This window comes from Rutidosis leptorrhynchoides, chromosome 3, assembly GCF_046630445.1.
Source record: "Rutidosis leptorrhynchoides isolate AG116_Rl617_1_P2 chromosome 3, CSIRO_AGI_Rlap_v1, whole genome shotgun sequence".
In the NCBI taxonomy this organism is placed as follows: Eukaryota; Viridiplantae; Streptophyta; class Magnoliopsida; order Asterales; family Asteraceae; genus Rutidosis; species Rutidosis leptorrhynchoides.
The window spans coordinates 409,183,628-409,255,716 of NC_092335.1; the positions used below are offsets into that span (position 1 = coordinate 409,183,628).

At 33.4% G+C, this 72,089-nt stretch overlaps 3 protein-coding genes across 3 annotated transcripts; 2 read left to right on the forward strand and 1 right to left on the reverse strand.

Moving 5' to 3' along the window:
- Window positions 1–3,789: 3,789 nt before the first annotated feature.
- LOC139901384 (uncharacterized) lies at window positions 3,790–4,236 on the reverse strand. The gene has a single exon (XM_071884105.1). The coding sequence runs from the start codon at window positions 4,234–4,236 to the stop codon at window positions 3,790–3,792; it is 447 nt and encodes a 148-aa protein (XP_071740206.1).
- Window positions 4,237–37,646: 33,410 nt separating this feature from the next.
- Window positions 37,647–38,072, forward strand: LOC139901385 (uncharacterized). The gene has a single exon (XM_071884106.1). The coding sequence runs from the start codon at window positions 37,647–37,649 to the stop codon at window positions 38,070–38,072; it is 426 nt and encodes a 141-aa protein (XP_071740207.1).
- Window positions 38,073–46,423: 8,351 nt separating this feature from the next.
- On the forward strand, window positions 46,424–47,791 carry LOC139901386 (scarecrow-like protein 18). The gene has a single exon (XM_071884107.1). The coding sequence runs from the start codon at window positions 46,424–46,426 to the stop codon at window positions 47,789–47,791; it is 1,368 nt and encodes a 455-aa protein (XP_071740208.1).
- Window positions 47,792–72,089: the final 24,298 nt, after the last annotated feature.

Consider the following 72,089-nt stretch of genomic DNA (forward strand, 5'->3'; position numbering starts at 1 on the left):
GTCTTCCCATTTTTGTGACAAAAGGTGACATCATACAAACCTTTTGCCAACCCCCCGTCAACCACATCTCAATCCAAAATGAGGGTCTTCAAGCATACCATGTTGCACCCAAATATGACCTCTGGCTACAGGTCATAAGCAAGAATGTGTACTGTAAAGGCAAAAGTCTATTTCCTCAAATACATGCCAGTGAAGCCGCTCTCCTATGGTGTCTCAAGCACCATATTCTAGTCATTATGGCTTTCTTCATGGAAAGTTGGATGAATGGGCTTGTGCATGATGATTCTCTTCCTCTTCCGTATAGGGCTCACCTCACCAAGCTTTTCTGGTAATTGAAAGTTCAAGCACTACACTTCGATGGTCTAACCACCTCTCCAATCAACTATGATTCGGTTAGACCATTCAATGAAGTTACGGAGGATGAAAACATGCCGACATGGAGCACAACCGGGTCTGAAGAAAGCATGGAAGAAGTTCAATTCATCTCCCTTCGTTCACCAATCCAATGGTCCGTGCTTCATCGTCAGAATCGTCAAACTCACAAGCTTCTAAGAAAGTTCTTAGCCAAATTCACTTGTGGGGGAAGCACTTCGCATCCTTATGATCGACCCTAAAACAACCTCAATATATTTACCATGCTTATCTCATGTGAGATCCTACGCATGTTATCTTCGTTTGTTATTTTGAATAAGAGCACTTCCTGTATGTGTGCTTCTTAATTGTTCCCACCATGTTTGGTGTTTGTGTGTGCTCTTTTCTTTAGGGATAAATAAAAATGTTGTGTGTTTTATGTGTTATGGTTGTTATTGTTTTCCACCATATACGATTCAAGGGGAGCATTTGTCTTAGGGAGAACTTAGTTCCAGGGGGAGCTATCCTTTTTGCTTCAACAAAAGGTGAAGAAAGTTGGATAAGTGATGTTAACACTTGCATGTAGTTATAGATAAATGTCCACCATCACTTATGTGTTTGTCATCATCAAAAAGGGGGAGAATGTTGGGGGAGAATGGGGGTTAGCATGGGATTATGCTTAATGACTATACAAACCTTAACCCATAACAATACGTGTTTTGATGATGATGACATATGCACATAGCTAAAGGTGATGGTAGACATCTTGACATAAATCATCAAGTTCACTAACCTACACTTGATCTAGCAAAAGACCAAAAACCAAAGAAAGCCTAAAATGAAAAACAGGGAACACGGCTGAACCACGGTAGACCGCAGGTCAGACCGTGGAGACCTGCACCCAGATTTACGAAATCAGGGATGCATGGTCGACTCCACGGCTGACCGTGGATCAACCGCAGAAACCTTCTGTCCGCATTTTGATCGAAAAATGTTTGACCACTTTCTGGCATCTATAATTTATGAAACATGTTCAAACATGCTTAGGATAGTTTCCTCTTCCATTCCCAAAGGATTTTTGGTCACTAGAACACTAATCTTGGTAAATCACGCCTAATGACACCTTAATGACGATTAAGCCTAGATTAAGGATAACACATAAGTGTTATAGGAAGACATGTACATCTAAAATGTATCTAGACATACTTAGGATGGTCACCAAGTCCCAAGCAAGAATTTCTCTTTCCTTGTACATGTGTTGGATATTAATGTATGCTTATACAATAATCTTGCAAATGCCACTTTGCAAGTAAAACTTACTTAGTCTTAGTTTAATGCTATGTTATCACTATATTCTTAATTCTATGATTACTTAATTATCTCTTGCTAGTCATACATGAATATAACTTGACTACTTGTTATTAATACATGTGTATTATTTGACTAAGTGCTAAGTGCTAAATGATAAGTAGTAAGTTAATATGTATATGTATCAAACTTGTCTTGCTATTTGTTACAAGATGAAACTAGTATTTGGACTACTTCAATATATGCATGTGTTACTTTGATAAATTGTAAAATGTCATAATCTAGTAAACTTAAAAAAACAATGAAATATTAACACACATAGGTTTGCTTAAGTCTAAAATTAAGTATATGAATAAGTTTAAACTTGATTAACTTGATGTCTTGCAACATGCTTAATTGTTACTACATGCTTAATTTGTCAAGACATCATTAACACACTTAATTAATTACAAAAAAGTTCAAATTTGAATACTAGCATGCTTTGTGATTAAAGTGGGTTTGTGTCATCAATGACATGTCTAGCAACCAATAGAGATTTAGCAAATGTGTTAATTACAAATAAAGGATTATGACAAAACTGAGATGGCCTCAAATGATTATCATGTCTTGTATCCAAGAATGTTAGACTTTTCACTTTGGACATGATAAGTCACTATTAAAGCAATACATCCAAGGTAAATGGACATTTAATGTATATAGTACTTGTATAGGGTGTTGGTTATCTTTTGCAGGTGTTAAATGAAGTAAAGTGTCCAAAGTGTGATGTCCAAAACTGATTCAAACGACTATACAACGGATATATGTTTTGGATTAGAGCACTTGCGGTCGACCCACGGTCGACCGTGAGTCAAACCGCAGACAGGGCTGACCTTTTTATCTTTCCATATAAATAGCAAGACTTGGAGAACTTTGAAGACTTGGACCTGTTGCATGCTACAACTCAAATTCATCAGAGAATCACAAGAACATAATACTTCTACATATGTTTATGATTAAGCAAGAGAAATTTTATAATCCCATAGATTATAAAAGGGTTGTTTATAAACTTACTTTCAAATTCTAATCTTTGTAAGTTTGCATAGTGATGTAATAATTCTTAGAATTGTCTTAGGATTATCATCACTAGAAAAGGGAGAGTCTTTGTACTTTGTAATTAGAGGCATATGCTAGCTGAGCTATCATCTTCCTTAAAGGGAACTAGGGAGTTGATTAATCTCATTGGAGATTAATACTTGTCCAAGTTGAAGACAAGTTGATCTAAGTTGGAGGTAATCCTTTAAAGGGATAGAGGGATTAGGTTTGCTAAGGAGAAGTATAAGGCTTGTAAATCGGATCTCCACCGGATTTGGAGAAAAGTGCTTAGTGAAGCAACAAATCCCAATTAGTGATTCTGGGGAGTGGATTAAGGTGGATTAGTTAACATCCACACGAACTACTATAAATCCTTGTGTTTATGTTCTTTACTTCACTTTTCGCATCATTACAAACATAAACACACCACACACTAGTTTGAGTTGACTAACGTGATCAAGTATCGTTCATATCGTATTGATCATCGAAAAAGATTTTAAAAATCGTATTAAGTAACTATTCACCCACCCTCTAGTTACTTACACAAAGTTAACAAGAATGCCGCATCAATATGATGCCATCTGGGTTATTGTTGATAGATTAACTAAGAGTGCTATTTTTCTCCCAATAAAAGAAGCATCATCCTCAGAAGTTTTAGCCAATATTAATATGAAAGAAGTAGTAGCTAGACAGGGTGCGCCAGTTTCTATTGTCTCCAACTGAAATACCATTTTACTTCACGATTCTGGAGAAAATTTCACGAAGATTTAGGTATCAAATTGCATATTAGTACTGCTTTTCACTTTCAGACAGATGGTTAGAGTGAGAGGACAATTCAGACCCTAGAAGATATGCTCCGAGCATGTGTTATCGATTTTGGAGGAAGTTGGGATATGCACCTACCGTTATGCGAGTTTTCGTATAATAACAGTTTTCATTCCTCGATCGGTATGCCTCCTTATGAAATGCTTACGGTAGAAAATGTAGAACCCTAATTTGTTGAGGAGAAGTAGGTTAAAGAGAATTGGGAAGAACGGACGTTGTTCTGGCTTCACTAGGTCAAAGATGATTAAACATCAGCGCCACCAGTTTACTTAACACATCCGCTTGTTTATTCTGGCATCGAGGTATCTGACTTATTTGAAAATCATCAAATTCGTTGATTAGGGAACGCGCCAAGTCAAGGTACGCCTGCATTCCTTCATCGTGAGCATCGAAAATACCATTAATCTGGTTGGCAACTAACTGGGAATCAATGTACACTTGGAGTTTCTTGACCCCAGTTTCCTTGTCTAGCCTTACTCCTGCCAGTAAGGCTTCATACTCTGCTTCATTGTTTGTTACCTTGAAGTTAAATCTTAGCGCATAAGTGTGCTCTTCCTTATATGGTCCAGTAAGTAATAAACTAGTTGCCGCTCCTTCCGGACCACTCGCACCATTGGTATATAACTCCCAGAGTTCCGATGTTGGCGCTATGTCACCCTCCAAGTCAGGCGCAATCGACATGTCGTAAGTAGTTTCTGCTAAGTAGTCTGCTAGTATTTGCCCTTTTACTGCGCTTTTAGCGCAGAAGTTAATCTCATGTTCTCCTAACTCGATCGCCCACTTCGTTAATCGTCCCGATGTTTTCGGCTTATACAAGATTTGTCGGATAGGCTGATCTGTCAGTACTACTATAGGGTGATCCTGGAAATATCGTTGCAACCTTCACGCGGTAATCACGAGCATGTACACGAACTTCTCAATTTAACGATAATTCAACTCACTCCCCGTCAGCGCTTTGCTAACAAAGTATATAGGTGTCTGCACTCCGTCCCTTTCAGCGATCAGAACGGAACTAACAGCTTCTCGCGTAATCGCTAAATACAAGATGAGGGTTTCCCCCAGCAATTGGCATGGTTAAGGTGGGGAGGTTTTTAAGTCGCGCTTTCATTTCTTGAAATGCCTTTTCAGCCTCCTCTATCCATTTGAAGTCAAACTTTTTCGTGCAATTCTTTAATGTGCTGAAGAAAGGGAGAGATCTTTTAGCGGCTCTTGATAAGAATCTAGTCAGGGCGGTGAGTTTTCTATTGAGACTTTAAACCTGTTTTTTGGTTTTGGGGGACGGCATGCATTCAATAGCTTTACTCTTCGGGTTAACTTTGATTCCCTTAGTGGTGATTAAGTGTCCCAAGAATGATCCTTCTTCTTCTTCTCCAAAACTGCACTTTGATGGCTTGAGTTTCATTTTGACGCTGCATAATGTGTCAAAAGTTTCGAGGATATCTGCTAGCAGCTGCTCCTCACTGTTACTTTTAATTACTAGGTCATCAAAATATGCTTCAAGTTTGTGGCCGATCCGTTTGGCAAAAGTTGTGTCGATCATGCGCTGTGTAATAACCCGAATTTTTTCGTTAACTTTCCATTAAAAACTTAACAACCGTTACTTAAAATATACAATTTTATATGTAATTTTTTTTTTTGTTTAAAAATATTACTATTAATATTGGCTACATTTTTTTTTAAACACTACGATTAGTGAAAACGAGAAAAATATATTTTAAGACAACAAAATGTATGATTATTAATTTAAATAAATTATGTTATATAACAATTGAGTTTTAAAAATAATTTTAATTAAGTAGGATGATAATACTTATATTTTTATTCAACAAGTATTTATAAGCATATTATACGATCGTTTCTAGATGTATATAGTTTTATAGACTAATAATTCAAACTAATAATTGAGTTAATAATTCAAATTAATAATTTGGCTTAATAATTCAAACTAATAATTTAGTTTATTATTATATTATTATTATTATATTAGATAATAGATACAAAATTCGTGACTCACTTGCCAACTACTCCCATAAATTACGTAACACATGATTTATAAACATTATAATTACTTTATTATATAATTTAAATATAAAAATGATATTTAAATATAATCTTAATAATTTAGCAATATATAGATGTATTTTTTTATAAATATAAAATTTATCAATTAGTGAAACATGTTAAGATAAAATACATCGAGTTTTAGCTAACGGGAAAAAAAAATTATTTATCACATGTGACTATATATTATATCTATATTTCTTAATATTAAACCCATGACTAACAAAAATTATAACCCGTGTTTATTTAATTATTACACCCGTGATATATCTATACCCGTGAATACACACTAATATCCGTGTTTACCTAACTTAAACCCGTGACTCTATCATATCTATATTATATCCTGATCCAATTCATTTCATTTCATTTTTCATCACACACACCGACACTTCAAACCACAAGAACACCCATATACTATTCATCATCATCATCGATCTTCAAACCTTAAGAAGACCTTCAATAATCACTTGATCATAAAATTGTTTACATATTCAGACTCCTCTCGAAGAGCTCTACACATCTATACCAACAATTTCTTGATTAGGGTAAGTTTCAAAAACTCTAATTTTTGGGTTTTCATGTTTTTGTTACATTTTAGGGTAGCTATAGTGTCTAGTGCTCAAGTCCTTTTATGTATGCATGATAGTATTCGTTAATTTGATCGTTTAATGACTTTTGATGAATCACGAATTTGTTTTGTGTGAGGTTAGAAACTTGAACTTTTTGAATGTATAATATTATGAGATAATCAAAATCCTCTTGAAAAACTAATAAGTTTGAGCTTTGGAATTTTAAATTTTCGTTAACGTATGCTCATGTTATGCTTAATTGAAGTTTTAACTCATTTTTATGAATGATCACGTTTTTCATTTACTGATTTGAACATGATATTTTCAATTTATGAAATGTTTATAAGTGAAATTCTTGTGAAAAATTAATAAGTTTGCTCTTTTGAATCGCATGTTTTCGTTATGTATAGCTCAAGTTATGATCAATTGAATTGTTATGCCTAATTGAAGTTTTAACTCGTTTTTATGAATGATCACGTTTTTCATTAATATGCTACTGATATGAATATTATATTTTAAGTTTATGAAATGTTTATAAATGAAATCCTTGTGAAAAATTAATAAGTTTGCTCTTTTGAATTGCATGTTTTCGTTATGTATAGCTCAAGTTATGATCAAATAAATTATCGTTGTGTTTTATGCATTAATATGAAAACTGGTATTGATTGGTGATGAATTGGTTTATGTATGTTACATGGTTGGAAATATAAGTGAAAAACACTCAAGATAGACTCGGATATCATGTTAATTGGATTTTTAAAACTCCCGTTATGCTTAATTGATTATTAGACCCGATGAAAAAGGCCATTTAAATTGATTTCTGGATTATGAGCTGAGGATTTTTGAAAAGTATATGATTAGTACTTCACTTTTCTTGTAGATTATGCATTCTAATTGTTCCTAGATGTCCGATTATATGCGTTCGAATATGACCTCCTGAAACGAATTGAATCTGTCCAAAAATTTGCACCGAATGACATAACTTGATTTGTAGATAGACTTAGGACTTGTGCTTCTGGTATGTTGTTATTTACTTGTTGGTGCACATATGTCATTTGTATGTTAGCTTCTGAAACCATTGTTTGTTATGCGTTATATGTGTTACAAAGCAACATGTCTAGATTCTGTCTAAATCAGGAAGTTCGTAATATTTTGTAAAACTGTACGAATTGGCTATATGAATTGCTTAGCTTTATTTACCAGTGATTATTTGAGATGTTTGTGGCCATCTCTGTAACATCCCGTCTTTTTCCGTTTACTTTCCGTTATACTATTTTAAAGTCCTGTTATATAATTATAACATCTCCCGTTAATACGCATTTTAAAATATTTCGTTTAGGTAATTCACGCACCCGAATCAAACTTGAAGGACTAAACTTACCAAGAGGGCAAAGATATGACTAGGTCAACTAGTCAACTCCATCCTCATCCATTCATTCATCTTTTACTTTCTCTCTTACTTTCAACTTCTCTCTCAAACAACCAACTCAAAGATTCATCATCTATTTTCGATCTAGCAAGCATCAACTAAAACAAATTACATATTCGGAATCCTTGCATCTTCCTCTTCGAATCCATACCAACTTTATTGCATTTGGGTAACTTTCTAAAAACACTAGATTTTGTGTTCTTGATGTTTTTAACTTATAGAAGTGTTAATTAGTGTCTATGGCACAAGTCTAACATGATTATGTGATTTATATGCTCGATCTCGTTATTTTAGTGTAACTAGCATGAACTTGAAAAGTGTGTGTTTGATCTTGAGTTTTGGATGATTAAATGTTGTTGATATGCTAAAGTGCAAGTATTAATTGTGTTACTAGCATCACTAGCTTCATTTTGATGTGTAGGTTGATTAAGAAAACTTCAATAACATGATTTATGAGTTTATAATTTTTGGTTAGGGTTTGGTGGTCTTCAATGTGAATTTTGATGCCTTAAATGCTTGAGAATGTTGCTTGTAAGTGTTTAGTTGCAATGTATGTTTAATTACCTTCGAAACGGCATATCATTTATGTAAAATGGATCACCGAATCATGAAATGAGAGTTATGAACTTGGATGCAATTAATGATGAGCATTAAATGCGATTTTGGTTGTTGTAAGTGGTAGATTGATTGATGAAATGTGTTTAGTTGTTTTTCTCGTCAAAATACCTTTCCGATGATATAAGATACATGTTTTGATTGTTTGCGGATCATAAAGTAGGATTGTTTGAAGTTTGGTTCGTGCACTTGTGTGTTTTCTGCAACAGGTTCTGTGCAGTAATCTGGACGCCATCCAGATTCTTGGACATCGTCCAGGTCTTCACATCTGGACGCTGTCCAGCCAATCTGGACGCCGTCCAGATGAACTGCCAGGTTCTGATTTGGTTGGTCGTTTACCGTTAAATTCTAACTATGCTACGCACCTCCGATTCACATGTAACTTGTTCTAACATGCTTATATATGATTAAAAACCTCAGGAAAATAGTTCGGGACCCGACCCGAACGTGTTGACTTTTTCGTTGACTTTGACTCAGCCAAAGTTGACTTTTGATCAAACTTAACCGAATACTTATGCAATCGTTCTAACGTGCTTTCATACTTTTATCTTCCATGAAACTTGACAACGTGACTCACATGCTATATTATCAAGTCGTAACGAGCCATAGGACTAATTGAACACTTTGACCGACCGTGTTTACCGATATTAATACGAACCTATTTGTTTAGGTCAAGACTAGCATTCGTTCTTGCACGCGTTACTTTGTGAAGTACATTATACTATTCGTGCAACCAAGGTGAGATCATAGTCCCACCTTTTCAACAACTTTTACTCTTTAAACTGTGGGATGAGAAACATATGCGTATAATACTTTTATGCTTTGAACACAAGTACAGAAACAAACATTCCACATGGAGTTAGAACAAAAAGGCCTCAATTCAATTATCATTAGTTACACTTGCAGGGTGTAAACGTGAACTTATGTTGTGTGATCACATGGGCTTGACAAGCCCTCATTCGGAAGGTTCGCTACCGTTAGCGGATGAAATATATTTTCGAGTATATAGTGTAGGTTCTAACACTATGATAACGGGGTTCGTGAATAGTTAAGTCTTGATAATTGGTGCTCCACAAACGAATAACAACTTCGGAATGAAAATGATTTTGATAATCAACGTTATGGTAATACAAAATCTTGTGGTTCAAAAACAACGTTTACTACTACACCTATGATTTCACCAACGTTTTTTGTTGACAGTTTTCTATATGTTTTCTCAGGTCCTTGAACGCTAAATGATACATGCTTCCGCACTCTACTTTTTGATACTTGCTTGGATGTCGAGTTTACATGCATACGGAGCGTCTTTTGACTTTACTTAAATTTGTGTCGCATAGGTTTCATTCGTACTTAAAATGTTGTAACGTAAATAGCCTTTGAACTACTTTGTAACACTTGAAACATCTTTAGTTATGAAATGAATGTGACATACTTTTGGTCAAACGTTGTTTAAAGACTTATGACCACGTAACGGGACCTAAGTAGACAGCGCCGTCAATGACGATTTTGTCGGGTCACTACAGATGGTATTAGAGCATTGGTTGTAGGGATTTAGAGTTCATTGGTGTCAACCCCGAGTCATAGGGTACATTGGTGAGTCTAGACTACAACCGGCATATAGACTTGAAGTAGGAATTACTTGACTACTTGTGCATTTATAATTGGACTCTTCTATTCGTATCTAACTCTAATTGCATCTTAATCTCATGTTGTTTAATTTGATTGACACGCCATCTTTGTAGTGACCCGAACTTTTCCATGTTTATATATATTAATTGAGATTGATATTTACATGATTAAATGTTTCCAACATGTTAAGCAATCAAACTTGTTATGACTTGATTAATTGAAATATGTTTCATATAGACAATTGACCACCCAAGTTGACCGGTGATTCACGAACGTTAAAACTTGTAAAAACTATATGATGACATATATATGGATATATATAGTTAACATGATACTATGATAAGTAAACATATCATTAAGTATATTAACAATGAACTACATATGTAAAAACAAGACTACTAACTTAATGATTTTTAAACGAGACATATATGTAACGATTATCGTTGTAAAGACATTTAATGTATATATATCATATTAAGAGATATTCATACATGATAATATCATGATAATATAATAATTTAAAATCTCATTTGATATTATAAACATTGGCTTAACAACATTTAACAAGATCGTTAACCTAAAGGTTTCAAAACAACACTTACATGTAACGACTAACGATGACTTAACGACTCAGTTAAAATGTATATACATGTAGTGTTTTAATATGTATTTATACACTTTTGAAAGACTTCAATACACTTATCAAAATACTTCTACTTAACAAAAATGCTTACAATTACATCCTCGTTCAGTTTCATCAACAATTCTACTCGTATGCACCCGTATTCGTACTCGTACAATACACAGCTTTTAGATGTATGTACTATTGGTATATACACTCCAATGATCAGCTCTTAGCAGCCCATGTGAGTCACCTAACACATGTGGGAACCATAATTTGGAAACTAGCATGAAATATCTCATAAAATTACAAAAATATGAGTAATCATTCATGACTTATTTACATGAAAACAAAATTACATATCCTTTATATCTAATCCATACACCAATGACCAAAAACACCTACAAACACTTTCATTCTTCAATTTTCTTCATCTAATTGATCTCTCTCAAGTTCTATCTTCAAGTTCTATCTTCAAGTTCTAAGTGTTCTTCATAAATTCTACAAGTTCTAGTTACATAAAATCAAGAATACTTTCAAGTTTGCTAGCTCACTTCCAATCTTGTAAGGTGATCATCCAACCTCAAGAAATATTTGTTTCTTACAGTAGGTTATCATTCTAATACAAGGTAAATCATCATATTCAAACTTTGGTTCAATTTCTATAACTATAACAATCTTATTTCAAGTGATGATCTTACTTGAACTTGTTTTCGTGTCATGATTCTGCTTCAAGAACTTCGAGCCATCCAAGGATCCGTTGAAGCTAGATCCATTTTTCTATTTTTCAGTAGGTTTATCCAAGGAACTTAAGGTAGTAATGATGTTCATAACATCATTCGATTCATACATATAAAGCTATCTTATTCGAAGGTTTAAACTTGTAATCACTAGAACATAGTTTAGTTAATTCAAAATTTGTTCGCAAACAAAAGTTAATCCTTCTAAATTGACTTTTAAAATCAACTAAACACATGTTCTATATCTATATGATATGCTAACTTAATGATTTAAAACCTGGAAACGCGAAAAACACCGTAAAACCGGATTTACGCCGTCGTAGTAACACCGCGGGCTGTTTTGGGTTAGTTAATTAAAAACTATGATAAACTTTGATTTAAAATTTGTTATTCTAAGAAAATGATTTTTATTATGAACATAAAACTATATCCAAAAATTATGGTTAAACTCAAATTGGAAGTATGTTTTCTAAAATGGTCATCTAGACGTCGTTCTTTCGACTGAAATGAATACCTTTACAAAAACGACTTGTAACTTATTTTTCCGACTATAAACCTATACTTTTTCTGTTTATATTCATAAAATAGAGTTCAATATGAAACCATATCAATTTGATTCACTCAAAACGGATTTAAAATGAAGAAGTTATGGGTAAAACAAGATTGGATAATTTTTCTCATTTTAGCTACGTGAAAATTGGTAACAAATCTATTCCAACCATAACTTAATCAACTTGTATTGTATATTATGTAATCTTGAGATACCATAGACACGTATACAATGTTTCGACCTATCATGTCGACACATCTATATATATTTCGGAACAACCATAGACACTCTATATGTGAATGTTGGAGTTAGCTATACAGGGTTGAGGTTGATTCCAAAATATATATAGTTTGAGTTATGATCAATACTGAGATACGTATACACTGGGTCGTGGATTGATTCAAGATAATATTTATCGATTTATTTCTGTATATCTAACTGTGGACAACTAGTTGTAGGTTACTAACGAGGACAGCTGACTTAATAAACTTAAAACATCAAAATATATTAAAAGTGTTGTAAATATATTTTGAACATACTTTGATATATATGTATATATTGTTATAGGTTCGTGAATCAATCAGTAGCCACGTCTTACTTCCCGACGAAGTAAAAATCTGTGAAAGTGAGTTATAGTCCCACTTTTAAAATCTAATATTTTTGGGATGAGAATACATGCAGGTTTTATAAATGATTTACAAAATAGACACAAGTACGTGAAACTACATTCTATGGTTGAATTATCGAAATCGAATATGCCCCTTTTTATTAAGTCTGGTAATCTAAGAATTAGGGAACAGACACCCTAATTGACGCGAATCCTAAAGATAGATCTATTGGGCCTAACAAACCCCATCCAAAGTACCGGATGCTTTAGTACTTCGAAATTTATATCATATTCGAAGGGTGTCCCGGAATGATGGGGATATTCTTATATATGCATCTTGTTAATGTCGGTTACCAGGTGTTCACCATATGAATGATTTTTATCTCTATGTATGGGATGTGTATTGAAATATGAAATCTTGTGGTCTATTGTTACGATTTGATATATATAGGTTAAACCTATAACTCACCAACATTTTTGTTGACGTTTAAAGCATGTTTATTCTCAGGTGAATACTAAGAGCTTCCGCTGTTGCATACTAAAATAAGGACAAGATTTGGAGTTCATGTTTGTATGATATTGTGTAAAAACTGCATTCAAGAAACTGATTTCGATGTAACATATTTGTATTGTAAACCATTATGTAATGGTCGTGTGTAAACATGATATTTTAGATTATCATTATTTGATAATCTACGTAAAGCTTTTTAAACCTTTATTTATGAAATAAAGGTTATGGTTTGTTTTAAAAATGAATGCAGTCTTTGAAAAACGTCTCATATACAGGTCAAAACCTCGCAACGAAATCAATTAATATGGAACGTTTTTAATCAATAAGAACGGGACATTTCAGTTGGTATCCGAGCGTTGGTCTTAGAGAACCAGAATTTTGCATTAGTGTGTCTTATCGAGTTTGTTAGGATGCATTAGTGAGTCTGGACTTCGACCGTGTTTACTTGAAAAATGATTGCTTAACAAATTTTGTTGGAAACTATATATTTTTAACATGTGAATATTATGTGATATATTAATCTCTTAACGCGTTTGATATTATGTGATAGATGTCTACCTCTAGAACAAGTCCCATTGACTCACCTAATAATAATGAAGAGTCAAATGTAAATTGGAATGATTCGTGGACTGATTCACAAGTTCCCTAAGAGGAACCGGAAGAAGAGTCGGAACCGGAAGGAGAATCGGAACCGAAAGAAGAATCGGAACCGGAAGAAGAATCGGAACCGGTGGGGGAAATAATAAAACGGTTAAGTAAAAGAAAATCCTCAACCAACCGACCAAGGTTAATCATGGTCAATGGTGTTTCCGCCAAGGAAGCAAAATATTGGGAGGATTACCAATTCTCCGATGAATCGGATTCCGATGAGAATTCCGATGATGTTATAGAAATTACCCCAACTGAATTTAAAAAGGCAAAAGAAAATAATAAGGGAAAGGCCATAAAAATAGAGAAATCTAATTCCAACCCCGATGAACTTTATATGTATCGTCAACCCCCGAAGTCCTTAAGTTGTAACAATGACCCGGGAACCTCTAAACCACCAGGTTTTTCTAAACCAATGTGGAAAACGACGGCTCGTATTAGGGGAACATCATATATCCCTAGAAACTTAGCCAAACGAACCAAAACCGAAGAAGAAGAAACAAGCGAGTCGGAATAAGATAGTTGTATTCGTGTGGTGTAATATATGTAATATAGTGTGCTTATGCTTTATGATATATCTAAAAATTGCTTGTATTAATAAGTATTTTTTTTTATGAATCTAACTCTTGTCTATTTTACAGTATAAAAACACAAAATGGATAGACAACCCAATATTTTAAGAGACCTACCCGGACACATGATTGATGACATCTTGTCTAGAGTCGGTCAGAATTCTTCGGCACAACTATTTAAGGCGAGATCAGTTTGTAAGACATTCGAAGAACGTTCCAAGAATGCCTTGGTTTATAAAAGGCTTTCGTTCGAAAGATGGGGGATATCACATTGGGAAATCCATAAGTTACGATGTGTTTACTTTGACGCATATATTGCGGGGAACCCAAATGCTATTTTACGCAATGGGTTAAGAAATTATTTTGACTCAATATATCCGAATATTGGACTTCGTGATTTAGAAAAAGCGGCTAACATGCAACATAAAGAAGCATGTTATGCTTACGGATTAGTAATGTTCGCTTCTCACTAAAGTGAGAACAAGAACATCGGGCTACAACTATTAAACAAAACGTTCCCACAAGTGACGGAGTCGGTAATTGGGGTAAGAAATGAGGTTTTTAGATTGTTACGGGACTGTTGGACATTACGTAACCCTCGTCCCTTTGACGACGTTACAACACGCTGTCTTATCAACGGCCATAATGGTTATGTTCCACAAGACCAAGGATGGGAAGTAATCCTAGTAAAACCAGAATGCATGACTTGTTTCTGGACGTATGAATTACGTGTCTTTATTGCCTTTGCTGAACGACTTGTGTACTAGCTAGAATTATCTTCACAACCATCTTGTATCAAATTTATTGTGTGCTATATTTCATGCTATATGTAAAATAAGCGGTATTGTAAGTTTGTAAAATATTGTGTAAAAGTTTGAACGCGAAATATTATTATAATCAGTTTTTCATATAGAATTGTAGTAGTTGAATTGTATATTAGCTACTAAGTATGAACTTAACGGGTAGGTACTACCCGAATTTAAACTTATAAAATGCTAATATGAAGAAAAAGCTTTAATAAATGAGTTCATAGTATGCTACGAAATACTATTAACTACTCTTAATATTCTGTATGATTAACTTGTTCCATTTGACTATTTTGAAGGAAATGGCACCGACTACTCGACACACCGTGAATATGAATGAAGAGGAATTCCGTACTTTTCTAGCTTCAAACATAGCCGCAGTACATGCTACTACATACCAACAATAACCTTGGATCTAGCAGTACAGGAAATCATGTAGGATGCACCTACAAAGAATTCACTGGCTGCAAACCTTTGGAATTTGATGGAATCGAAGGACCGATCGGATTGAAACGGTGAACCGAGAAGGTCGAATCGGTGTTTGCCATAAGTAAGTGTACTGAAGAGGACAAAGTGAAGTACGCTACACATACCTTCACAGGTTCTGCGTTAACATGGTGGAATACCTATCTAGAGCAAGTGGGACAAGACGATGCGTACGCACTACCGTGGTCAGCATTCATGCACTTGATGAACGAGAAGTACCGTCCCATAACCGAGGTCAATAAGCTCAAGACAGAACTTAGAGGGTTACGAACCCAAGGATTTGATATTACCACGTACGAAAGACGATTCACAGAATTGTGCCTATTGTGTCCGGGAGCATTCGAAGATGAGGAAGAGAAGATCGACGCGTTTGTGAAAGGATTACCGGAAAGAATCCAAGAAGATATAAGTTCACACGAGCCCGCCTCCATACAACAGGCATGTAGAATGGCTCACAAACTCGTGAACCAGATTGAAGAAAGAATTAAAGAACAGACTGCTGAAGAGGCCAATGTGAAGCAAGTCAAAAGAAAGTGGGAGGAAAACGGTGATAAGAATCACTAATACAACAACAACAGCAATTACAACAATAATCGCAAAAATTATCCCAACAATCGCAACATCAATCGCAACTACAACAAACGGCCCAACAACAACAACAACAACATCAACTACAACAATCATCCCAACAACAATAATAACCACAACAACAACAACAATCAGAAGCAGCTATGCCAAAGGTGTGAAAAGAATCACTCGGGGTTCTGCACTAAATTTTGCAACAAGTGTAAAAGAAATGGTCATAGCGCGGTGAAGTGTGAGGTCTACGGACCAGGGGTTAATAGAACGAAAGGAACAAATGGTGTCGGAACGAGTAATGGCGGAGCAAGTAGTGTCGGAGCAAGTTATGCCAATGTAGTTTGTTATAAATGTGGAAAACCGGGCCACATTATTAGAAATTGCCCAAACCAGGAGAACACGAATGGACAAGGCCGCGGAAGAGTTTTCAATATTAATGCGGCAGAGGCACAGGAAGACCCGGAGCTTGTTACGGGTACGTTTCTTATTGACAATAAATCTGCTTACGTTTTATTTGATTCGGGTGCGGATAGAAGCTATATGAGTAGAGATTTTTGTGCTAAATTAAGTTGTCCATTGACGCCTTTGGATAGTAAATTTTTACTCGAATTAACAAATGGTAAATTAATTTCAGCAGATAATATATGTCGGAATCGAGAAATTAAACTGGTTAGCGAAACATTTAAGGTTGATTTGATACCAGTAGAGTTAGGGAGTTTTGATGTGATAATCGGTATGGACTGGTTGAAAGAAGTGAAAGCAGAGATCGTTTGTTAAAAAAATGCAATTCGCATTATACGAGAAAAAGGAAAACCCTTAATGGTGTACGGAGAAAAGGGCAACACGAAGCTACATCTTATTAGTAATTTGAAGGCACAAAAACTAATAAGAAAGGTTGTTATGCTGTTCTAGCTCACGTCGAGAAAGTACAAACTGAAGAAAAGAGCATCAATGATGTTCCCATTGCAAAAGAATTTCCCGATGTATTTCCGAAAGAATTACCGGGATTACCCCCACATCGATCCGTTGAATTTCAAATAGATTTTGTACCAGGAGCTGCACCAATAGCTCGTGCTCCTTACAGACTCGCACCCAGCGAGATGAAAGAACTGCAAAGCCAATTACAAGAACTTTTAGAGCGTGGTTTCATTCGACCAAGCACATCACCATGGGGAGCTCCTGTTTTGTTTGTCAAGAAGAAAGATGGTACATTCAGGTTGTGTATTGACTACCGAGAGTTGAACAAACTTACCATCAAGAACCGCTACCCACTACCGAGAATCGATGACTTATTTGATCAACTACAAGGCTCGTCTGTTTATTCAAAGATTGACTTACGTTCCGGGTATCATCAAATGCGGGTAAAAGAAGATGATATTCCAAAGACTGCTTTCAGAACACGTTACGGTCATTACGAGTTTATGGTCATGCCATTTGGTTTAACTAATGCACCAGCTGTGTTCATGGACCTTATGAACCGAGTGTGTGGACCATACCTTGACAAGTTTGTCATTGTTTTCATTGATGACATACTTATTTACTCAAAGAATGACCAAGAACACGGTGAACATTTGAGAAAGGTGTTAGAAGTATTGAGGAAGGAAGAATTGTACGCTAAGTTTTCAAAGTGTGCATTTTGGTTGGAAGAAGTTCAATTCCTCGGTCACATAGTGAACAAAGAAGGTATTAAGGTGGATCCAGCAAAGATAGAAACTGTTGAAAAGTGGGAAATCCCGAAAACTCCGAAACACATACGCCAGTTTTTAGGACTAGCTGGTTACTACAGAAGGTTCATCCAAGACTTTTCCATAATAGCAAAACCCTTGACTGCATTAACGCATAAAGGGAAGAAATTTGAATGGAATGATGAACAAGAGAAAGCGTTTCAGTTATTGAAGAAAAAGCTAACTACGGCACCAATATTGTCATTGCCTGAAGGGAATGATGATTTTGTGATTTATTGTGACTCATCAAAGCAAGGTCTCGGTTGTGTATTAATGCAACGAACGAAGGTGATTGCTTATGCGTCTAGACAATTGAAGATTCACGAACAAAATTATACGACGCATGATTTGGAATTAGGCGCGGTTGTTTTTGCATTAAAGACTTGGAGGCACTACTTATATGGGGTCAAAAGTATTATATATACCGACCACAAAAGTCTTCAACACATATTTAATCAGAAACAACTGAATATGAGGCAGCGTAGGTGGATTGAATTGTTGAATGATTACGACTTTGAGATTCGTTACCACCCGGGGAAGGCAAATGTGGTAGCCGATGCCTTGAGCAGGAAGGACAGAGAACCCATTCGAGTAAAATCTATGAATATAATGATTCATAATAACCTTACTACTCAAATAAAGGAGGCGCAACAAGGAGTTTTAAAAGAGGGAAATTTAAAGGATGAAATACCCAAAGGATCGGAGAAGCATCTTAATATTCGGGAAGACGGAACCCGGTATAGGGCTGAAAGGATTTGGGTACCAAAATTTGGAGATATGAGAGAAATGGTACTTAGAGAAGCTCATAAAACCAGATACTCAATACATCCTAGAACCGGGAAGATGTACAAGGATCTCAAGAAACATTTTTGGTGGCCGGGTATGAAAGCCGATGTTGCTAAATACGTAGGAGAATGTTTGACGTGTTCTAAGGTCAAAGCTGAGCATCAGAAACCATCAGGTCTACTTCAACAATCCGAAATCCCGAAATGGAAATGGGAAAACATTACCATGGATTTCATCACTAAATTGCCAAGGACTGCAAGTGGTTTTGATATTATTTGGGTAATAGTTGATCGTCTCACCAAATCAGCACACTTCCTGCCAATAAGAGAATATGACAATATGGAGAAGTTAGCACGACTATATTTGAAGGAAGTCATCTCCAGACATGGAATACCAATCTCTATTATCTCTGATAGGGATGGCAGATTTATTTCAAGATTCTGGCAGACATTACAGCAAGCATTAGGAACTCGTATAGACATGAGTACTGCCTATCATCCACAAACTGATGGGCAGAGCAAAAGGATGATACAAACGCTTGAAGACATGCTACGAGCATGTGTTATTGATTTCGGAAACAGTTGGGATCGACATCTACCGTTAGCAGAATTTTCCTACAACAACAGCTACCATTCAAGCATTGAGATGGCGCCGTTTAAAGCACTTTATGGTAGAAAGTGCAGGTCTCCGATTTGTTAGAGTGAAGTAGGGGATAGACAGATTACGGGTCCGGAGATAATACAAGAAACTACCGAGAAGATCATCCAAATTCAACAACGGTTGAAAACCGCCCAAAGTCGACAAAAGAGCTACGCCGACATTAAAAGAAAATACATAGAATTTGAAATTGGAGAGATGGTCATGCTTAAGGTTGCACCTTGGAAAGGTGTTGTTCGATTTGGTAAACGGGGGAAATTAAATCCAAGGTTTATTGGACCATTCAAGATTATTGATCGTGTCGGACCAGTAGCTTACCGACTTGAGTTACCTCAACAACTTGCGAATGTACATAACACTTTCCACGTCTCGAATTTGAAGAAATGTTTTGCTAAAGAAGATCTCACTATTCCGTTGGACGAAATCCAAATCAATGAAAAACTTCAATTCATCGAAGAACCCGTCAAAATAATGGATCGTGAGGTTAAGAGACTTAAACAAAACAAGATACCGATTGTTAAAGTTCGATGGAATGCTCGTAGAGGACCCGAGTTCACCTGGGAGCATGAAGATCAGATGAAGAAGAAATACCCGCATCTATTTCCAGAAGATTCTTCAACACCTTCAACAGCTTAAAATTTCGGGACGAAATTTATTTAACGGGTAGGTACTGCAGTGACCCGAAGTTTTCCATGTTTATATACATTAATTGAGTTTCATATTTACATGATTAAATGTTTCCAACATGTTAAGCAATCAAACTTGTTAAGACTTGATTAATTGAAATATGTTTCATATAGACAATTGACCACCCAAGTTGATCGGTGATTCACGAACGTTAAAACTTGTAAAAACTATATGATGACATATATATGGATATATATATAGTTAACATGATACTATGATAAGTAAACATATCATTAAGTATATTAACAATGAACTACATATGTAAAAACAAGACTACTAACTTAATGATTTTTAAACGAGACATATATGTAACGATTATCGTTGTAAAGACATTTAATGTATATATATCATATTAAGAGATATTCATACATGATAATATCATGATATTATAATAATTTAAAATCTCATTTGATATTATAAACATTGGCTTAACAACATTTAACAAGATCGTTAACCTAAAGGTTTCAAAACAACACTTACATGTAACGACTAACGATGACTTAACGACTCAGTTAAAATGTATATACATGTAGTGTTTTAATATGTATTTATACACTTTTGAAAGACTTCAATACACTTATCAAAATACTTCTACTTAACAAAAATGCTTACAATTACATCCTCGTTCAGTTTCATCAACAATTCTACTCGTATGCACCCGTATTCGTACTCGTACAATACACAGCTTTTAGATGTATGTACTATTGGTATATACACTCCAATGATCAGCTCTTAGCAGCCCATGTGAGTCACCTAACACATGTGGGAACCATCATTTGGCAACTAGCATGAAATATCTCATAAAATTACAAAAATATGAGTAATCATTCATGACTTATTTACATGAAAACAAAATTACATATCCTTTATATCTAATCCATACACCAACGACCAAAAACACCTACAAACACTTTCATTCTTCAATTTTCTTCATCTAATTGATCTCTCTCAAGTTCTATCTTCAAGTTCTAAGTGTTCTTCATAAATTCTACAAGTTCTAGTTACATAAAATCAAGAATACTTTCAAGTTTGCTAGCTCACTTCCAATCTTGTAAGGTGATCATCCAACCTCAAGAAATATTTGTTTCTTACAGTAGGTTATCATTCTAATACAAGGTAATAATCATATTCAAACTTTGGTTCAATTTCTATAACTATAACAATCTTATTTCAAGTGATGATCTTACTTGAACTTGTTTTCATGTCATGATTCTGCTTCAAGAACTTCGAGCCATCCAAGGATCCGTTGAAGCTAGATCCATTTTTCTATTTTTCAGTAGGTTTATCCAAGGAACTTAAGGTAGTAATGAGGTTCATAACATCATTCGATTCATACATATAAAGCTATCTTATTCGAAGGTTTAAACTTGTAATCACTAGAATATAGTTTAGTTAATTCTAAACTTGTTCGCAAACAAAAGTTAATAGTTCTAACTTGACTTTTAAAATCAACTAAACACATGTTCTATATCTATATTATATGCTAACTTAATGATTTAAAACCTGGAAACACGAAAAACACCGTAAAACCGGATTTACGCCGTCGTAGTAACACCGCGGGCTGTTTTGGGTTAGTTAATTAAAAACTATTATAAACTTTGATTTAAAAGTTGTTATTCTAAGAAAATGATTTTTATTATGAACATAAAACTATATCCAAAAATTATGGTTAAACTCAAAGTGGAAGTATGTTTTCTAAAATGGTCATCTAGACGTCGTTTTTTCGACTGAAATGACTACCTTTACAAAAATAACTTGTAACTTATTTTTCCGACTATAAACCTATAATTTTTCTGTTTAGATTCATAAAATAGAGTTCAATATGAAACCATAGCAATTTGTTTCACTCAAAACGGATTTAAAATGAAGAAGTTATGGGTAAAACAAGATTGGATAATTTTTCTCATTTTAGCTACGTGAAAATTGGTAACAAATCTATTCCAACCATAACTTAATCAACTTGTATTGTATATTATGTAATCTTGAGATACCATAGACACGCATACAATGTTTCGTCCTATCATGTCGACACATCTATATATATTTCGGAACAACCATAGACACTCTATATGTGAATGTTGGAGTTAGCTATACAGGGTTGAGGTTGATTCCAAAATATATATAGTTTGAGTTGTGATCAATACTGAGATACGTATACACTGGGTCGTTGATTGATTCAAGATAATATTTATCAATTTATTTATGTACATCTAACTGTGGACAACTAGTTGTAGGTTACTAACGAGGACAGCTGACTTAATAAACTTAAAACATCAAAATATATTAAAAGTGTTGTAAATATATTTTGAACATACTTTGATATATATGTATATATTGTTATAGGTTCGTGAATCAACTAGTGGCATATTCTTACTTCCCGACGAAGTAAAAATCTGTGAAAGTGAGTTATAGTCCCACTTTTAAAATCTAATATTTTTGGGATGAGAATACATGCAGGTTTTATAAATGATTTACAAAATAGACACAAGTACGTGAAACTACATTCTATGGTTGAATTATCGAAATCGAATATGCCCCTTTTTATTAAGTCTGGTAATCTAAGAATTAGGGAACAGACACCCTAATTGACGCGAATCCTAAAGATAGATCTATTGGGCCTAACAAACCCCATCCAAAGTACCGGATGCTTTAGTACTTCGAAATTTATATCATATTCGAAGGGTGTCCCGGAATGATGGAGATATTCTTATATATGCATCTTGTTAATGTCGGTTATCAGGTGTTCACCATATGAATGATTTTTATCTCTATGTATGGGATGTGTATTGAAATATGAAATCTTGTGGTCTATTGTTACGATTTGATATATATAGGTTAAACTTATAACTCACCAACATTTTTGTTGACGTTTAAAGCATGTTTATTCTCAGGTGAATACTAAGAGCTTCCGCTGTTGCATACTAAAATAAGGACAAGATTTGGATTCCATGTTTGTATGATATTGTGTAAAAACTGCATTCAAGAAACTGATTTCGATGTAACATATTTGTATTGTAAACCATTATGTAATGGTCGTGTGTAAACAGGATATTTTAGATTATCATTATTTGATAATCTACGTAAAGCTTTTTAAACCTTTATTTATGAAATAAAGGTTATGGTTTGTTTTAAAAATGAATGCAGTCTTTGAAAAACGTCTCATATAGAGGTCAAAACCTCGCAACGAAATCAATTAATATGGAACGTTTTTAATCAATAAGAACGGGACATTTCAATCTTGACCTTATGTGATAATGTCGAATGCAGATATGAATTAGGGTAATATAATTGCCGGGATTATATTACTGTAACTCATATGGATGTCCCGACGTTATGACATAAAGAATTTAGGGCGAGTCAAGGAAAATTTTCTCTCTATCTTTATTCCATATCACGATTAGTATTATTGAGAATACTAATCAACGATATTCTTGTGTCTTGAAGAACAATGCCTCCTCGCCGAGCCCTACGCAATGAGACTCCCGAACAAGCTCTTGAACGAATGATCACCACCGCCGTAGATGCGGCCATGGCCGGTCACTCATCCAACAACAACAACCCCAACAACAACAACAACAACAACAACAATAATGGAGTCAGAAATTCAAATGAGGGATGCTCCTACAAAGCTTTTATGGGGTGCAAACCTCATACTTTCGATGGAACCGGGGGAACGGTTACTCTCACCCGATGGTTCGAATAAACGGAAGCCGTTTTTAGCATAAGCGGTTGCCGAGACCAAGACAAGGTCAAATATTCTACCCACATTTTTGCCGGTATCGCTCTCACGTGGTGGAACACGTATGTGCAATCGGTTGGTACCGATGAAGCCCACGCTCTCTCTTGGTCCGACTTAAAGGAGAAGATGATCACCGAATACTTCCCTCGTGAAGAGACTCACAAACTCGAGCAAGAGCTAAGAACTCTAAAAGCGGTCGGAAACGACCTCAAAGCTTATAATCAACGGTTTGCCAAACTAGCCTTAATGTGTCCGGCTCTTGTGACTCCCGAATCCCTCCGAGTCGAACTTTACATGGATGGCCTGCCTAAGAGCATCAAACACGGGGTAATGTCATCCAAACCCACTAATCACCAAGAAGCTTTGAATATGGCCCGTAAATTAATAAAAACGGTGGACGAAATTGTAGTACCGGCACCTAAGGCCGAGGATAAATCTGGTGGCAACAAGAGAAAATGGGAAGCCACCCCATCAAACAACTACAACAACAACACCTTCATCAAAAAGCCTTTCACTTCCGACGGCAAGAAAAGTTATGCCGGAACTTAACCTTTTTGCAACAAATGCCACAAGCATTATTATGGAGAATGTGGCAAGCCGTTTTGCCACCGGTGTCAAAGGAGTAGCCATGTGGCCAATGATTGTAGAAGTGCCGCCCCCGTCGCTCAAAAGGGGCCCAATGTACCAAAGACGGGTGTTTGTTTTGAATGTGGTCTACCGGGTCATTTTAGGAATGCATGCCCAAAGAAGAAAGCCAGCCAAAACACACGCGGCCGAGCTTTCAACATTAACGCCGCGGAGGCCCAAGATGACAATGAACTAGTCACGGGTACGTTTCTTCTCAACAACACTTATGTTACTTGTTTATTCGATTCGAGTGCCGATAAGAGTTTTGTATCCAAGACTTTGACTCACGCTTTTCGTGCTCCAACACTCCCCCTAGATACTAATTATACTATTGAAGTGGCCAATGTGAAACTATTGAGTGCCGACAAATATTATCGGGGGTGTACGTTAAATTTATTGGGTAAAGAATTTGAAATTGACTTGATACCTATGGAACTAGGGAGCTTCGATGTAATAATTGGTATGAATTGGTTACCAAAAACAAAATCTCACATCCTTTGTGATCTTAACGCAATCCGAATTCCTATCGAGAATGGTGAACCTTTGATTATTTATGGCGATAAGAGTTGCACCGGACTCAACCTCATCTCGTGCCTTAAAGTTAGAAAACTACTCCGTAAGGGTTGTTTTGCGATCCTTGCCCACGTTAAGAAATTCGAGTCCGATGTGAAGCATATCAATGATGTGCCAATTATTCGTGACTTTTCCGATGTATTTCCCGACGAATTGCTGGGTCTTCCACCTCATCGACCGGTAGAATTCCAAATCGATCTTATTCCGTGAGTTGCACCAGTAGCACGTGCACCGTATAGACTTGCTCCCTCTGAAATGCAAGAATTGCAAACTCAAATCCAAGAACTACTTGACCTTGGTTTTGTCCAACCTAGCCATTCACCATGGGGCGCTCCGATTTTGTTTGTTAAAAAGAAATATAGATCCCTACGAATGTGCATCGATTATCGTGAACTAAATAAATTGACAGTTAAAAACCAATATCCTCTTCCACGCATCGACGACATCTTTGATCAATTACAAAGATCTTGTGTATATTCGAAAATTGATCTCCGCTCGGGCTATCATCAACTAAGGGTTAAGGGGGAAGATGTCTCCAAAACCGCTTTCCGTACTCGCCATGGTAGTTATGAATTCCTTGTCATACCATTTGGTCTCACTAACGCACCGGCGGTGTTCATGGATCTTATGAACCGCGTGTGCAAACCGTATCTCGACAAGTTCGTTATTGTATTCATCGATGATATCTTGGTCTATTCTGAAAGCGAAGAAGAGCATGAACAACATCTCCGACTTGTGCTTGAACTCTTGAGACAAGAACGACTCTATGCCAAATTCTCCAAGTGTGAATTTTGGTTGAAGGAAGTTCAATTTCTTGGTCATGTTGTAAGTGATCAATGTATTAAGGTCGATCCATAAAAAATCGAAGCTATTAGCAAATGGGAAACTCCTACTACTCCTACTCACATTCTTCAATTCTTGGGTCTCGCTGGGTACTATCATAGATTCATCGAAAACTTCTCCTTGGTTGCTCGTCCTCTAACCGCGTTAACTCACAAGGGAAAAAAATTCATTTGGGCGACTGAGCAAGAATCCGCATTTCAAATCTTGAAGACAAAGCTAACCACCGCTCCTATCTTGTCACTTCCCGAAGGCAATGATGATTTTGTTGTATATTGTAATGCCTCAAAACATGGTTTTGGGTGTGTATTGATGCAACGAAAGAAAGTCATTGCTTATGCCTCTCAACAATTGAAAATTCATGAACGGAACTATACGACACATGATCTCAAACTCGGAGCCGTTGTCTTTGCACTTAAAATGTGGAGACACTATCTTTATGGAACCAAAATTACTATCTTCACCGATCACAAAAGCCTTTAACACATCTTCGATCAAAAACAACTAAACATGAGACAACGACGGTGGATTGAAACATTGAACGATTATGATTGCGAGCTTCGTTACCATCCTGGGAAGGCAAACGTAGTAGCCGATGCCTTAAGTCGAAAAGAAAGAGCGGGGCCTCTTCGTGTCCGAGCTTTAAACATCACTATTCACACCAATCTCAATAACCAAATTTGTGTAGGCCAAGATGAGGCTCTCAAGGATGAGAACATCTCCCTCGAATGCTTAAACATCCTCACCTCTCGATTAGAAGTTAAGGAGACCGGACTCCGATATTTCACCGGAAGAATTTGGATACCTAGTTATGGGGACTTACGAAGCCTTATTTTAGGTGAAGCCCATAAGTCAAGATATTCGATTCAACCCGGTGCCAATAAGATGTACCACGACCTCAAGGAACAATATTGGTGGCCGAACATTAAGAGGGACGTTGCTACTTATGTTGAAAAGTGCCTAACTTACTCCAAAGTCAAAGCCGAACATCAAAGACCGTTCGGACTACTTCAATAACCCGAGATCCCGCAATGAAAGTGGGAAAGGATAACGATGGATTTTATCACCAAACTACCAAAGACGGTGGGCGGTTATGATATTATTTGGGTTATTGTTGACCGTCTTACCAAATCCGCACATTTCATCGCCATGAAGAAGACCGACAACATGGAAAAACTTGCACAACTTTACATTAAAGAGATCGTGGCCCGTCACGGTGTACCTTTATCGATAATTTTCGACCGAGATGGCCGTTTTGTTTCTAGATTTTGGCGTACTTTACAAGAAGCGTTGGGAACGCGTTTAGACATGAGCACCGCATATCATCCACAAACTGATGGACAAAACGAACGCACAATTCAAACTTTGGAAGATATGCTACGAGCATGCGTTATCGATTTTGGAAAAGCTTAGGATAAGCACTTGCCTCTTGCTGAATTCTCCTACAACAATAGTTACCATGCGAGTATCAACGCCGCACCTTTCGAAGCGTTATATGGCTGAAAATGTCGTTCACCTCTTTGTTGGGCCGAAGTAGGCGACACACAAATCACCGGACCTGAACTCATTCATGAAACAACCGAAATGATTGTTCAAATCCGAGATAGGCTTAGGACGGCCCGTAGTCATCAAAAGAGCTATACCAATACTAGACGCAATGACCTCGGATTCCAAGTCGGTGATCACGTAATGTTAAAAGTCGCACCTTGGAAAGGTGTAATCCATTTCGGGAAACGCGGAAAACTAAATCCATGGTATATTGGTCCTTTTGAAATCTTGGAGCGTGTTGGAACCGTTGCTTATCGTTTAGATCTTTCGCCTCAATTGAGCTTCGTGCATCCTACTTTCCATGTCTCTAATTTGAAGAAGTGCCTTGCCGAACCCGAACTCGTCATCCCTCATGAGGAGCTTACTATTGATGACAAACTTCATTTCTTGGAGGAACCGATTGAAATTGTGGACCATTCCATCAAAACACTAAAATAAAGCCGAATTCCAATTGTCAAAGTCCGTTGGAATGCCAAAAGGGGACCCGAGTTTACTTGGGAGAGACTAGATCAAATGCAAAGGAAATACCCTCATCTTTTCGTGAATTTGGAAACGCAAGATCCTAAGGAAGAAACAACGACTACTATGCCTACTTAAATTTCGGGACGAAATTTCTTTTAAGGAGTAGGTAATGTAACATCCCGTCTTTTTCCGTTTACTTTCCGTTATACTATTTTAAAGTCTGTTATATAATTATAACATCTCCCGTTAATACGCATTTTAAAATATTTCGTTTAGGTAATTCACGCACCTGAATCAAACTTGAAGGACTAAACTTGCCAAGAGGGCAAAGAGATGACTAGGTCAACTAGTCAACTCCATCCTCCTCCATTTAGTCATCTTTCACTTTCTCTCTTACTTTCAACTTCTCTCTCAAACAACCAACTCAAAGATTCATCATCTATTTTCGATCTAGCAAGCATCAACTAAAACAAATTACATATTCGAAATCTTTGCATCTTCCTCTTCAAATCCATACCAACTTTATTGCATTTGGGTAACTTTCTAAAAACACTAGATTTTGTGTTCTTGATATTTTTAACTTATATAAGTGTTAATTAGTGTCTATGGCTCAAGTCTAACATGATTATGTGATTTATATGTTCGATCTCGTTATTTTAGTGTAACTAGCATGAACTTGAAATGTGTGTGTTTAATCTTGAGTTTTGGGTGATTAAATGTTGTTGATATGCTAAAGTGCAAGTATTAATTGTGTTACTAGCATCACTAGCTTCATTTTGATGTGTAGGTTGATTAAGAAAACTTCAATAACATGATTTATGAGTTTATGATTTTTGGTTAGGGGTTGGTGGTCTTCAATGTGAATTTTGATGCCTTAAATGCTTGACAATGTTGCTTGTAAGTGTTTAGTTGCAATGTATGTTTAATTACCTTCGAAACGGCATATCATTTATGTAAAATGGATCACCGAATCATGAAATGAGAGTTATGAACTTGGATGCAATTAATGATGAGCATTAAATGTGATTTTGGTTGTTGTAAGTGGTAGATTGATTGATGAAATGTGTTTAGTTGTTTTCCTCATCAAAATACCTTTCCGATGATATAAGATACATGTTTTGATTGTTTGCGGATCATAAAATAGGATTGTTTGAAGTTTGGTTCGTGCACTTGTGTGTTTTCAGCAACAGGTTCTGTGCACTAATCTGGACGCCGTCCAGATTCTTGGATGCCGTCCAGGCCTTCACATCTGGACGCCGTCTAGCCAATCTGGACGCCGTCCAGATGAACTGCCAGGTTCTGATTTGGTTGGTCGTTTACCGTTAAATTCTAACTATGCTACGCACCTCCGATTCACATGTAACTTCTTCTAACATGCTTATATATGATTAAAAACCTCAGGAAAAATAGTTCGGGACCCGACCCGAACGTGTTGACTTTTTCGTTGACTTTGACTCGGCCAAAGTTGACTTTTGATCAAACTTAATCGAATACTTATGCAATCGTTCTAACGTGCTTTCATACTTGTATCTTGCATGAAACTTGACAACGTGACTCACATGCTATATTATCGAGTCGTAACAAGCCATATGACTAATTGAACACTTTGACCGACCGTGTTTACCGATATTAATACGAACCTATTTGTTTAGGTCAAGACCAGCATTCGTTCTTGCACACATTACTTTGTGAAGTACATTATACTATTCGTGCAACCAAGGTGAGATCATAGTCCCACCTTTTCAACAACTTTTACTCTTTAAACTGTGGGATGAGAAACATATACGTATAATACTTTTATGCTTTGAACACAAGTACGGAAACAAACATTCCACGTGGAGTTAGAACAAAAAGGCCTCAATTCAATTATCATTAGTTACACTTGCAGGGTGTAAACGTAAACTTATGTTGTGTGATCACACGGGCTTGACAAGCCCTCATTCGGAAGGTTCGCTACCGTTAGCGGATGAAATATATTTTCGAGTATATAGTGTAGGTTCTAACACTATGATAACAGGGTTTGTGAACATTTAAGTCTTGATAATTGGGTGCTCCACAAACGTATAACAACTTCGGAATGAAAACGATTTTGATAATCAATGTTATGGCGATACAAAATCTTGTGGTTCAAAAACAACGTTTACTACTACACCTATGATTTCACCAACGTTTTTCGTTGACAGTTTTCTATATGTTTTCTTAGGTCCTTGAACGCTAAATGATACATGCTTCCGCACTCTACTTTTTGATAATTGCTTGGATGTCGAGTATACATGCATACGGAGCGTCTTTTGACTTTACTTAAATTTGTGTCGCATAGGTTTCATTCGTACTTAAAATGTTGTAACGTAACTAGCCTTTGAACTACTTTGTAACACTTGAAACATCTTTACTTATGAAATGAATGCGACATACTTTTGGTCAAACGTTGTTTAAAGACTTATGACCACGTAACGGGACCTAAGTAGACGGCGCCGTCAATGATGATTTTTTCGGGTCGCTACAATCTCCAATTGGCCGTTCGTCGTTTTCATTTTTCTAGAATAAATGGTAGAATTTACAAAAACTGGCGCGCGCTGAAAATTTTCTGAAAAACCGTCAGACGCATTTGAGACTGCTGCAATTTTTATATTAGGACTTAGACTCTGATCTTTGGATATGTTTTAGGACTTTGAGTTACGGAGATTTTGACGTGTATTTCAAGCCAAATGGACATGTACTTATTTTTATAAAAATTCTACAAGTTGACTACGTTGTTTAAATCAAATATTATGTGCAGTTGACTGCGTTTGACCAAATGGGTTTAAAGTGTCAAAATGGGTAACGGGCACCGTGGACACATCCGATATGCGAAATTTTGAGAAACAAAAGTATGTAACATGTCTAAAATATTATTTTGGACTTGTGACATGATTTCTACATGCTCAAGCATTATAGTTTAGAATTTGAGTTGTCAATGGAAAATTTTTAGTATTTTAACAAAATTGTCAACATGACTCTCGGGCCTACTTTGAGGACTCGTAAGTTGAAATCGGATAAGTTTGGATAAAACTATTAGTTGGTATTGAAAGTCTTTACGACAAGCTTTAAAACGATATATTATATCTATGTTTTTGTCGAGTCTAAACAGGTTTAAAACGAGCGTGAAAATGGGATCTTGCTGCTGCGTTTCTAGTTGGAAAAAAAAAGCTGTTAACAGCATTTAAGTTTCCTGGGTCAGTTTTCAGAACATCATAACTTTTCAACTGTAACTCTGTTTTTGTCAAATAAACTGGCTATAGAAAGGTGTGATGATATACTTTCCAATAGTCACGACCAAATATATTATTTTGAAGTTGGTGGGACCCGAAATCAGCTACTAAATACCTAAAAAATACATATATGTAAAAAATATTGTTTTCTAAGTAAAAATGACTAACTTAAGTTTGACCTATGTTTGGCTACTTGACCAACTTGTGTAATATTATGAGATTGTTGACTTGCGTTTGACTTGAGTTTGACTTGCATTTGACTTACTTTGACTTGTTTTGACTTTTGTTGACTTTTGCTAAACTTTGCTAAATTTATGAGTCGGACTTGAGCAATAGGACTATACTTATCTTATGGACCGACCTAGTTTGTTAGACATTTAATGACCAACATATGTTCTCTAGGTTGAGGTCTACGGTTACTTGCTTTTCGAGTTTCGGTCACATCTCTGTGAATTGCTTTATGTGCTGCTAAGGTGAGTTTATAGATCCCTTTTTAATTACTTTTGCAATCTATATTTTTGGGCTAAGAATACATGCACTTTATTTTAAACGCAATGGACACAAGTACATACTTAATTCTACACTGAGTTTGAACCGAAAATCCCTTAGCTTTGGTAACTAGTAACTGCCGGTTATAAGAACTGGTGGGCGCGAGTAGTTGCATATGGATCCATAGGGCTTGACATCCCCGTCTGTTCCAGGTATAGAGACCCTAGCCTGAACTATAAAGCGGGCATATGCTATTTGAGTTTAGTACACGTTGGTTTGCGTGTAATGTACATGTTGGTTTCATGTATGTTAAAACATGGGTACTTATTATATATACGTTAAGTTTAGGTACCAGGGTGCTCAATTTCGTAGAATATTTTGATAAACGTTTTGGATGAAACAAATGAAATCTTGTGGTCCACCTTTATATATAGATTATGCGCAATAATAAAACTATGAACTCACCAACTTTTGTGTTGACACTTTTAGCATGTTTATTCTTAGGTTCCTAGAAACTTTTGCTGTTTGCTTATACATTATACAAGCTATGTGCATGGAGTCATACATGCTTTATTCAAGAAAACTTTGCATTCACAAAATCATCACCATGTATCTTATTTTGAAGGCATTGTCAACGGGCGTATTATTTTAAACTATTATTTACAGTGATTGTCTATATGTAGAAATCATCAGATGTCGAAAACCTTGGATTTAATATTCATTTATGGTGTGCATTTTCAAAAGAATGCAATGTTTATAAAACATATCATATAGAGGTCAATACCTCGCAATGACACCGGTGAATAACGTACTGCGTCAATAGGGATTTTGGCTGGTCGTTACACGCTGGTAAGTGGTGCCAGCATTTTTAAGACCTAACGGCATCTTCGTGTAACAGTATATGCCGTGGTCTGTATTATTGTCTTTTCTTTGTCTTCTTGCACCATTGCGATTTGGTGATAACCCTTGTACGCGTCTAAGAAACATTTAAACTTGAACCCAATGAGGGATTCGAACTTCCAGTCGATTTCGGGTAGAGGGTAGTTATCCTTCGGGCACACTATGTTAACATCCTTGAAGTCGACACACAAGCGCCATGACCCATCGGTCTTAAGAACCAAGACCGGGTTGGCCATCCATGTCTGGTAGTTTACTTTGCGCAGGAGGTTGACCTTAAGCAGCTTGTTCACTTTTCCGCGCAACCATTCACTCCTGTCGAGTGCCATGGGCCTCTTCTTTTGCCGTACAGGTGTCATGTTCACATAGCATTAAGGTGATGTTGCGTGACATCCCGCGGAACGCCTGTCATATTTGTGTCGCGCCAGCAAAATACATCTAAGTTGGTCATAAGGATGTTGCGTAACTTGGCTTGTGTTTCCTTCATTAAACCTACCCCTATTTTCACTTTCTGATCCGGATAAGTAGGGTTTATTACGATGAGACACCCCGAAGATGCCTGGCCCACTGACTTGTCTTCTTCTTTTACCGTGACTGAAGCGCATAGTGCTTTAAGTGGGGTTGATTCGAGGGTAGCAATTCCTTGTTTCGTCAGAAACTTTACTAATCCGTGAACTGTGGATGGTATTGCTCCGAATCTTTGAAGGGATATTCGGCCTAGTATGGCGTTATACCTAGAGTGCGAGCACATGATGCAGAATTCGACATCTTTAGTGCGTGTTTTAAACTTATCCTTGTCGTCTCTTAATTCAAGTTTCAGATCCAGATTGCCTATGGGCCATGCTGATTCCCCTGAGAATCCAGAGAGCACCATAGTCGAAGGTCGGATGGCTTGCTTTACAGACTCTGGAAATTGTCTGAAACATTGCTCGTACATTATACTACGCTGCTAGCAGTATCCATATGTAAACGTCTTATCCTGTATCCAGATTCAGGCAGATACCCCTGAATCACTATAGGTGAGCATGAAGTGTTATTCAAACGGATAGCAGGAAAAGAAATTTATGTAACCTCTTCACCTATCTGGTCAACTTTGCGCTTTCCATTTCTACGTGAGAAGACGGTGGTCATATTTGCATATGCCTTACTCCAATTACTTATTACAGATTGCGCAGCGAGAGCTGAGAAGGAAAAAATCGAAAAATGTTAAGAACAATAAAGGAAAAAGATATATTTAAACCTTCTAACATTGTTGTCCCACGAATGGCGCCATTTGATCAAGCATAAATTAGTCCAAGGGATTCGGTTCATGAGAGATCAACAAATAAGGAGGATTTAAGGGTTCCTTGAGTTTAACTCTCCGATCCGGAGTACCGGAATGACCCTCATACGAGATGATGATCTCAGAAAGGCTGGTTAAACATGACCACCATCATTCTGGTTAACCGGAGCTGATGGCTCGTGGATGGTGTTAGGATCTGATGTTAAAAGAACGTTACCTGAGAACCGTGTTATGATTACGCAGATAGAGCGCTGGAACAAGTGATGTTTTTCCTCTCTCTATCTTGAATGAATATTTGTGAGGTTGGATGTGAGTATTTATAGGTAAGAACGGTTGTACTTTTCTTGCCACGTTGACGACAAAAAGGAGTGAGGGGACAAGATGGTACAGAATAGTACTATTCTGTCGCATGAATCGTGCACTCACGTGGTCCCCTCCATATCATGCTGTTTTGCCACGTCCTGCTACTCGTACGACCACGAAGATTCCGTCCTTAGTGTCGTGTACTATCTTTTTGAAAGGACCGATCCTAATCCATCCGAACGAAGTCCATATTGATTATAAACGAATCACAATAGTTGGTTACATTGCGAGGTACTTGACCTCTATATGATACACTTTACAAACGTTGCATTTGTTTTTAAAAGACAACTTTTCATTACATCAATAGTTGGCACGCATGTGTATCATTTCATAGTATCCAAATGACCTAATCTGTCATTTACTTAATAATAATCTCTAATGAACTTCAATGACTCGAATGCAACGTCTTTTTGAAATATGGCATGAATGGCCCCAAGTAATATCCTTAATATGAGCTAATGCACAGCGGAAGATTTCTTTAATTCCTGAGAATAAACATGCTTTAAAATGTCAACATAAAGTTGGTGAGATATAGGTTTAATGCTAGCAGCGTTATAACTATGGACCACAAGATTTCATATTCATAAACGTTTAAATAAAATATTCTAAGTGGTTGAGCACTTGGTAACCATATTTAACATTTAATCAACGTCGCATATTCCCTTTATTATGAAATCTCACTACACCGTACCAAATGTAGTCACCGAAATGAAATACTATGCAACCGTTGAATGCTGGTTGTCCAGCCCGGTTAGGATTGTCAGGCCCGATAGATCTATCAACAGGATTCGCGTTTACACTACCCCATGTAAATAGTAGTTACCAAGCTACAGGGAAGTATGCCAGTGGTACAACTCAACGTAGAATATATTTTTAATCACTTGTGTCCATAACGTAAATCATAATTTGCATGTATTCTCATCCCAAAATATTTAAGGTTTAAAAATGGGACTATATACTCACCATACTGTATTTTGTAGTAAAAATACATATAACATCATTGAACAAGTGTAGGGTTGGCCTCGGATTCACGAACCTATATCATTTGTATATATATTAAAACATATAATCGTAATCGAGCAAGTTTATATATATTTTTATTAATAATATACGTGTTTTATTATCTGTTATTTAGATAAATTTAATATTTTTAATTTATATAATATTTATGTAATCATTATTTCTCATTCATTATAACATATTAATAATAAGAATTCATATTATGGTTTATATATGATATTTATATCTTAATTGATATATTTCATCCATAGCTTAAAAATATAGTAATATATAAATTCTATTGTACCTGTATTCATATAATTATAACAATTCTTCATAATTTTATCATATCACTTTTATAATAATTTCGTAACATGAATGTTGATAACAATACTATAATGATTAAAATTAATAATAATATTAATGATTAATGTTACTTATATTATTACTAATGATAATAATAATAATATTTTTAAATATAAGTATGATAATAATTATAATTATAATTATAATACTAATAATAACAATATTAATAATAATCATAATAATAATAATAATAATAATAATAATAATAATAATAATAATAATAATAATAAAAGATAAGAGGACTACCTTTAAAGGAGGCTTTAAAAAAAATAAATGTTCCAACCAAGGCTCGAACCCGAGACCTCTAGTTAACCAGACCCATGTCTTAACCAGCCGAACCATTTTGTTTTTCTGTTTTATAACCCCTCGAATATAATATAACCCGTTTAACTGTTCCTATTTCTTCTTCTTCAATAAACCAACCAATCCTAAACCAATTAATCTTAGTAGTGGTAAAAGAAATTCGATTTTTAAGATTTAATGACTGAAACAGAGACGGTTACCTGTGATTATTTAAATTTATTGAAACAGAAAAAAAAATAAAAAATAAAAAGAGCTGCAACAGCTTTTTATGAACACGGAGAACACACATATTGATTTTGAAATTGAGACAGTTTTGGACCATGATTTCAACATGAGATAAGTTTCAAATCCTTCATATAAAATTTCTGGATAGTCAATTATACTTAAAACATCGAAAAGTGTTCGAATTTCATTAAGAACGAATAAGTTGACTTATGAAAATACATCTTTGACTCCAAAATTCGGATCTGTTATAAGGAATTGGAATGCGAAACTTTACAGAAAGTTTGACTAGAGAAATCCTAACACAACTGCATTAATACATTTTTAAAATTCATACAAATTCGAGCTATAGCAATTTGAGTTCAAAAATAGGGACCCGTCTAGTTTTTCTCAATATTTCTGATTCAATTCGACAACTGCAGCAGGTATTTGAAATGTATATTTGTTGGTGATGATGGAGATATTCTAATTACTTGTTTACACTGTAATTGATCGAATTTATAGCAATATATGTCGTCAATCCGTTGGTTAAACACAGGAACATAAAATAAAATAAAAATAAAAGTTGGAATCGATGTTTAACCGAATTTGTTCTTATTCTGTGATATGATTCGATTTGTACTCCAAGTTAGAAACAGAAACAAAATTTATATACAGTTGATTACAACCTGAATTAGATCCTACGTTTTTTCTTGATTTATAATATAATAAATATTAATAACTAATATATTAATAATAATAATAATTATATTAATAATAATAAATAAACAATAGTAATAAAAATGATTATAATCATATTATTAATGTTAATTAAAATGTATTATTTTCTAATAATCACAATTACATTAATGATAATAATATTAATTTATAATAATAATAATTCTTAATGAAAATGGTAATAATAATATTTTTTTAATATTACTAATATTATTTATATAATTAAAGTTATAATAATGATATTAACAAATCAAATATAACAATTTTAGTATTATGATTTTAATAATATTGATATTAATATTAATAATAATAATGTAATATTAATCATATTATAATTTAGCTTGTAATTACATTTAATATATTTATATTACAATTTATGTCATATTTTATATGAATACATCTATTGAATATTAAATATTAATAATATTTCAACATAATGGTTATTAATAGAAATTTTTTATATCTATAACTATATAGCTTACAATAATATCATATATCTATTTATATATATTTATTTTAATAACAACTTACTTATTTTGTTTATTATTTTACATTTTTATTTTTAATTGATTAAGGGGTATTTTATTTATTCGAAAATATTACATATACCTATATTTATAATTACATATTTTTTACATTTATATATATACATATTTATTTATAAACAATTGTTCTTGAATCGCCGGGATTAGTCAAAGGTCAAATGTATATATATGAACATAGTTCAAAGTTTTCGAGACTCAACATTATAGATTTTGCTTACCGTGTCGGAAACATATAAAGATTAAAGTTTAAATTTGATCGGAAATTTCCGGGTCATCACACTTTTGTCTTATTCAGCCTTCGCAACCATTCCATGTATCCTCCTGATGGTGCAATGCTTAACGCGCGATGGCATTAGCTAAATTGCGCCATATATTGCGTGTCACTGGCCCTTAGAGACGGATGGATGCGCAGCTGCAGTCACAAGCTTGCGTGAAATGTTGGCGTATTTTATGCGCATCATTAGTAGGGGTAATGAGGTGGTGTCTCATCTCATTTATGCTGACGATGTGGTTTTCATCTCCGATTGGAATAAACGAACTTGGATAATATTTTGCGAGTGTTAAACGATTTTTATAGATATTCCGGGATGAAGATCAATGTAAGTAAATCAAACATCTACGGTTTGGGTGTTAATATTGAAGAGGTTGATGCGTTTGCTTATGATGAAGGTTGCAACAGAGGCAACTTTCTGTTTACGTATTTGGGGTTACCTTTGGGTGCATCTATGAAAAGAGTCAATAGTTGGAAACCTATGGTAGACCGCTTTAGAAAATGGCTAGTCAGATGGAAATCCAATTTACTCTCGATCGGTGGTCGTCCTACTCTCATTAAAAGCGTATTGGGAAGTCTAGGTATATGTTTTTTTTTATCTCTTTTTAAATTCTCGGAATCCGTTATTACTGTTCTTGAAAGCATGCGAGCTAAAATTTTAGGGATGGTAAAAACGGGGAGCGCAAGATACATTGGATTAAGTGGGACCAAGTACTATCCTCATGTGAAAAGGGTGGCTTAGGTATTGGTAGCCTTCGAGCTTTTAATCACGCTTTGATGTTAAAATGGGTTTGGCGTTTTGTCTCTGGTATTCAATCGAAATGGGTTGCAGTGGTTAAGTCTATTCACGGCCCAACCTGAGGTTTAGATGGAGGGCTGGTTCGTGGATCAAGCATTTGGGCCTAAATCATTTTGTTGTTTTGTAATAATTTTAAGACGGGTCTTTTACCTTGTAATGTTTAAAGTGCAAAAGTGAGAAAAGGTGAGTCTATTTGTTTTTGGAAACACAATTGGCTTGGAAGTGGTTGTTTGAAAGACATACAAACGTCTATTCCACAACGATCAAGATGAAAATTGTACTCTTGCTAATCGGTTTGGTCAAGAAAATTGGCAGTGGGATTGCAAAAGAAGGGTTGAGGGTTCTAGAACACAAACACTCCCAGATTTTTTGATCGCTGAAGTTGGGTCCATATCGTTAAATAATTATCAGGATTCATTTTCTTGGAATATAGCATCAGATGGCATTTTACAGTTAGATGTACTCAAGCATACATCGATGATAGATTACTCCCCTCTTCGAACATACCCACTCAATGGCTTAAGTCTCTTCCTCGAAAGGTTAATATTTTTGTGTGGCATGTAGGGTATGATAGACTTCCTACTCGTTTAAATTTATCAGCGAAAAGGATTGAAATTGATAACATTGGTTGTGTTTCTTGTGATGTACACATCAAATCTTTGAAGCATCGCTAAAGCTTTATTGCGCAAGATTGGTATTTGTTAGACATTCGTTTCCCTCAGTTTGAAGAATGGAATGAATGCCTCACATGGTTTATCAATTGGAATATCGACAATCAATCGAAGACAAAGGTGTACGTGATCATTTCTTGCTTGTTATGGCATATTTGGAAGTACCAGAATAACGTGATATTCAACTCTCAAGCGGCTAAGAAAAGCGTGATTTTCGATTCCATTTGTAGTTTTTCCTTTTCAATGGTTGAATAATAGAGGTCGATGTAATCTTAGTTGGACAGATTGGTTGAAAAAGCCTTTGTAATGTTTCGTGTTTGTTTTTAGGTCGGCTTTCCTAGTGCTTTGCTAGGGGGTCAAACCTTGGTTTTAATAAAATTGTAGTTCCAAAAAATTAAGAGAACAAAAAGCAGCTTCTTTATGATAATAACTTTCTATTTTTCAATTTCTTAAAGCCTAAAAGAATTAAATATTAGACAATAACTATTTATACAAAAAAAATTGATCACAAAAGGTTAAATATTAGATGAGTGGTGTACTCCACGTGTACTTGGTGGTTTTCGTTCGTTCATTTTTGTTGGGTTTCATTGGTCAGTTTGTGTGTATTACTCAGTTCTTATTCTCAATGTATTTGTAAGAAAATTGTTATAAATACTTCAATCTTTCAATATAGATGTAGTTCAGACTCAAATTGTAACACATTTATGTTTACTCATCTAATTTAATTTATGTTGTAAAAAAACAAAAGGTCAAATATATTTTTGATTGAGACTTTTTTTTCAAGCTTTTTTGAAATTAAACATAAAATAAGTAAATGAAATAGTAATAAAGAAAACTAAAAGAAGAACAGATAACAAATTGATGGAATTTGAAGAGAAGCGAGTCACATCAAGAAAGGCATAAAGTTAGTGAAAATGCAAGAACAAATGCAGCTTTTTAATGCTTGCACTCCAATTCTAATGAAAACAAAAAGGACATTACACTTTATATCCGTATCTAAACAATTTTCTTACCTTTTAAATACACGCACTATAGTATGGAGGTGATTTGTATATTACATTTTTTTACAATATTTATCACTTCAATGTTGTTGAAATAAATCACTTAATACAAATTATATATAAACTAGTGAAATGACCCGTGGAACTACGGGTTTGTTTAAACGAAACAGTTTAATGATATATTTTAGGTATTAAGTGAATTTAAACGCTAAAGTCATTTAGTTTAATGACCCGTCGAATTTCGACTAAGAAACTTCTCGTTAGTTTTACAGACACATTGATATACTTAACTTGGTCGGAATAAATGAACTACATATATTCTCTCACCATCATCTTCCAATTTTTATCACAATTAATATTTTCCTTGTCATAAAAGCCTACATAGAACTTTTTTTATTGAGACTTGTATTTAGCATACATATATAGCGTAATTAATGTCGTAAAGAAAACTCATATGTGAATTTGAATAATAATATAATAATAATTAATAATTAGTGAGAGTGAATTTTCTTCCTCAAAAAACATGAAATAAATATATAAATAAGTAGATTTAATTTAATTGGTCATTAATTAGATTAATGACATCACCTTAAGGGCTTCGATTTTTTTCTTTTTTTTTTAATTTTTTTCTTTACAAAGAAATTAGCCTAATAATGATATCATCATTATAAGATTTTAATAGAAACTATAGATTTTCAGATGAAAGGGTAACATGTAATTTTAAATTTAGTTTTAGTGGTGTGTAAAAAAAGTGAAAAGGTGTTCGCATCACCTCCCTTATATTCAGAGGTGTTAAACTGCGTATTGAAAATTGATTGTCTTCTAAAATACAATATTAGCATTTGAATTTATAATGTTTAATTAGTAACGCAATAATCAAAATATCGGTTTTGTTTAGTAAATTGGAGTATTTTTAAAATTTAAAAACTGATTAGGGGAAAATAAATGGAAAAGGAAAAATTGATTATCACGCTTTATTATAGGTGATCTGCTTTGTCATTTTTACATTTAGCACGCCTTATCTCGCAATTAACTTATTTTTAATTTAACTTGCCAAACACTATTAGTTGATTATTTACAATTCAAAAATATAATCTCAAATTATCACCATCTAATTTCAAGATCCAACACCCCATCAACAATCTACAATGGATGTATCAAATTTCTTCGAGAGTTTTAATAATTCCATGAAACTTACAAGTTTATCATAAATATTGTTACCCTATGTCCCCTTCTAATTCATGACACATTCAGCCAATAAAATAGTGCGTATATATAAAACATAAATGTGTAATCCACATATCGTAAGTTAGAAATTCAGTATAAGATAGTTTACATGTGTTCTGTGTTGTCTAGTTGGAAAAAAATAAAAATTAGATATAGTATCTTCCTAAGTGATTGACAACATGAAATATATAATTAAAACTGAGTGATAAATACGGAGTAACAGTTATAATTGGACGAGGAGTATAATTTTAAGTTAGAGGAAGTAGGACGGAGGGAGTAGTAATTTACAGGCTCTACATAACTTTTATATTATTCTAAAGTCATATTTAAAAAGGGTAGATCCTGCCACAATCATAATTGATTCATCAACTCCTTTTATTTTAAAGCGATCATTTCACCCGTCTTAATAATTTACATAACTCACCCTCTATCTATTTATCTTACTATTTTTACTTTCCTTATACCGATTAACACTAAATGACACTTAACCAACGACCATGTAGTCTAACGATACCCGTTCCTTTGAAGCTAAGGCCCCATGTGTGGAAGCTTGAAAGAACAACATGCGCAAGTTCGAGTCCCGGGATCATGATTTACCTTTGACTCTCGGGCATGCTTCCGTGGCGTTGCATCAGCTTGTCTTGTGCATACGCTGATCCCCTTCTACATTGGGTCTATCACGTGCCCTTGGAGGATGCCTTCGTATAACAACCCTCACTTTTCTACTTTCGATTTTACTAAAATACCTAGAGTTGTTATATACGAATAAATTTAACGTTGACCGAATAAACGTACGCTTAAAATAATAATATAATTATAAATATTATAAATAAGGTTATGTTATATAATATAACATAATTACATCAATGAATATATATAATATTTATATTACTTTTGTTATTTAGTTAATAGAATATATAATTAACTAAATAATAAATAATATTATAACATTTATAAAACTAATAAAAACTATAAAGTAATAATCATAAATTTTAATTTTAATTATAAAAACCGATATATAATAATAATTTTTATATAAAATTCGTATTTAATAAGTAAACAAAAATATAAATAAAATGTTAAATGTTTTTAAAATGTATTAAACGATTTTTGGAATTTAAAAAAAAAAGAAAATCAAAACTAGATCTACTTTTAATAAATAAATACAAAGATACAAACTACTTTATCTTATTTTAACTTTTAAGATCTACTTTTAATAAAGATACAAACTACTTTTTCTTATTTTAACTTTTAAGAATTACTTTTAATAAAAATACAAACTACTTTTTCTTATTTTAACTTTTAAGATCAACTTTTAATAAATAAATACAAAGATACAAACTACTTTTTCTTATTTTAACTTTTAAGTTTTGTTTTTAATACAAATACAAACTACTTTTTCTTATTTTAACTTTTAGATCTACTTTTAATAAATAAATAAAAAGATAAAAATTACTTTTCCTTATTTTAATTAGTAACATGCCAAAAATGACTAGACATGTATATTTTTTTTAAAACCCATTTGCAAATTAACTAGGAATTCTTTTTATTTTTTTATTATTTCTTTATCCATTTTTCCAACTATAAATACTACACTCAATCTTCACAAATTTTGCCACAAAAAAAATTAGAGAACCTTCAAAATCCTCTGGAGAAATATTGTAAGTTCTCTACGTTTGTTTTTTATTTTTTTTATTTTATACATTTTTATTTATTTTATTGTACTAGCCGATATTAATTATAGAAAATATGAAACAATTATAACAAAATCAAGTAAACACTTGATAATTAGTATTAACTATTATGTTAGATATAAAAATTATTTTCATGAATTATATGTACGGATTTAATATTTTTTTATTTAAAAAATGAATTTAAGAATATATATATCATATACGGATTATATATATATATAACAAAATAAATCAATAGAAAATATTGTAGATACTTAAAATGTGTAAAGATAATTTTCGCAGGTCATATATAACATAAAAGTAATTGTAGAATCGAAATTGTAATTTATTTACTATTTTATATATTTATTCTCTAAATTTTTATCGGTAACTATTATATATATATATATATATATATATATATATATATATATATATATATATATATATATATATATATGTATATGTATATATAAATAGAATTAATTGGTGTAAACTATTTGGAACTGTAAGAATGAATAGAAAATAGTTAGGAACTCTTAAGAAAGTTATAAAAATGATTTTTTTAGAATTTTTGGATTATTATTTATAATTAATTTCGATTATATATTAAAAGATTAATTTTAAAATAAATTAATAATGATAATACATTAATAATATTAAATATATTCAAACTTAATATAATATATATTTACTGTATAAGTAAATTATATCAATGTGTCGTATTTCTATACGCACATAACGTGAAGGTTATACTCTAAAGATAACGTGCACTATATACAAACTTCATCGCTACTTACAGTCGTAAGTGAATGATGTCTAGGTTACCATTTATGGGTAAGCTTGTGGATCTCGAATGCCATGACTTAGATTCTGGTCAAGAGTCCGGGCCCCCGGTTACATCTGGTCATTCCTGACTTATTTGATAGCAACGAAGTTTGAGTAAAGTAGTACAATGTCTTACTAATGAATATAACCTGAACTTATTAACTTTCCATAAATTGAAACCTTCCTATTTTGGACTGTCACTATTAATATAATTCATTATATTAATAAACATACACTTGGTCTATTAGACATTTACTGATCGAACGTTATACCTCTAGGTTGATATCCCGGTCACTTACTTGCTTTACTTTCCTTTCTTGCGTGGAATACTTCAACTGCTGTTTAAGGTGATTTTCGTAGCCCCACTTTTACTATTTATTAAACTGTTTATAACTTTTGGGGTAAGAAACCTGCTTGCTTTATAACTGTTTTACGTTTAGACACAAGTACTCAAATGTTATTATGCTGTCATGCTTTGATTCATGCAAATCCTCACCGTAATATCGTCAATTGCTGCGTATAAAAGGCTAACTTAATTATTGTGAATAGGCCTATTGAGAGTAACGTCTCTAACCATTTGACCGTTGGTCTTTGGTTACATAATAATGATTCAACGACACTTAATAACAAGGTGTCACGAGGTAACTTTTGTTTAGTCGCGATATTACAAACTTCAGCAACACTTTTAGATTGATATGTTTGGTATCAATCAACTTTAAACTAAATCTTGTGGTCTAATGCATATTATATAAACCTATGAATTTCACTCAACCTTTTTGGTTGACACTTTAAGCATGTTTTGTCTCAGGTGACGAATAAGATGATTGACATGAGTGCTACTTGATGAATTGAATGCTGCTACATGGAGTCTTCATTTCATTACATTTACTTTGCATTAAGACTATTATTATTATTTCAGTTTGAATTTGATGTAAAACTTTTAATGCTTCCGCTGTTTTATTAATAAATGTTTTTTCAAAACGTCTCATTTAAAGTCGTTCTCGTTTATACAACTGTGTTATGATATGAATGGTCACAAATACCCCTGACCCTATTTGGGGGTGTGACACTTCGGGCTAGACTCTTGTCTGTATCACATGGGATTTCTTGGTAGAGGTTAGTTCGAGTCCAGGGGATCATGATTTACCTTTGACTCTCGGTTATGTCTATGTGGCACTGCATCAGCTTCTCTTGTGCATACGCTGATCTCGTTGTACATTGGGTATATCACGTGCCCTTGGAGGATACCTTCGGGCTAGACTCTTGTCTGTCACACATGGAATTTTTGGGTGAAGGTGATTTACAGACATCCGACTCTTACGGGTTTAGTGGGTTGTCAAAGGCAACACAAGGTTTACGTGTCCCTGCCGGTCTACACGTTCGAAAGAACACTAAATGCTAGTCATAATAATTTTCTTTTATGTAAATAACTAAATATATATCCTCGACTCTAACTTTATATCCTCGATATGATTGCTAATTTTTCGTTCGATTTCAATTACTTCGTTTCAGATTGAAAGAAACTTTTTCATGCTTTCAATAACCTCTTTTTTATTCTATAGGGAAAAAAGAGGTATACAATAGACGGAAGGAAAAGAATAATCTGGAGCATTCAGATGTGATGCATAGCGTTTTCAAGATTTATATATATATATATATATATATATATATATATATATATATATATATATATATATATATATATATATATATATATATATATATATATGCATATGCTTCAGATACATTTATAAAAAAACCTGTCTGTATTCAATAGCATGTCTCAAATATTTAATCGAGTTGCCAATAAGGTGCATTGGTTTCTTTGTGGTCTCGGTCTCCGTGCTTTGTTTAAGACCTTCTCAACAAATCATTATTGGCGAATATATATACAAACCCCGTGGAGTCTACGTGACAATAATAGTTTTAAAATTTTTAGTAGAAAATACTCAATTTATCTAAATGACCCCGTATATTTTTCAAATTTATAGTTTTTAAAATAAAATTGTATATGACATCACTAAGGTAGACCTCGTATATTTTTAGAATTTATAGTTTTTATAAGGTAAATTACCACTAAAATATTATTCAAATATACTTACTACCAAGAAAAATTTCAGGACATCATTTAATTATAATTCCGCAAGTGCCACAAATACATACAAAATGCTAATAAAAATAAATAGACTAACACACTTTATAAACATGCAACTGTAGATATCAGGTGGGAAGAAAGGGATATGTAGCTACAAATTGCCAATACTTTCTAACTTATTTCATTGTTCATACAAATATGTCAATAAATATATGTATATTTATAGATGTGCTTGTAATTTGTTTTTAGACATTAGTTTGGGATCACTCGGGAGGAGACAATTAACCACCAATGCGTTCATCTCCCGTAGTTGCATAACCCGTCTTCAACTACTACCCTGGAGAAAATTCGGACCAAGCGAAAGGCGATAAAACCCCCTCCCCGGTGTCCTCACACTAAGCGAAAGGCGACCTGCGTGGATACTTCAGATCAGGGATAACATTGAGTGCAATGTTGCAGTCAAGCGAAGTTGAACTCCTGACCTCGCGTTAAAAGAACCAGACAGTTGAACTATAACTCAATGTTAGATGTGAGTGTAATATATGCATACTATATGTGTGTATGTACACATGATATATAATATCTCTTCACTTTCTACACACCCTTCCCTTTTCTAATCATTTTTCTAGGTTGCTTTAATTAGTTTCACTGCACCCTCCTTCCAAATTGTCTCTCACAGTTATAATGGATCTGTATTCCAACTATATTAGGGTTAATTAGTTTATAATTTAGTACAATAAGTCAAATTAAACCCTAATCACAACCACTTTCAAAATTTAACCAAAAAAGCCACCTTTAAATGTTGAGTTCATCATCTTCTTCACAACAAGACGATCTTTGTACAGACCAATCAGCGTTGTCAGTTATCAACGTTTTCGCAAAACAAGACGTTAACTTGCAACCAGATCTATCACCACCACCACCACCAGCATCGATCGCCGGAGAGTTGCACCACCATAAGAACTACCACCAAGAGATCCAACAGTTTGAGATGATGAACAAGTTAAGTAACTACACACCACCATCTATTTACTTACGTCAACTCTTATTAACTTGTGCAAACTCCATTTCCCGGTGTGACTTCACCACCGCCCACCGTATCACCACCATCTTAACCGCCAATTCATCGCCGTATGGCGACTCATCAGAAAGACTAATTTATGCTTTCACTAAAGCCTTCTCTTCACTCCTTAATAACCCTGTAACCACAAACACTAATTACCCCACTAATGATGACACAATTATTCAATCATCATACTTATCACTCAATCAAATCACACCCTTCGTTAGATTTACTCACCTTACTGCTAATCAAACAATCCTAGAAGCTATTGATCAAGCATCTCATGATCATAATCATAAACAACATGATATACACATACTCGATTTTGACATCATGCACGGTGTTCAATGGCCGCCGTTAATGCAAGCCATTGCCGACCGTGATCCACGGCCGACCCTCCGTATCAGCGCCTCCGGAACCCACCTCGAAACCCTCTGCAAAACCGGTGATCGTCTCTCCAAATTTGCTCATTCAGTAGGTCTCAGATTCCGGTTTTTCCCACTTTTGTTACCACAAAATACTAACAACCATTCAACTGTGGATGACGTCATCAACCACCTGTCCGCGGTCATCCTTTTACCCAACGAAATCCTGGCGGTTAACTGTGTCCTTTATCTTCACCGGTTGTTAACAGACCGTGAAAAAGTTTGTACCTTGCTAAGAAAAATCAAGTCTATGAACCCTAAAGTTGTAACGTTAGCTGAAAAAGAAGCAAACCATAACCACCCATTATTTGTATCAAGATTTGAAGAAGCACTGAACTATTATTCGGCGATTTTCGAGTCGCTTGAAGCTACTTTACCACCGAATAGTGCAGAACGAATGGCGGTTGAACAAGTATGGTTTGGGAGAGAAATTGGTGATATTTTGATGAAGGAAGGAGAAATGAGAAGAGAAAGTCATGAAAGGTTTATATCATGGGACATGATGATGAGAATTGCAGGATTTAGGAATGTTGGATTGAGTTCATTTGCACTTGCACAAGCTAAACTGCTGTTGAGACTTCATTATCCTTCTGAAGGTTATAATCTTCAAGTTGTGAATGATTCTTTCTTTTTGGGTTGGCAAAATCAACCTTTATTTTCTGTTTCTTCTTGGCACTAATTCACTAATATGTATATCTATATACATATTATTCATTTAACAATATAAATATGCATGTTACCCCACACAGGTTTATGCATACACATATATTACATATGTGCATAATTAGATTTCATGTATGCAGATGAGGAAACTCTCAAAACCTAGCTAGCTATATATGATATACAAAACTGCAAGATAGAGATCAACTTAAACATTTCTTGTTTGCATGAAACACACATATGTTAGTTTAAATATAGGACTGTAGTAGTGAGTTTATGTAGAAACACACTGGCACGCATACATTAAATATAAATAAGCTGTAGCTAGTTTATTTTATACGAGTAGTATATATATATATATATATATATATATATAGTGGTAGGATCAAGAGGGAAGTAACCATTCGAGGGAAAGCGGGGGGAAGCAAAAACTTTTTCTTTTTTTTCGTTTTTTGAAAATACTTTGTTCACGAACATTATAGATGAGATGAAAATATGAACATTTAGTAGAGACACTTTGTGATAAATGTTTTTATTTTGGCGGGAAAACGCTCGAAGAAGTAATATATAACAATTATCGTGTTTTTTGAGCGTATTTTGAGATTTTAGCTATTGGGGTTTAGATATTAGGGTTTATAGGGTTTAGATATTAGGGTTTAGAAATTTAGGGTTTAGGGTTTAGATTTAGGGTTTAGATTTAGGATTTAGATTGAGTTTTTAACACGAACGGTTTAGAGTTTAGGGTTTAGGGTTTGGTGTTTTGGGTTTATGGAATAAACCCAAAACACCAAACACCAAACCCTAAACCCTAAACTCTAAATCGGGCTAAATTTTACTTCACAAAACATGAAGAAGAAAAGCGTTCATATTCTTCACGAACAATATTATCTTGAATGTTATTTTTGTCGATCGTTTTTCCGCGTAAATAATAACATTCATCACGAAGTGTCTCTTCTAAATGTTCATATTTTCGTGTGATCTTGATGCCGAAAAAAAAAATTTCAAAAAAAACGAAAAAAAAAAAAAATTTTCCTTACCCCCGCTTCCCCCCGATTGGTTACTTCCCCATTGATCCTGCCCCTATATATATATATATATATATATATATATATATATATATATATATATATATATATATATATATATATATATATATATATATATATATATATATATGATATATTAATATAATTATATATTGGGAGATTTAGTATACCTAATCCACTGGTGGACCTTTTTCAGTAAGAAACTGTTTTCATGGCTCTATTACTATAAGGAGGTTTGTAATAACTTGGTGTTTAGTTGATAGTGGAGTAGATTAGGAAATTATGCATCTCGAGTCAAATTAGTTAGTTATGGTACGACTGTACGAGTTGAGTATTTTTAGTTTTTAAAGTGCATGGATTAGTTTGTAAAGATTGTTTAATATAATTAATGCTTCTAGCGACATGGATTATTTGTTGATTTATTACATATATAACTATGATGTACGTATTCATTACTGCATTCTATTTTGTTGAGTAAGGCTATTTGTAGTGTGACGATGTCATGCTAATAGTGTCGAAGCTAATATCAAAATTTAAAATGGTACCGAAACTATTTTACAAAGTACCATTCATATTTATTGATTGCTTACCTGTAAAAATCGTAAATTCTACAAATATGAAAGTCATATACTTGGATTTGGTGTTCTATACAACTTAAATTTTACTTTGTAAAAAAATGCAAATTAATGGTGGTACGGGACACCACCGGATATATGCTAGATACACCCTTGTGTGGCAATGTGATCGGCTTTCAATTCTTCGGAAGTGATTATGACAATAAAAGTAATAGGATGAATAGTCATAAAAAAGGTGTTAGGATGGAGTTGTGAAAGATATCAATGGTATGTTAATATATAGCTAGGTTAATATATATAGGATTGAAAGTTGAGTATAAATTAAAGAACAATTAAAATAAATAAATCAACAAATTCATGCACGCTCATGAATGCTCCGATGCTTCCATGCAGGCAAGGTTGGAGAATTCGGATCTCGGGGATATCTCGTTTGGACTTTTTAGGGAGATCTCGGCATCTCGGTATAATCTCGGGGAGATCTCGAACGTTGACTTTATATTTTTTTAATAAAAATATACATAAAAACATAAATATATGTACGTTTTTGCTGGATTTTAGAAAAATATTCGAGAAATAGGCGAGAAAATCTTCGAAATTACGAATTTTACAAGAAAATTTTACAAATTAGCAAGAAAATTCGAGAAATCGTGGCTTTGACTAAGTTTGACCCCGTTGATCCAGAAATCTCGGGAGATGAACATCTCGTTTCAGTTATCTTCTAAAAACGAGATCTCGGGGGAGATCTCGGGGAGATCTGAGAAGATTTACAACACTGCATGCAGGACACCACAATTATTTTTGATCACCACGTCCCATTACAGGCATGCATGCTGAAGGTGTGGATCATGTCGTTACAAATGTTCTAATACTCTGTTTGTCTCATAATAAGTGTTCAACTATATGCCCCACAATAATCGTCCACTTACACAATCATTAAACTCGTCATTTTATCTTCATTTATTACTCTTACATATTGTGGAAGAGTCACGTCAGGGTGATGTTGATACCCCTGTTTCGGCTCCTTCCATTCCACGTATTCTGTATGGTTCGACCAAGAAAAAGGTTGACGTGTCTATGAAGAGTTGGGGGGGGGGGGGGGGTATCTCCTTTAAATGTTTCAAGTGCGACTTTGCTTGTTCCAAGGGAGCTAAATAATTCGGATGCAGCAGGTAGTGTACATCCTCGTGCTACTGTTAGCCATGAGACAAATATATGGGTGGATGATGAAGTGGATTCGGGTTCGGGACCTTTTTCGCTTAAAGACTATCATAGTGACTTGGTATGCGGAAAGACGATTTAACAGGCGTTTATGGACGCAAATCAAGTTGGTTCTTCGGGACCTCTATCTTCAGATTCTTCGGGTACAAGTGAGTGTAGAGATGTGCACGGGGGCCTTTCTGTGTGAGAGAAAGGTTGATTTTTTTGAGGAACTTTTAATGGAAGGGTCGCTTCCACCTCCCGTACCGCGTGTTAGAATTGGAAATGGAGCTTCTTGTGTCTCATCATATGAAATTACGAATCGGAATTGTAAGATGTTCAAACGGTTGAAGGTGGATGGTGTGGTGGTCAAAATGGTCGTCAAAACTCAGAAAGGTAATGGTAGGAGACGGTAAGTTGTTGGCGTTTTTTTTTTTTTTTTTTGGCTAGGTGGTTGTGTTTCTAGTTGTAAGTTTGGTGTATGTTAGTGTGGCTAGGTAGTTTGTATGCGTACTTTTGATTTATTTATGTTTGTTGCTCAAGGTTTGGTGTATGTTAGTTTGAGAGTTTCGTAATTCTCGAGTCGTGTTGCAATTCTTTTCAACTTTGTATCTTTCATTTGTCTTTTCATCTTTCGATGAAGAGGCTTTGTTTCTATGTTATCGTTATTTTTGCCAAAAATAACAATAAAAATAAAAATCAGTAAAATTACCTTTACAATACCTACATATACACTAAAAGACACCTGGTTTTGTGACGCTTGAGTAAAACGAACGACGTTGACATGCTACTGTTTAAATAATATTATTTTTTCACTTTTGAACTGTCATCTGACATTGTATTTTTAGAACTAAAACTAATATTTATTTAACCTGTCTAAATTCAATAAAAATACTAATGGACATTCTAAAAGAAGAGAATATTAAATAGACTTCTAAAAATGTAAGCCTAAATCAAGATTTGATTCATTCATCGTTCACAAATTAGATATATACTACGTATTTTCATTATTTTAATTACCGTGTATCATCATCTACATTAACCAATCACAAAATCTTAATTAGGTCTACTCTCTGATTTATCATATAATAGATGATTTTTTGCTAATCTAACCATAAATAAGTTGTACATTAGAACTAATTAATACATGTTTAAATGAATTTATTAAAATGTATGATAGAAATATCACTACTTTTATCATTTTATTTATTTTTTTATATCGCTAATTCTATCTAGTTTTCTGTCTTTCTTTCTTCTTATCTTAACACCTTAATAGATAAAGAAAATAAACTTAATTAAGTTGATTAACTGGAATTTCTTAATCCTTGTCCAATAAAAAATTTATTATTATTATTATTATTATTATTATTATTATTATTATTATTATTATTATTTTCCCGATGTAGCAGATTATAAATTTTAATTTATAATTATGTCATTTATTTTTAAAATATTGAATATTGCTCTTTAGATAAATTTTTAACTTGAATTTCAACTATTTAATTGTATCATGATGTCAAATTAGTCTCTTTTCAAACAATGAACCACTTATTGAATTTCAACAATTGATTCATATTTCAACCATTCATTAGTTAATTAGTAATGCAAATAAAAACTATCTGCTGTTCTTCTTATTTTATTGTATTATTGTATTATTTATTTTGTTTACTTTTATTATTAATAATAATAATAATAATAATAATAATAATAATAATAATAATAATAATAATAATAATAATAATAATAATAATAATAATAATAATAATAATACGTGTGTATATATATAACATCAATGTGTGAACTCTTTTTTATATCTATAATAACTAATGTGTATATACTTGGATTAATAGATTATGTGTTTAATGTCATGTCATGTTGAAGTGTAAATCAACACTTAGAAAGAAGAGGAAGGATGAGATTATTTCGAGTTCTTCTAATCTTCATGATAATGTTAACGACATCGATTTTGGCGATGCGGTTCAAAGGATGTTTTTTTAAGATCAAGTTGGGAAAATTGGTGAATGTTCTACGATCGCGAGATTAGAACCAGGGGACAAAGCGGTCCGGAAAGATTTTTTTCAAGACTTAGAAGATTGTGGCATTATAGCGCCATCCGAGGCTATTTTAGTTGGGGATGGTTCATCAAATGTTTTGACTTTTAAGATTGTTAATCGGAACGGGAAAAGAATCCACCGGGAGATCATCGATGGTAAGATGAAGAAGATGGTCTTTTAGTGGGTTTGGTTGCTTCATTGATGCATTTTATAGTTTCGGTTATTAGTTTTGCTTAGATGTTTTTACGGTTTTTGAGGTTCTTTTTCGTTTTGTTTAGAGTGAGAGGCTCGTTGATAAGTTGTTTTGTTTAGTTGTTTATGCTTTTTAGATTCGAGCCTCTATACTTTCGCTTTGTATCCTTCAGTTGAGAACGTTTTCTTTTGAAAAATGTTTTTGTTATTTATACGAGTTAGCATTTTTTGCCAAAAGAAAAAAAATGTTGAATTGGTGATATGATCATAAGGTAATGAAGTTTTCTTTTGGAATGGCGGAGACTTAACAAAGATGATGGGATGAGGGGAAATGGTGGGTAAGATGTTGCGAAAGTAGGAGTGTTCAATATTTGATTAAAAATTAATTAATCCGAAAACAAACCAAAAAAAAAATCACCGAATTTAAAAAAACATTTTGGATCGACGCAAACTGAAACCGAATTTGTAATTCGGTTCTTAAAATTTTGATTTCGGTTAACGCGAAAATTTCAAATTTTTATTTATTTTATTTTATTTTTATATTAATATGTTAGTGTCATTATAACTTGTGATCTAATTATCTAAATTAATTCTCACCTATATAGTGATTTGGTAACTTACATTATAATTATTTTAATGAAAATGATATGTTCTTCTTCTTCTTTTTTTTTTTTTTTTGAAAGGCAAATATATTAATAAATTATCGAATCCTTGATAATTTAACATGATTATGATTTTTTCATGAATTTCAATTTAAATGAACCGAATTCAAATTCGATTTCGGTTCGATTTTGCCAAAAACAATCATAATAAACCAGAAACCGAATGATAAATTTCAAAGTTTTTAATTGTCAACTTTAACTACATTCATTTAAAACTCTATTTGTTTATACAATTTTCATCAAATATTACATAACATAAAATTTTTAGGGTTAAAGTCAAAAATAGACTACAAACTTACACAAATGTACCGATGTCGCCCACAAGCCCATTTTCCGTCCTACTGTCACCTACAAACTTATAAAAAATGTGCTGATGTTAACATTTCGTTACCAGTTACCTGCTGAATAGGTAAAGTTAATTATTAACTTTTTTTATTCATTTTATATGTCCCGATGTCGCCCATATACTTTCAGTTGTGTTACGATGTCGTCCATATACTTTCAGTTTCTGTTTCGATGTATCACCGACGTGTCATGACTACTTAGAAGCCACGTAATCAACTATAATAACCCTTACTTTTTGACTTCTGAAATTACTGAAATGACCCTAGGGTTTACTGCTTGACTATACGTATTAATTATTTAGGGGTTGTTATATACACAATCGATTTAACGTTGACCAAATAATAAACTTTTAGTCGACACTCACTGCTAATTAAAATTTATGCATTTCTGTAATATTATAACTATTAATCTATAAGTAATAAATAAAAATTGACATTTATATAAATAATAAAACAATTGGGAACTAAATAAAAAATAAATACAAATCATGAATTAGTAAAAAGAAAATAATACTTATCATGTAGTAAATGTAAAAAAAAAAGATAATAATAATAATAATAATAATAATAATAATAATAATAATAATAATAATAATAATAATGAGACTAAAGAATCTTAAACAATTACATCTTTATGTTGACTAAAAATAAAATATATATATATATATATATATATATATATATATATATATATATATATATATATATATATATATATATATATATATATATATATATATATATATATATATATATATATATATAAACTAGTACCACCTATTGTTGACTAAAAGAATCATAAAATAAAATAAAATCATAAATTAGAACATCCTTATGTTGACTAATACTCTAATACTTGTACTATATAAATACCCCTAGACTCCTAGTTTCTCATTCACAAATCACACCAAAATCCCCTCTCTAAAAACTTGAAGAAGTCTTGAGGTAACTTTCTTTTCATTTTCTTATTTATTTTTATTCATTTTATTTATTTCTTGTATTTTATTTAGCCAATTGTTATTTTAAATTGTTAATAAATATTCACATCAGTAGTATTTATTTGGAAATTATTTAGAACAGTAGTAGTACTTATAAAAATAATTATGATAAGTTTTGGAATATTATTTGTAATTAATTACGAATTAAGTACTAATTAAACACGAAAACCATATAAAATTTGTAATAAAATATTAAACAGTAATAAAAATTATTATAAATTTTTTTGAGAATATTAAACTTTTATAAACAAGAAAAAATTATAAAAATTAAATAAATGGGTCGATTAGTATTTAAACAGAATTTACATTTTCATTATTCTAAACCGAGAGAAATAATAAAGAAAATACAAAATAAATATAAACGTGTATTAAATATATTTTTATAAAATTTTTATATGATTAGTAGTATCACTAGATACTGTAAAAAATATAAAAATTAATTTTAAATTGTTTTTCCTATTTATTTAATTATAGGCCGATTAGAATGGTTAAATAATTAGAAAACATTAAATAAATAATATTTCGGTATAAAATTTGATTTAATAATTTTTATAACATTTTTACAGAATATAGAACCGGTAAAAAATATAAAATTATTTATTTAGATCAATTTGATAGTTATTACCTAATTAATTTTGATTTAATCTAAACCAAGAACATATTCAAAGAAAAATGGAAATAAATATAAAAACTTGGAAAAATTATTTTTATAAATGTTTCTACTGAGTCATATGCCTAACTAGAGTTATAAAAATTATGAACATAATTTTTAGGTGACTAATGGAATTAATCAACAAATTAAATCGTATATGTATATAATTCGGCTAAACTAATTAAATACATATAAATACATTAATATTATATTGTTACTATTATTATAAAACATCAAAATAATGCTTGTAATAACTAATTAATTTCTTTCCCTAATATAATAAATGATTAAAAAAAAGTAAAAATCAATAATAAAGAATAATACTTATATTATAAGATTATAACATACATGATAATGTGAAATTACGCGAACGTCAACGCTACTTATGGCCTAGGGTGATCCTTGGTACCATTATGGGACGCTTGTGAATCTCGAATACCAAGACTTAGATTCTGGTCAAGAAATCCTGGGCCGACCGGTAACAATAGATCATTCAAGTGACTCGGCGGTGGCATAGATGTTTGGGTATGGTGCACAATATCAAACCCGACTATAGTAATCATACACTCACTAAGTGAACAACACTTAGTCACTTACACACTTAATAAGTGGTGGACTTATTAAGAACAACTCACTAGTGTTCAACACTAACTTACTAAAAATGGAAACTTACTAAGAATGGGAACTTAGTAAAACAAACTACACTTAAACACTTGCATACTTAAACTTAAACTTGGGCAAACATTTAACTACTCTTCAATGTCATTAGGTTAACTTTCTGCTCACATTCATCCAACTCTTCTATTATGAAGAATAACAAACTCTTCTCCTACTTACTAAGGTGAACTTCATAGCCCCACTTACTATTGCGCAATTTATTTAAACTTACTGGGGTGAGACACATGCAACTTTTAATATTTACAATTTAGACACAAGTACCAACTATTAAACTGTGCTATACCTGGCTATGTCCTGCAAGTCCCCACTGTGATATTTTTAATTTCTTTTACATAATGCATTCTTAATTATTGGGGGTAGGCCTATCGGGAGTAACGTCCCCGATACATTTGACCAAGTCATTGTATTACTTAATAATGATTCAAACCGACAAGGACAGTACAACTTGTCACGGGGCAAACTTTGAAACTGTTTAGTCTAAATATCACAAACTTGGCGCTACTTTTAGATCCCTGCGAGATCTACTTTTATAAATAAAAATCTTGTGGTCTAAACAACGGTCAACTATTTTGTTAAACCTATGAACTTCACTCAACCTTTTTGGTTGACACTTTAACATGTTTTGTCTCAGGTTACGATTGATCAGCTTACTCTTATCTATGTGATGTTACTTGGACTTTAGGACTTGAAGAAAGAGTCACATTTATTATTTATGCATTTATTACATTCTTGTAATTTCAATTCTTGTAACGACATTCTATTTCTTTCCGCTGCGTACTCAATAAAGTTTGAATTTATCATATAGTGTCGTTCTCATTATATATGATAATGCTAAAAACGAACATATATTTCATAGCATTATCTCTCAAGAAAGACAAGCTTTTAGTTGCAATTGTTCTATTTACAAGTGATATTCGTTTAAATAATAAAAGGTGAAGACAAAAGACAGATTCGACGAATTGAAGACGCAAACGACCAAAAAGCTCAAAAGTACAAAGTACAATCAAAGTGGTTCAAATTATTGATGAGAAACGTCTCAAAATTACAAGAGTACAAGACGCAAAACGCAAAGTACAAGATATTAAATAGTACGCAAGGACGTTCGAAAATCCGGAACCCAGACATGAACCAACTTTCAGTGCGCGACGCAACGGACCAAAAATTACAAGTCAACTATGCATAAGAATAAAATATAATATATAATTAATTATATATATTATTATATAATATAATTTTATGCAGCCCACGTTTTAGATCTAATATGTGAGCTGGTTTCCAGACATCTGCACTCGCGGTACTTTTGTGAAGGATACATCCGCACTCGCGGAGCTCTACAGTACAACGTGGGCCTATAAAAGCCATCGAATTCTGCACGAATTTTACACATCTTTTTCTCTTCTTCATCTATCAACGTATATATATATATATATATATATATATATACATATATATATATATATATATATATATATATATATATATATATATATATATATATATATATATATTATAATTTTAATTTTAATTTTAATTTTAATTTTAATTTTAATAATAAGGGTATGTTAGTGAATGTTGTAAGGGTGTAAGTCGAAATTCTGTCCTTGTAACGCTACGCTATTTTTAATCATTGTAAGTTATGTTCAACCTTTTTAAATTAATGTCTCGTAGCTAAGTTATTATTATGCTTATTTAAGCTGAAGTAATCGTGATGTTGGGCTAAATATTAAAGACGGGGTAATTGGGCTTTGTACCATAATTGGGGTTTGGACAAAAGAACGACACTTGTGGAAATTAGACTATGGGCTATTAATGGGCTTTATATTTGTTTAATTAAATGATAGTTTATTAATTTAATATAAAGATTTATAATTGGACGTACCTATAAATAACCATATACACTCGATCGGACACGATGGGTGGGATATTTATAAGTACTAATAATCGTTCATTTAACCGGACACGGGAATGAATTAATAGTTAATGGACTTATTAAAACAGGGGTGAATTATATACAAGGACACTTGGTGTAATTATAGTTTAAGTCCCCAATTAGTTGGAATATTTGACTTCGGATATAAGGATAATTTGACGAGGACACTCGCACTTTATATTTATGACTGATGGACTGTTATGGACAAAAACCAGACGGACATATTGAATAATCCAGGACAAAGGACAATTAACCCATGGTAATAAACTAAAATCAACACGTCAAACATCATGATTACGGAAGTTTAAATAAGCATAATTTATATATTTCATATTTAATTGCACTTTTAATTATCGCACTTTTATTTACTGTCATTGTATTTAATTGCACTTTTAATTATCGTACTTTTTAATTATCTCAACTTTATTTATTGTCATTTTATTTTATCGCAATTTCATTATCATTATTTACTTTACGCTTAAAATTAAGTTATATTTATTTTTAATATTTTACATTAGGTTTTAACTGCGACTTAAGTTTTAAAATCGACAAACCGGTCATTAAACGGTAAAAACCCCCCTTTTATAATAATAATACTACTTATATATATTTATATTTTTACAAATATAGTTTTAAAAATATAGCGTTAAACTTGGCGAGTTCCCTGTGGACGAACCGGACTTACTAAAAACTACACTACTGTACGATTAGGTACACTGTCTATAAGTGTTGTAGCAAGGTTTAGATATATCTATTTTATAAATAAATAAATATCTTGTGTAAAATTGTATCATATTTAATAGTATTTCCTTGTAAAAATTAATACTATTTCATATACCCCTCGCATAACATCAAGTATTTTTGGCACCGCTGCTGAGGAATCCTAAACGCCGAAAGCGCAACGCTATATAAAAAAAAAATTATTAAGTCGTAATCTATTTTTGTAAAAATATACGTTTTAAATATTAAAAATACAAGAAAAAGAAAAATATATCTATATTTTTAAGTTTAGTTAAATTAAAAAGTTTTTATATTTATTTTTTTTGTGAAAAAGTTATAAAAAAAGTAATAAGTTATATTTATATTTTTCATAATTTAAAAACAGAAAAAAAAAATATAGAAACTGAGCCTGCAAAATTCGACCTGCATCTCATCTGAATTTGTGGTATCTGCACTAGCGGTACTTTTTGCCAGTTGGCATCCGCACTCGCGAAGGTCTCTGACAGGTCAAACATTGCAGCATTAATTACGAAACTAGGGTTATTTAATTAATTATTATTATTAATTAGGGTTTAATTAAAATATTAATTAGTTTTAGTTAATTAAATTTGTATTTTTAGGTATTAATTAGTTTTATTACTTATAAAATTAATACTTTTATAAAATATTAATTTAAAAATAATATTTTTATAAAAATTGTATTTTTACAACTTTAAGTTTTATTTTTTAAATTTCGTACCTTTTAATCGTTTATTCGTAATATTTATATTTTTCGCTCGTAATTAGTTTTAAGTCATAGTTTTTGCCATAGTTATTTTTATTTTTAGATTTTTAGACTTTGCCGTAAAATCCCTTAAGTGATTTTTCTTTAGACTAAGATTTAAGTGCTTTAGAATTTTATGACGCCATTTTAAGATTTTAGTACTTTTTAAGTTTATACCGTTTTGGATATAGAATTTCTTTTAAGTTTTAATACCTTTAGACGTAAGTTTTAATTTTTAGTTTTTAGACTTTTAAGTTTCGACGTGCTACGTTCTTTTTATTATTTTTCGACCTTTTATTTTTCGACGTTTTCCGACGCTCTAGTTTTTAGGACATAGAATTTTCTATTTCTTCTCTCAAATTTCTTTAAACTTCAACGAAAAATTATTTTAAGCGGCTAAATTGATAGACATCCAAATTTTCTGCTTCGTAGTAATAGTTGGATTTGTTAGTGGCTGAGTTGTGAGCTTCCGATTTAAAGGGTTCTGGCTCCCTGCTGCATCTATTGGCTATTTGAAACGTGGGCAAAAGCAGAAAAGTCTATTAATTTGATAACTTATATAATTTTTATCTTTTATAACTAATAGGATATTCAGTGAATGCACCGAGCAAAACGTTCACCACCATTTATACGTTCACCACCTGTAACTCGATCAAGACATCTAGCCAATATTGTCGCCGTTGATTTTTCTTTAGAATCGTCATCTAGTCGACCAAGTACTCCAATACAAATTTCCGATAATCCATTTTTTGAACCCGACCTCACAATTGAGAATCCGGAGGATATTCAGTGACAATTCTGAGATCCTGAACCATCAATCTTTCCTCCGGAACCACCAATCATTCAAACAGAGATTGTCGAGGAACAACCCATTAAATCAGAATCCTCTAGTGATTCAGATTCAACAAATTCAATCATGGAAAATCTGGAGCCTCTAAGTATGGAAGACCGAATGCGAGCTAAACGCACTGGTCAAGGTCACGCAATTACTCAACCTGACATTAATGCGCCAGATTATGAAATCAAAGGACAAATCTTACACATGGTAACTAATCAATGCCAATTTAGTGGTGCGCCAAAGGAAGATCCAAATGAACATCTTCAAACTTTTAATAGGATCTGTACTTTATTTAAAATCCGAGAAGTGGAGGATGAACAGATATATCTCATGTTATTTCCCTAGACTTTAAAGGGAGAAGCCAAAGATTGGTTAGAATCGTTACCTGAAGGGGCGATTGATACATGGGATGTTTTAGTTGAAAAATATTCTTAAACAATTCTTTCAAGGAGAAATTGTTACGTTCACACAAAAGCCAAATGAAACTTTATATGAGGCTTGGACAAGATTTTGAAAGTTATTGAGAGGATGTCCGCAGCATGGTTTAGGCACTTGCCAAATAGTACAAATATTCTACCAAGGATGCGACATCACTACACGAAAACACATCGATATAGCAGCTGGTGGTTCCATTATGAAGAAAACCGCAACTGACGCTTACAAAATTATTGATAACACTGCTTCCCACTCACATGAGTGGCATCAAGAAAAAGATATCGTTAGATCATCTAAAGCAGCTAGAGCTGATTCTAGCCATGACTTCGATTCCATTTCTGCAAAGATAGATGCTATCGAGAGACGGATGGAAAAGATGACTAAGGATATCCACTCAATACGAATTAGTTGTGAGCAGTGTGGAGGACCACATTTGACAAAAGATTATCTCAGTATTGAACAAACAATGGAACAAAGAGACAATGTTTCATACATGAACCAAAGGCCTGGAAATAATTATTAGAATAATTATCAACCGCCAAGACCGATCTACAATCAAAATCAGAACTATAACCGAAATGTTCCATACAACAACCAACAAGGTCCTAGCAATCAACAAGTATCCAACAATACTTACAATCAGCAAAGACCTATTTTTCCAAATAAACCACCACAAATCGATAATAAAAAGCCAAATTTAGAAAATATGATGTCGAAGCTAGTTGAATCTCAAACGCAATTTTTCACATCTCAGAAACAAACCAATGAACAAAATGCTCAAGCATTTAGAAATCAACAAGCTTCTATTCAAAATTTAGAACAAGAAGTAAGTAACCTAGCAAGGTTGATAGGTGAAAGAAAACCGGAAAGTCTACCTAGTGATACAAATGCTAACCCCCGGAATGAAACAGCTAAAGCCATTACCACAAGAAGTGGTATCACACCTAAACCACCTGAAATGCCTGTAATTTCTGATAACTCTATTCCTACTCCACAAGAACCACAACCCGAGCAAGATAAGGAAACAGAACCGATAGTTGAAAAGGTTAATGAAGATAACACAGTTAAGGCTAAACCTTATGTAAACCATACCAACCACCACTTCCTTACCAGAGTAAAATGAGAAAAGAAAGACTTGAAGCCGAGCAATCCAAATTTTTGGATATGTTTAAACAGATAAATGTAAATCTTCCTTTCATTGATGTAATTTCAGGAATGCCAAGATATGCTAAATTCTTGAAAGATCTAATCACAAATAGAAAGAAAATGGAAGAACTCTCGGCTGTTACTATGAATGCAAATTGTTCTGCAGTGCTGTTGAATAAGATACCAGAAAAATTATCAGATCCAGGAAGTTTCACAATTCCATGTTTTCTGGGTAGTCTTAGTTCAATAGAAGCATTGGCAAACTTAGCTGCTAGTATAAATTTAATGCCGTATTCACTATACGCTAAACTAGACCTTGGAGAATTGAAACCAACACGAATAAGTATACAACTAGCCGATCGATCAATAAAATATCCTAGAGGGATAATGGAGAACATGCTAGTTAAAGTTGGTACTTTAGTATTTCCAGTAGATTTTGTTATTTTGGACATGGAAGAAGATTCTCGAGTTCCTCTCATATTAGGAAGACCATTCTTAAACACGGCTAAAGCAATAATAGACGTGTTTGATAAGAAACTGACCCTAAGTATAGAAGACGAGAGTGTTGCCTTTTCAGTTGATAGAGCCATGCAACAACCGCAATCTGCAGATGATACATGTTATTATATTCAAACTATAGATTCACATGCAGAATTGTTAGAAGAATTTCCAGAATTACAAGGAACAGGAGAATGTTCGTTAGGAGAAGGAACTGAGCCAATTAATGAAACTGAAATGTTAGCTACACTTATGGCTAATGGATATGAACCAACAACAGAAGAAATTCAAATGCAAAAAGAAGAAGACAGATATCGATATAAATCATCGATAGAAGAACCACCGACATTAGAGTTAAAGCCACTTCCAAACCATTTGGAATATGCTTATTTACATGGTGAATCTGAATTACCTGTAATAATATCGTCTTCTCTTACTGAAAATGAAAAATCTAAACTCATTTCTGTGTTAAAAGCTCATAAATCAGCTATTACATGGAAGATTCATGACATTAAAGGAATAAGTCTTTCGTATTGCACACATAAAATCCTTAAGGAAGAAGGTCATAAAACGTATGTGCAACGTCAACGAAGACTAAATTTGAATATGCAAGATGTTGTTAAGAAAGAAATTATTAAACTGCTTGATGCAGGTTTAATTTATCCAATCTCTGATAGTCCATGGGTAAGCCCAGTTCAATGCGTACCTAAGAAGGGTGGCATGACTGTCATCACAAATGAAAAAAATGAGCTTATTCCTACTAGGACTGTAACAGGATGGCGTGTTTGTATTGATTATAGAAAATTAAATGACGCCACCAGAAAAGATCACTTTCCCTTACCTTTCATTGATCAAATGTTGGAAAGATTAGCCAGAAATAGTTACTATTGTTTTCTTGATGGTTTCTACGGATATTTTCAAATTCCAATAGCACCCGAGGACTAAGATAAAACCACGTTCACGTGCCCTTATGGTACTTTTGCTTACAAACGCATGCCATTTGGACTTTGCAACGCCCCTGCAACCTTTCAAAGGTGAATGATGGCGATTTTTCACGACATGATAGAAGAATGCATGGAAGTTTTCATGGATGACTTTTCAGTCTTCGGTGATACATTTGAATCATGTCTAGTTAATCTTGAATGAATGCTTATTAGATGCGAACAATCAAATCTAGTACTTAATTGGGAGAAATGCCATTTCATGGTTAAAGAAGGCATCGTTCTTGGTCATAAGATTTCAAAAGAAGGAATTGAAGGGGATATAGCTAAAGTAGATGTAATTTCTAAACTTCCACATCCCACCAATGTTAGAGGAGTTAGGAGTTTTCTAGGGCATGCCGGTTTTTACCGACGTTTCATAAAAGATTTTTCTAAAATTGCCACTCCTATGAATAAACTCCTAGAAAAGGATGCTCCATTCATCTTTTCAGATGAATGCATTAAATCTTTTAATATTCTTAAAGAAAAACTCACTAATGCGCCGATCATGATAACTCCAAATTGGAATCTAACGTTTGAACTTATGTGCGATGCAAGTGATTTTGCAATGTGAGCCGTTTTAGGACAAAGGATTGAAAAACAATTTCAACCGATTTATTACGCTAGTAAGACGTTACAAGGAGCACAAACGAATTACACAACTACTGAAAAAGAACTCCTTGCTATTGTCTTTGCTTTTGACAAATTTCGTTCATATCTCGTTCTAGCTAAAACGGTGGTCTATACCGACCATTCTGCTCTTAGATACTTATTTTCGAAACAAGATGCTAAACCACGATTAATCCGTTGGATCTTACTCTTACAAGAGTTTGATATAGAAATCTGAGATAAAAAGGGAGCAGAAAATCTCGCCGCTGATCATCTTTCTCGTCTTGAAAATCCCGAATTAGAAGTTCTGAATGAATCGACCATACAAGATAACTTTCCTGATGAATATCTATTAAAGATAGATTATAATGAAATTCCATGGTTTGCAGACTATGCAAACTACTTAGTATGTGGATTCCTTGAAAAAGGGTTGTCGTACCAAAAACGAAAGAAATTCTTTAGTGATATAAAACACTATTTCTGGGAAGATCCACATTTGTTTAAAAGTTGTCCCAATGGAATAATACGCCGATGTGTATTCAGAGATGAAGCCAGTCAAATCTTAAACCATTGTCACACAGGACCAACAGGAGGGCATTATGGGCCTCAACTCACAGCAAGAAAAGTTTACGATGCTGGATTCTATTGGCCTACAATATTCAAAGACGCACACCTTCTTTGCAAATCCTGTGATGCTTGTCAAAGGGCCGAAAAAATAAGTCAACGTGATGAAATGCCACAAAATGTCATTCAAGTATGTGAAGTATTTTACATTTGGGGTATTGACTTTATGGGTCCATTTCCAAAATCTCATAATAATCTATACATTCTCGTTGCCATTGATTATGTATCTAAATGGGCGAAAGCACAAGCTCTCCCAACTAACGATGCACGAGTTGTAATCAACTTTTTAAAACGTCTTTTTGCTAGGTTTGGAACACCGAAAGCTTTAATAAGTGATCGGAGTACTCATTTTTGTAATAATCAACTTGAGAAAGTTCTCAAAAGATATGGAGTAACTCATAAAATCTCAACCGCTTATCATCCACAAACAAGTGGACAAGTTGAAAATACCAACCGAGCTTTAAAACATATTCTAGAGAAAACCGTAGGATCAAATCCGAAGGAATGGTCCATGAAATTAGAGGATGCACTCTGGGCTTTTAGAACAGCCTACAAAACTCCAATTGGAACCACACCTTTTAGACTCGTTTACGGAAAAGCATGTCACCTTCCAGTAGAAATTGAGCACAAAGCATTTTGGGCTTTGAAGACATGTAATCTTGATTTACATGAAGCTGGACGTCTACGGTTAAGTCAATTGAACGAATTATAAGAATTAAGATATGAAGCATATGAAAATTCGTTAATCTACAAAGAAAGAATGAAGAAATGGCATGATAAAAGAATCAGAAGTTCAAAAGAATTTAAAGAATGAGACAGAGTTCTTCTTTTCAATTCACGATTCAAGCTATTTCCTGGAAAATTGAAATCAAGATGGTCTAGACCATTCATAGCCAAAAGAGTTTTCCTATACGGAACAGTAGAATTAATAAATTCAAATGGGATTGAATTTAAGGTTAATGGTCACAGAGTTAAACATTACATAGATAGTCCAATGGAAGTTGAAGATGAAGTTAATCACAATTTCGACACCATAGCTAACTAAGTGTGAGAAGGTTCGAATCTTTTTAGGGTAATATATATTTCTGTTAGAGTTAGATATTCTGTTTTCGTGTAGTTTTCGAAAATGGAATCCGTATGGTCTTTCCCTAGCAGACCCTAAAGAACTAGTCTTCTCCCCCCATTCTGAATTTTTTTTTTTAGGTTTTACGAGATGAAGAATTCCTTTAATCTGAACCATGGTCTAATGCTACACGCTATGATTACTAAACGTAATAATGACACACTTTCGAGTGAACTGATATCATTCATAAGAGGCAAAATGGACGGAGTAAGAAAAGAACTCAGAAAAGATCATCATAAGATACATTTTGGTAAAGGAAAATCAAAATCCGCAACAAAAAGAAGAGCACGACACCTTGAAAGATGTTATAAATGCGGAAAATGGTCACACGAAGGTAAATGTTCAAATAATCAAACATATTCAAATACCGAATTTGTTACTCTATGCAGAGAAGGACCGTTTATATGTTTAGAAGAAAAGATATTGAAGATTCGAGGTTATGCTTACGTAGCTATGGAGAACCAAATCACACGACTCTCCTATGAGTCGGCTAAAGCAGGTCTCTGAGAATTCTTTCTCATAGGTAAGTATGTACAGTTTTTATTTTTATTGCTTTTAACCTTTTGATAATAAACGCTGAATCGTTCGCTATAAAGTATTAAATTGGTATTCAATAAAATTAGGTATGCGTAACCGAAATTATTGATATCATACAAAAATTTATTACATCACTGTGAAATTTACCGTTTATTCTTAATGTATAAATATCTTTAATCAATCAACCCAAAATATTTCAAAAATTCGTCAGGAGTAAAACTAGGTTATGGAACCGAAATTACTTTACCGAAAAGAGGGGCCTATATTTTTGATAATATCTGATTGATTAAAGTGGGATAAAAGACCAAAAAGATTTTTAATTTTTAATTTTTACCATGTTTTTAAAATTAATATATAAATATTAAATTAATATTGTAAACTTTTTAAAATCAATATATTTAAGTTTGTAAATATTTGAAAAATTAATATTTTTAATATAAGTTTGTATGTATAAAAATGATATTTATATGAATTTTTAATTTTATGCATTTTAAATTTAAGTTTGGTGTGAATTTAAAAACAAAATTTACTTTATTTCATTAAGTTAAAAATATGACTTTTAAAATTCGTCGTGAGTTAAAAACTAGGTCGTTGAACCGAAATTGCTCTACCCGAGGGAGGGACGAGAACTTTTATTATCATTATTTTTAATCTTATTGAATTAAAGTATACCAAAAACATTAAAAAACCCAAAAATCTTTACTTTTAAAACAACATTTAAAAAGTGACAAATTTTAAAATTTTGTCGAGGGACGCACTAGGACAACGATCCGAAATGCCCTCATCCTATAAAGAAACAAAATTTTAAAAAAATTTAATTAATTATTTGTTTTAATAAGTATAAGGTTTTTTATAAAAAAAAAAAAAAGGGAAAAACCGCACTCGCGGTACTTTGTGGGTACCCACATCCGCACTCGCGGAGGTAGCAAAACCCAGCTGGGTTAACTGGTCGAACAGACCAGTCCCCAACACCCACACCATTTTATTTTTCTGCGAAAAAACTCACAAAAACGCTCTCAAAATTGAAATTTTTCACCGTTAAATATCAAATTTTTTGCTAAAATAATGTTGAGAAGGATGCTACTAAGAAGTTTTTCAAGGAAATCGGTAATTTCTACATCTAAACACCCTTTAATTCGGATTTTTAGTATTCTTGAATAAATTTATACCTAATTTAATTTTGATGATTTCTAGTTTAATTATGCTAAAATTGTTTGTGTATTATGCTTGTATATCCTAGATTGATGCTATTTAACATGATTAGAAGCCTTAAACTTCAAATTTTGAGTAATCTAGGGTTTGTGTTCTTGAGCAAAATTGGGGCTTTTTGATATAAACGGATTATGGCCGAATTTTGTTGTTAGTTTATACTAAATTGAGTAGTGTAACATGTTTAGGTTGCTAAATGATCAAAACTTTGATCCTAAACAAGATTTTCAAGTATTAAAGTAGACTTTTTGAGTCAAAAATACATGAACTCAATTTAATTGATATGAATGCCATTTGGAACTTGTTTAATTGCTAGTAATGATTATTTTGACATGTTATTTGAGATAAAAGCTAAAGAACATTGTATACATTTTCATATATGTTTATTTGTAAAAGTGTATAATTGTTAATATTGTGAAAATGCATATAAAGTTTAAAATGGATTAAACATGTCATTATAATTGTTTTGAATTATGATTTTGCTAACACTAATGCATATCTGGATGCACAAAAATTGTGTTTAATGTGTTTTGCAGACTGAAAGGGGTGAATCTTCATCAGCATCTCAGGCTTACAATGCTCCTCCTGAGAATGCAGAAGAACAGGAGATTAACGACCAATATAGACAAAATCTACCGCATCAATTCATTTCATATTCAAATATAGAGTTGGCAGATTTACATCCTAATTTAAGGTTTGATCGACATTGGATAGATTATCCAAAATACCAGAGGAACTTGCACACACTTCAGTCTAATGTTGTTGAAGTACCTAGAGTAATAGATTGGGAACCGTTAGAAACAGTTGGATTGGCCGGTCCAATCAGAGAATTACTTACACAAAGGTATGGTAATTCTACTTTTACTGATTGGGAACGTTTGTTTAATATACGTAGGCGTGTATATAGAGAATGGTGTGTGGAATTATTATGTAGTGTTGAAATAAATGATCGGGTATCTACCTTAACCGATCGTAGTTTTATTAGATTTTTATTAGGAGGTGTGATGCTCCATACGTCTCTACTAGACATGGCTCAGGCTTTGTGTATATATACGCCTGAGGAACTAGCATCTACTGTTGTCAAGGGTTGATACTTAATGGTAGGAGGATTGATGAAAATTTTGATATGAATGAAATATGGAGTAGAATGACTAGGCATAACCGATTTCGTGGGGGGAATAAATCTTATACTGATATTGATAGAGCTGAGCTAAGAGTAATCCATAGGTTCTTAGCAAACTCGATTACACAGCGAGGTAAAAACAAAGAGAAAGTAAATGAAAATGATTTATTTTATCTCATGTGTATTCGAGACCCACAGAGCGCTGTGAGTATACCTTATTGTGTGGGTTATTATTTATCATCTATAGTTAAGAGTATACAGCCTAAATGTATAATAGGAGGTGGTATCTTTGTTACTTTAATTGCTGAGTATATCGGTGTCGATAGAAATCAGGGGGGATTAATAATTGCAGCACCAGAACCTCGTGATCCAATTGGTTTGAAAGTATATCATGGTGCTAAGGTTTTAAAGAAACGACATAACGCTGCAGCACCATATGATGGCCCGCATCCACAGGTCGAAAGAGATCAGCAGCAAGGTAATGCGGGAGGGGGGAATGAGATGACAGAAATGCAACTTTTTATGGCTCATCATGAATATGAAATGGCTAGACAACGAGCATTTCAAGATTGACAGTATCATCAAAACCAAATCATAAGTCATCGTGCACACATAAATGCAAACTACATTGCTACTCCAATGCCCGTATTTCCTCCCTGGACTATACAGACCCGACCACCGTACCCTACATATGACCCAGCTCAAACATTCTACAGTACATACGGCTATGAATGGGATCCCTACTGGCACCATCCTTATCAACCCTGATTTTCTTTTATGCTTATTTTTATTTATTTGGTAACTTGTAATTTTATACTTTTAATATTTCTTTTGATACTTTAATAGTTTTTATAATTTTCTAACTTTTCTTATTAGATTTTTAATAATTTTTGAATGTGGGGTGATATACCCAACTTCAAAAATATGTATATATATGTTTGTAGTTTATCTCATGTACAAAACAGGGTAAAACAGCGCATTTTCAAAGACTGGCATTAAGTTCAGCAAAAGTAACTAATTTTGTCGACAAGATGCAAAGTATATGTGAAATAACAACAGCAGGAATGAACAAATGATGTGCACCATTTATCATTCAATAAACAAACGCCAATATGTTTGGAAACTTTGGTAAAATTTAATCATTTTTCTATGCTAATCACCCTCAATAATTTAAATTGTTACTGATTTCTTGCAAATGAGGGCATTGCAAGATCTTAAGTGTGGGAAGGGTTAAATTCTTTCGGATTTTTTAAATTTTTTGACTTAAACACTTGGTTACCATTAAAAATACTAGTAATGCAGTAGTTGTTTTAGAATCTAGTGCTCTCTGGTAATAAAGAACAGCTCTAGTCTTATATACTGACTACCCAATTCTAGTAAAAATTTTCAAAATTTTCAAATAAATGAATTCAAAATCATGTTTATACATATTTATGAACGATAAAACTAGGTGTTAACACCGAAATTATTGTTACCTCAGAAAGGACATAAATTGAGAAACAACCCAAAATGTTAGAATTCATTTAAAATGGAATAGAGGACAATAAAAAGGCAAAGAAAGGAAAATAAAAGCCAAGTGTGGGAAAAATTTACCAAGTTCTTTAAAACATATATCACATATTTTGTACAAAGATACTTTTGTTTTGGACAAAATTAATCGTTTTACCCGAAAAATTGTAATATATTTGAAAGAAAGATGGATCTACACGATGAATCAATTCCATCATTAAAAGGAAGTAAAGTCTTCCAAAAAAGACACGCACTTCTTGATTTAGGTCAGGAAGTTGTCGTCCAGACCAGTTGTAGAGTCTACGAAAAACCTTGAAAAGTTTTCTCGAAAATCAGCTGGAAATTCACGGACCTCAACATCAAACAGGGTCGCCAAGTGGTCAGACTTATCCTAACCATGAGAGGATCTGTCTCGTAAAATGGGGAGGGCGCCGTGCAAATTAGCTTGATAAGACTAATGAATCAGATCCCCAGAAGGGATAATCTCCTTAAAGAAAAAAAAATCAGCTTTTAAGACTGATATTACTCAATCCTAGAGATTGACCTTAAAGATTGAGAATTAAAACTCATGGAATTCGATGATATCTAAACTCGAGCTTGAATGAGAAAATATTTTGATCAAAATTACAAACCGATTTGTTTTCTGAAAACCCATTTTTAATGTGTTCATTACCATTGAACGTAAAATCCTAAGAATTCACTTGGAATTCATTAGGTCACCTGAACCAAATCGGGTGTCAACCGTAAGAACGGTGGTTGCATAGCATGGTCGAAGACAGGACCTTGTGCCAGACCGAAAAACTATAGGGTGATCTTTACTATTTCTCCTACAAAGGATAGTAATTGCATCCGACACGATATAGACCATAATTAAAAGCATGTCAGGGGACATTGCCTTAACAGTTGCTTGTTCAACGCTTTCCTTTACAACCGGACGGTAGTTTACCGAAAGGTAATATACGGAGCAAGTATACTGGACGTGTTGCTTTCCCAATACAAGGTTAGCAAGTGGGTGACACAAAACCATAAGTTTTGAGCTAAAATTTTCAAATCTGAAACCCACCAAACCCACAACAACAATTTGCAAACACCGGTGAAGGGTTATTCCGGAAAACTTATCTAGGGTAAAAAACTAGATTGAATTTTCAAAAGATCAAATGTTTTCATAAAGATCCAATTTCCTTAAGGATCTAAATTTTCATAATCATGTGGGACTGTAAACCACATCGTTACTACCATTGTTCATACTGCTAAATCAAAATCACTAATGTACAAAGTGTGAAGAATAAAGAAGTGATTCTAGTATTTTTATTTCAAGACTATATTGCTTGAGGACAAGCAACGCTCAAGTGTGGGAATATTTGATAATGCTAAAAACGAACATATATTTCATAGCATTATCCCTCAAGAAAGACAAGCTTTTAGTTGCAATTGTTCTATTTACAAGTGATATTCGTTTAAATAATAAAAGGTGAAGACAAAAGACAGATTCGACGAATTGAAGACGCAAACGACCAAAAAGCTCAAAAGTACAAAGTACAATCAAAGTGGTTCAAATTATTGATGAGAAACGTCTCAAAATTATAAGAGTACAAGACGCAAAACGCAAAGTACAAGATATTAAATAGTACGCAAGGACGTTCGAAAATTCGGGACCGAGACATGAACCAACTTTCAGTGCGCGACGCAACGGACCAAAAATTACAAGTCAACTATGCATAAGAATAAAATATAATATATAATAAATTATATATATTATTATATAATATAATTTTCCACAGCCCACGTTTTGGATATAATATGTGATCTGGTTTCCAGACATCCGCACTCGCGGTACTTTTGTGAAGGATACATCCGCACTCGCGGAGCTCTACA

Excerpts from the sequence above, each read along its gene's own strand:
- LOC139901384 (XM_071884105.1), bottom strand. The coding sequence starts at position 4,236 with ATGTCGATTGCGCCTGACTTGGAGGGTGACATAGCGCCAACATCGGAA.
- LOC139901385 (XM_071884106.1), top strand. The coding sequence starts at position 37,647 with ATGAAGATCAATGTAAGTAAATCAAACATCTACGGTTTGGGTGTTAAT.
- LOC139901386 (XM_071884107.1), top strand. The coding sequence starts at position 46,424 with ATGTTGAGTTCATCATCTTCTTCACAACAAGACGATCTTTGTACAGAC.